Raw genomic sequence first — 55,879 nt, forward strand, 5'->3', positions numbered from 1 at the left:
AAGAGGGTTCGACTGGAGTTTATTGAAGGTAAGATTTTTGAGTTAAAAACATGTCTATTATGTGAAATTAACCTAGAAATTCAGGGAATTAAGCCAAAAATTGATGGACTAGGGCTTAAGTTTTTGATATTTCAATTTGGGATTTGACAGGTCATTTGAGCTCGGATTTGGGAGTTCTTGGTATGTATGAACTCGTGGAGACGAGGAATCTGGTAATGTGAGTTTTGTAATTTTTCGAGTAGTGGGCCCGGGGCTCGGATTTTGCTAGTTTCGAGATTGTTGCTATTTTTCGACTGTTTTTGATTGGGTATTGTCCCATTGGCATATTGTGATGTATTCGCCCTGATTTTGGTTAGATTCGACGCGCGAGGAGGCCGATTTGAGGGGCAAAGGCATCGCGGGCTTGAGATTTCGCCGGTTCGAGGTGAGTAATACTTGTAAATGATATCCTGAGGGTTTGAAACCCCGGATTTGTACATCATAGTGCTGTATTGAGGTGACTTGCACGCCGGATATGAGCGTGGGGTAGAGAACCGTTGGGGATTGTGACTTGGTCCGTCCCGATTGATGAAATTACTACGTATGTGACTGAAACTACTTGTTATCATCATGATTTGGGCTGATTGCCATGTTTTGGGTTCGTGCCGATTATTTGAATCCTTCAGGGATTAATATTACTGTTTTTGCATTACTTTGCATGTTATTTGATCTCGGTCCAGGGTTTTAATACTGTTTTGCAAATTCAGCCATTTTTCATGATTTGAAAACTTAAATGATATTTTACTGACGTTTTGAACTGAGAACTGCTATTTTATTATTGCCCAAGGGGCTTATGTGCATTTCTGGACTGAGCATGGATCGGGTTGCGCGCCGCAGCAGTGTTATAGTGATTTCTGGATATATGGATGGCTCGGGATGCACGTCGAAGCAGTGTTATATTGATATTGCGCTTGGGCTGTAGGAGCCCCTCCGGAGTTTGAACCCCCACAGTGAGCGCGGGTACCCAAATGGATCGGGCTGCACGCCGCAGCGGTCATATGCATTGCATTGCACTCATGCATTGGTTCCTGTTTGTATTACGTGTCATGACATTCAGCACTCTCATTTCATTGGCATCCATGCTACTTCTTGCACCGTGTACCAGATGCCCTGGTGTTAATTATTGTGGAGTGTTGGGCCCGAGGGGCTGACTTATGTGCTGGCTTGCACTATCTGATTTCGCATTCATTTGCTTAACTGTTGGAAAGGATATTTTCAAAAGAGGTTTTAACTGAGCCCAGATATTTTCTAAAGGATTTTTATGGTGTCACTGTTTTTCTCAAAGATTTGCACTGTCCTATACAGCTTGATGGAGTGCTTTTACGTGATTTCTTACCGCTCAGTTATTATTTACTTTTATTGCTCACTGAGTTGGAGTACTCACTTTACTCCCTGCACCTTGCGTGCAGTTGCATGTATTGTTCACCCGGTAGCGGGTTATTAGCTAAACGAAGGTATTACCATTGTAGCTGAGCAAGGTGACCGCCAGCGTCCGCGGCACCGGACTTCGTCTTTTGATTCCAGATTTTATTTTGTATATTATTGACCCCGTAGTCGTGTTCAGACTTCTTTAGATGCTCGTGACTTGTGACACCCCGGTCGGGTTGTGTTGGGTTGTAAATACTGGTTATTATTGTCGTTAAGCTGTATTTATCTATTCATTTATGTTTAATAATTGTTAAACAGACGATTTGGGTTAGTTGGCTGGCCTTGTCTCCACGAGAGGCGCCATCACGACCGGGTTGGAAATTGGGTCGTGACACATCAGAATACATATAAATACGTATAAATACAACTGAATACATGAATAATACAGTTGAATTTCATCAGAAAATTACCTTTTCTTCAACTTTATGTGAGGTTTTCAATTCTTCAACCTCCTTCCCCTTGACAGATGAAGCTTCAGAGATATGGTTTTTCCTCTTTTCCCGAATGGGAAGTGTTGTCTCCTTCATTGATTTCTCGACTTTATCATGTCGAGCTTTTGTTCTCTTCTCCAAATCAATATCTTTGGCTAAACCTGCGTCGAATTCACCTTGAGTTATTCGCAAGGAGAAAGAGGGCCCATCGAAATTGAGAAGTTTAGTGGGTATACCTCCAGTAATCAACTTGTGGGGTGTATTCTCAGACATTGTAACAATACGACTTGGGTACTGTTGATTAGATACAATTTGGTTAGTCGAGAGGTTGAGAACAAGAAAAAATGGCGAAAAATAAAAAAAAAAGAAATATGCGTTAGGGTTTACCCGAGATTGGGGAAGGAGGAAGTTGTGAATGAGAGCAATATAATTTTAACCGCGATTACAGGGGATTTGAAAGTATCAATTTAGAGAGATGGGGGAAAACTTGTATTGAGAAGTTGTATGTAAAAAGGTATCTATGAGAGAGAGAATCTGAGAATGGAGCTGGTGAAATTAAACATAGCGTGTATAATGGCTTAAGTGTAGGAGATACCCAAAATTAGAATTTTTGCTATAAATCATATAACATATCTATAGGATGTAATTTATTGAAATGGTATTTATTTTAAATAAATAAGGGGTTAACCTATTCTATAGGAAGTAAAAAATTCCTATTAAATAAGACGTTTTTGCTTTTGTTATGGTCATATATAATATATCAAACAAAAAAAGAATTATTTTACAGGTATTTTGGCAAAGTTACACATACAACAATTTAGATTAAAAATCAGTCAAACTTTAAATGAGTTGAGATGAATTGTGTCATAATGGGATGAGTCTAATAAATATGCAGGTCATTACGGGTTGGGCGGGCCATGTTTTTCTGGGCCAATTTTGATACCTTTGCTTTTGAACTGTGTCATAATGGGATGGTTCTTTAACATTCTTTGATATGATACTTGAATTTCGTGGAATTTTACCAGTTTAAGATATGAATTGAGAAATTGAAGATTTAGACCTAATTTTCTAATTGAGTGATTTGGGGATTAGACTAAGTAAATGGACTCCAAATGAGAATCTAAACATAGATTTAGACTCATGAGCGAACGGGTAATCGATGATAACTCATTTTGGGGTATTGTTGGGATATATACTATTAATCATAAGTTTGGTTTGCATATAGTATTTGTTATAGAATAATTGCTTATTCAATTTTAATAAAGTTTTAAATAGATCATATATTCGTCTGTGTCATTTACTTATATAGTAGATGATTTAGCGTATAGAGTTTAGCTTATATACGGAAGATTAAATTATCGATTCTTATAAGTATAAAGTTTGAGTTCACAATCTGACGATGGAATTGGACAAACCATCAGGAATAATTGTAGCACAAGATTAAATATAATTTATTTTGATTATAGGAATGGTTTAATTCCAACTTCTTGTGCTAGTACATTTTGTATGTATTGAACGGACCAAGTAGAGACAAGTATTTTATACGGACTTAGTAAAATAAATTCTCTAGCCATTAAATATACTTATACTCTTAATCTTGATATAATTATTATTAGCTATATACATTATTACTGTTTTGATTTATTAAAAGGCGAGATCCTTTCGTGGGTCAATATACCTGGTAAATTGGACAATGATGATATACATTGGCAAAGTAATAGTTAGTTGATGGAATCCATATCTCGGTCTAGAGATTGATGATACACCTTTATGAAAGCTTATAAGTTTTTATGTGTAAACCCTACAGGTGGATTTTGTATCTGTCACATAAAATAAGTTAAGCGAAAGTCTAAAGGAAATAATCAATGAATTAAATTATCAGTAATTTAATTTATTTGATTAGTATCTGAATCTTAATATGGGGAGTTAAATAAGGTTTAATGGAAGAATTTTGAAATTCAACTGAGGACTACAGTTACGAATTTTTAGTGGAATAATTCGTAATTTATTATGGTAATATTAATTCGGATATTTAGAATTAAGTCCATAATAGGAAGCATCGTTAATTAAATACTGCGGTCCCTGCTGTGCCTGAATAATTAAGAATTAAATGGAATTCTATTTCTTGGTGGAAAAGGAAGACCCAAGAGGTTTAGGAAAATGTTTTAAAACCTAAGACCCGTGGCTCTATAAAGGGGTCTTATTTCATAAGGAGGCCATAGTTTTTACTATACGGTTTTCCTAGGAGAAACTCGCTCACACGAGTTTTGCCAATTTCGGTTATTATTTGGGTCACACAATAGAAGACAGTGGATCTGGAGGATGATCTTGTGGAGGGTGTTTGCTCTCACTCGAAGGCTCTTTCTCGACCGCGGTCACGTTTCAAGAGATAAGTATCGATTTTATGTTTGATTAAAATCAGTGATTATGTGTTGTCTATATTATATGCAAGTGATCTTGGGTATTTGCTTTCGTTGTTCATACCTTTTTCCCATCAATTAATATCAGAACCTACTTGTATCTAATTAGATAACCTAGATGATATGTATACGTTTGATTATATACATATGTTTCATGATTTATCTTCTTGTTGAAAATTATGTGTAAAGTTAAGAGCCTACGATTAGTCGGCGGCAGCGCCGATCGAGAACTTAGAATTGTTTGACAAAAATGGTTTTAACCGTTTTTGTGATTCTTGTCAAGGAACGACTATAGTCAAGGGTACCAAAGTAGGGGTATGATTGCTTGACTGCCAATTTTGGCAATGATAAATTACTATAAAGAATGATGATGCACCGTAAGCTTTGGTGGTGGCAGTGAGTATATATTCTTTACTTGTCAAAAGGGTTGCTAGGTTAAGTGAAACCTTATTCTATACCAATTACATTGTGTTCGGCAATATCGGCGTGCTGCTAATTTTCTGGAATGCAATGGTGGATATTTTTTTTTTAATAAAGGCCAAACCTGATTTAAGTTTGTGACTTGAAACAAACGAAGGAAAAAGAAAGGGTGATGTCGCGTGTAGTTTGGCGGCGGCAGAAGATGATATATACTACATCTTCTCAAATTTAGTTCCTTCTCTTGTTAGACTATATGATTAAGTCCAAAAGGTGAGATCCCGTTGGTGGTGTCACGACTCAATTTTTCCTATAGGTTATGATGGTGTCCAACGTTGTTACTAGGCAATCTAACGATGAGCTAATCATGTGATTGCTTTTTTTAATAAAGTTTCAAGTAGTTGAACTCCATTTATTAAGAAACTAAGGAGTAGAAAATTTAATAAAATTAAAGGAAGGCTAATGAGTGAGCAAATGCAGTGAAATAAATACTCCAAAACCGTAAAGTCTACTAGTATATGTTCCAAGACCTGGTGTCACGAGTGTATGGGCAACTAGTAGAATATACAAAACTCTAACTACTGTCTGAAATAAAGAAGACAGAAAATAGATGCAAAAAAGAGACTCTAGGTGCTGTAGAACGGCTCAGGAAGCAGCTCACCACTAGGTAGGGGTGTTCAAAACCGAACCGAAACCGAAACCGAAACTTAATGGCTTATTGGCATCGGGTTAACGGTTTAACGGATTGAAATTTTTTCATTAACGCCTTATCGGCTTAGGGGCGGATTATTCAATTTTCTTAACGGATAATCCGTTAACCCGTTAAGAATATAATATATATATATATATATATATATATATTAAATGATCAAAAACCCTTCTTCCACTTCCAGTACTTTATCTCTATTACTATTAGACTTTTGGATTTTAGACAATTAGAAACCCTAACGCCCAGAGCCCAGAGCAGCCTCGTCGACTCGCCGTCTCCCTCTTGCGGTCTCGTCGACTCACTGTCTCCCTCTCGTGGTCTCGTCGACTCTCCGTCTCCATCTCGTTGGCTCGCCTCTCCATGAGTCACTGACAGCCATTACTTGAGGGTCCATTGGACCTGTTAGCTGGTTGATCTATTTTGATTTCATGTCAAACTAGGCAAACTTTCTGATCCATCAACTGGAATTCTTGGAGCTGGTGCACTGTGCACATACTGACTATAGTCTGATTACTCTTTTGGCCACAGATAATGTCTGTGGCCTTCAGGTAAATTATCAGAAAACTTGGAGCTTTCTAGATAGATATTAATCATGTTTAAGGCGAACTTTTAAATCTAATCTAGATATGCAAGGATAAGGATGCTAATCCTCAAATTTGGGAGTATGTGCCACCATTAAAAGGGTGAGACATGATAAGTTTCTTAGTTTTGTCCTCTGTTTTGTAAGTAAAGCACAAGTTATAACGTGTAAGGTTTGATACTGCTTAGAATCATGTCTTCTCATGCAGTATCAAACAGAGACATCATGCCTTTTGTTAACAATGTAAAAGTTAAGTTGAAATCACCTATGTAGCATAATAGAAGATTTCACTCTCTATAAAGTAATGGACCAATTAGTTTGCAGCAACACTTCGTAGCTTTAGGGAAAGGCCCAGCAAGTTTGTAGCAATTGTAACCAGTGAATTATTATAAGGTCTTGCATGCATGTTTTCCCTTGTGTCTTATTTACCAAGATACAGGAACCTTTTCATTGACCAAAATGAGCATGTATATTCATATTGATTTCTTTTGATGCTGAACCGATAAACTGCCCCATAACCGCCCGATAAGAGCTAAATCGATATCAATTTATCCGATATCTTATCGGGTGGCTAGCGGATTAATACATTTAAAAGCCGATAATCGATAAGCCAAACCGTTAAGAGTAAAAAACCGCCCAAGCCGCCCGATAAGCAGCCCTACCACTAGGCCTCGAGTTAATGGGGGTGCGCGCCGATATGACCGCCAGAAGCACATGCCTTAGATCCTGCACGATTAGTGCCGCAGTGTAGCGTGAGTATATAAACAACATGTACCCAGTAAGTATCTAGTCTAACCTCGAAGAAGTAGTGTTGAGGGGTCGACATCGACACTTACTATGGGCTAACAATAAAATACAGAAATTCTAAATAAGCATAGGTTATGTAAATAATAATAATAACTCAATAGCAGTGAATAAATAATTCTTTCACTAATAGTAAATTCCAAGTCAATTTCTGTCATTAAATAGTTATAACCTCTCAAGCCATAAAATAATATCAAGTATGATTAGGCTCCGAATATTATCACGCACGATTTATGCTGAGGTCGTACTGCCCGATCCAGAAAAATGTGTACACTGCCTAGGGTCGAGCGGCACGAACCATAGATGCGTCTATTCTACTTCGGAGGAGTTCGGCCCGCTCCACAAGAAGAGAGGATACTTTATGAACATCCGATTGAAAAGCTATTACAAGGCTAATACACAAGAAGCGCAATTTCTATTAACGGTCAAATAACCTGCCAATAACTCAAGTAAGTGAAATTCGATCTTTTACAATTTCTTTATCAAGTTTCAATATAATTTAGGCACTCTAATTAACAAGTAGGGTGCAAAAATTACAAGTATTTCTTGATTTAGGTCCAAAACTACCCAGACATAAGCATAATTAGTAGCTACGCACAGACTCTCGTCACCTCGTGCATACGTAGCCCCCACAATTATAAGCAAATAGTAGTTTAAATCACGTATGAGGTGAATTCCCTCTTACAAGGTTAGGCAAGAGACTTACCTCGTCTCAAAGATCATTTTTCGACCCACAAATCCGTTCTAAAGCCTCAACTCGGTGCCGAACAATCCGAAACTAGTCAAATGTTATATAAATTAATCAATACATGTTCAAAATTTTATAATTTAACTATTAGAGTAATTACCCAACCCAAATTGGAAGATTCCTGAAATTCACCCCCAAGCCCACGTGCCCAGATTTCGGAAATTTTCGAAGATAAATGTTACCCATAACCTCACGAACTCAAATATATAATTTTCAACCAATTCCATAATCATTTTCGTGGTTAATCAAAACCTAGGTTTTTCAACTAAACCCATAATTTTCACAAGTTTTCATGTTAAAATCTACCAATAATTTATGTATTTAACTTACATTGGATAGAAATTACTTACCTTCAATAGCTATGTGAAAATCCCTCTCTAAGAAGCTCCAAAAATCGCCCATGGAGTGAAATAAATGAACCAAAATGGCCTAAGCCCTGACATTAAAAGACCTCACTGCCTCCAGCGATTTCGCTTCTGCGGACCTTGGGTCGCACCTGCGACACCGCTTATGCGGACAAAGATCCGCTTCTGCACGCACCAAGCCTGGCACTGGGCGCACCTACGGAAAGGACACCGCACCTGCGAGCTCGCTTCTGCGGCTTGCCTCTCGCATCTGCGATCCAGGCCTGGCCGGCCCTCTTTGCACCTGCGGCCCTTCCCTCGAAGAAGTAAGGCCGCTTCTACGGAAATCCCTCCGTTTCTCCGGGCCATAGCCAACTCGCCCAAAACCTCTTCGTGGCCACACGCTCGCACCTGCGAGCTCGCACCTGCGGCTAGCTCCTCGCAGGTGCGATTGCACCAGAAGCTCTACTGTTTCAGCCATTTTCTCCAAGTCGAAACGAGTTCCGCGCATCGTCCGAATGGCATCTGGTTCCCCCAAGGCCTCGCCCGAACATACCAACAAGTTTGTAACTATAAGATGGACATGCTCGACCTCTCAAAACACGGAAAACAACACCAAAACTAAGAATCACACTCCAAACCAAATCGAATCAACTTATGAACTTCAAGTTCTTCCAGCTTACTCCGAACGCGCGATCATACTTAAACTACTCGAAATGACACCAAATTTTGCGTTCAAGTCTTAAATCACCATATGAAACTATTCTAGAACTCGGAATCCTAAACGGGACTTGATAACACCAAAACCTACTCCAAACCAAATTTAAAGAACTTTAAAACCTTTAATGCGCAAACTTTTAACTTTATGCGCTGGAACACTTCCGGGTCATTCAAAACCTGATCCCAACATACGCCCAAGTCCAAAATCATCATACTAGCCTATTGGGACTGTCAAATCCCGGTTCCGAGGTTGTTTACTATAAATGTTGACCCATTAAAGCCAATATTAAGGAACTAAGTGTTTCGATTTCAACCCGGACCCCTCCCAGCCCGAACTAACCATCCCCCAAGCAATGAAACAGTAAAAGCACATACAGAGAGTCTTATTTAGGGGAACGTGGTTCTAGAAAGTAAAACGACCGATCGGATCGTTACAGATGGATAAACTTTTCTAATCAAATATTGTTTTGTTATTTGCTTATCCCACGTATCAACTGTGCTGGTCTTCTATTTGAGTGCTTTTATTTGATGGATTGAAAAAATAATGAAGCACAAAATAAGGTTGTAATTATATGAGCACTTCATTTTTATCCTTTTTTTTCTCACATTGTATTATAGTGTATAATTAAAAATTTATGATTAATAAATAATTATTACTAATATGATTTATTTATTGAGAATCATTGGAATTCTTAAAGTTTTATACATGTGAGATGCTATAATACATAGATTGAGAATTTATGATTAATAAATGGTTATCACTAAGATGATTTATTTATTTAAAATCATTGAAAATTCTTAATAGTTTTATACTTGTGAGATGATATAATACATGGATTGAGAATTATGTTTAATAAATAGGATCTACTAAAGTAATCTATTTGTTTGAGTCATTGAAAAGGTGCTCAATGAACCATGTGGAAAATTGTTCTTGATAAGTTTGCGCTAGTGGTGGAGGTTTCATCTACCCAATAGAGGTTTACCTCTTGATACTAGTGACGTTGCATTTATTCATGAGAAGAGATATTTAGGAGTTCATCCAAAAGGATGAAAATTAATATTTTGAATTCTCGTGTGTATAAAACGGAAGAACAATTTGATGTAAGAATCAGTTTTATGTACTTTACACCAAAGGAATGACATAATTGTGATGACCCAAAAGGTCATCACTTGTTTTGGAAATAAATTTTGTGTCCTGAGGCCTTAAAACCTCCTTTTTGTCTCACATCGATTTGCGTGCGCAGTCCGGACGCGTACCCAGAAAGCCCTTATGTGAAAATCTGTGAAGTTTGGTAAGAATCGAAGTCCGTTTAGTATAAATTGGACCTTATTTGAGAAAATTGGAAAATTTGATGTTCTTAAGTGATTTCATGAATTTGAGGCTTAATTCATAGTTATTGATGTTATTTTGATGATTTGATCGCACGAGCAAGTCGGTATGATATTTTTGGACTTGCGTGTATGTTTGGTTTGGAGCCCCGAGGGCTCGGGTGAGTTTTGGATAGGCCACGGAGTGGATTTAGACTTAGAAAAATAGTTGTTGCAGGTTCAGAGAAGTTGCAGGTCTCTGAACCTGACTTCGTGGTTCGCAGAGCTTTCTCGCGACCGCGGTGGGGTCTCCGCGACCGCGCTGGGATTTATGCGGTCTGCGGAAGAGCAAAGCCAAGCCTCCGCGGCCGCGCTCGATATTTTGCAGTCCGCGGTGGAGCTCCGTTGCCGCAACCCCTTTTTATGCGATCTGCGGTGAGGTTCTGAGAGTAGTATATAAACGGGACTTTTCCGTTATTTTACCATTTTCAGAAACCTAAAACATAAAGCGCGATTTTAAACTCATTTCTTTCACTTCTTAACTTCTTTTTACAAGATTTCATCTTAGGATCTAGGGTTTTCATGGTGGAATTGGGAATTTTGGGTAAAACCTAAGAATATTGAAATTTGGGGATTTAGACCTCAAATTGAGGTCGGATTCCAAAACCAATTATATATCAGGGCTCGGGTTGAATGGGTAATCGGGTTTTGGTCCGAATTTCGGGTTTGGACCAAGCGGGCCCGGGGTCGATTTTTGACTTTTTGGTAAAACTCTAGAAAATCTATTTTCATGCATTAGAATTGATTCATTTAGCATTTATTGATATAGTTAAGTAACTTGTGGCTAGATACGAGTGAATGGGTGGTGGAAACAAGAGGTAATGCGGTAGTTGAGGCTTGAATTGTGTTCGAGGCATCGAGGTAAGTGTTTGGTCTAACCTTAGCTTGAGGGATTAGGAGTTGTGTCTTCTTTGCTATGTGTTAACTGTGGAGTACGACGTATAGGCATGGTGACGAGTATCTATACGTCGGTGTCAAGCATGCCCGCGAGTCTTGTATTGTAATTGTTGTGACTCCGCCGTGGTTTATTCATGCTTAATATGATGATTTGTATTATTGTTCCCTTGCCGGGATGTTGTTGTTATATTATTGTTCCCTTGCCGGGATGTTGTTGTTATATTATTGTGCCCTTGCCGGGATGTTGTTGTTGTATTATTATTCCCTTGCCGGGATTCTTCTATGATTGGTGTTAATATATGAAATGGGAGCGGGTGGCATGCCTGCAATGGTAATATATGAAATGGGAGCGGGTTGCACGCCTGCAACGGTAATATATGAAATGGGAGCGGTGGTAATATATGAAATTGGAATGGGTTGCACGCCTGCAACGAGATATATGAAATGGGAGCGGGTTGCACGCCTGCAACGAGATACATAAAATGGGAGCAGGTTGCACGCCTGCAACGAGAAAGAAATGAAAGTGAATACTGTGTTTGTTTCTCTTATCCTTGTTAGCAATTGAATTTTGGTTTCCTTACATTCCTCTTTGGTATTCTGTTGTTATCTGATACTCCCCGCAATATGCTTTTCCCCTCCCCTCTTTAACTGTGAAAGGCGTCCGCAGGCCTTGGTGTCTCCTTCTATCTTTTTCTACTGTTTCCTCTATGTATTTCTGAAATAGTTTGTATTTATTTTTCGGACCTTTATTTGTAGTACTCTTAGACAGTCTGTGAAACTGTGACACCAGATCTGGGTAGCTTTTAGTTATGGAATTGTGTCGAAAATATTTAAATCGTTACATTTCTTTTCTTCCGCTTATTTAATTCCGCTATTTATATGATGTTCACTATTCTCGAAGGATTAAAACATAAGAAAAAGGTTAAGTAATTGGAACAATTGGCTTGCCTAGCTTCCATTAGTAGGCGTCATCACGACCCCCGAGGGTGGGAAATCCGGGTCGTAACAAGTTGGTATCAGAGCTCTAGGTTACTTAGGTCTCACAATTCACGGACAAGCTTAGTAGAGTCTGAGGGATCGGTACAGAAACGTCTGTATTTATCCCCTAGAGGCTACAGAGTTAGGGAAAACTTCACATATATTCGTTCCTGTCGTGCGGTTTGGTTTCTCAATGCTAATCGAATTTCTACTCTGTTCTTTCGCAGATGGCGAGAACACGTGCTTCCTCATCCACTGATCAGCAGCCCGAGCCCCCAGCAGCAGCTCCCACGAGGGGCAGAGGGCGAGGCCGAGGCCGTGCCAGAGGCCGAGGTAGGGGTAGAGCTCAACCAGAGTAGCAGCTCCAGCGGCGGAGCCTCAGGTTGAGTTTGATGATGAGGTTCCAGCCCAGGCAGTTCCGGTGGCCCCAGCTCAGGTCCCAGAGGGGTTCATTGCTACCCCAGTACTCCAGGACGCTCTGGTCCGCCTAGTGGGCCTTATGGAGAGTGTCACCCGGGCAGGCTTGCTTCTTGTAGCACCAGCCGTCTCTCAGGCTGGAGGAGGAGCCCAGACTCCTGCTTCCCGCACTCCGGAGCAGATGGCTCCCTAGTTTCAGACTCCAACAGCTCAGCCAGTTGGAGCAGTTCAGCCGGGTGTGGTAGCTCAGATCGGTGATGGAGCAGCTATGTCTGCTGATGCCTTGTGGAGATTGAACAGGTTCACCAAGCTCTTCACTACCACTTTCAGTGGTGCATCTTCTGAGGATCCCCAGGATTACTTAGACAGCTATCATGAGGTTCTCAGGAACATAGGGATAGTGGAGACCAATGGGGTCGACTTTGCTACTTTTCGCTTATCTGGATCCGCCAAGACTTGGTGGAGAGATTATTGCTTGGCTAGGCCAGCTGGGTCACCAACTCTGACTTGGGATCAGTTTTCTCAGCTATTCTTGGAGAAGTTTCTCCCTATCACTCAGAGGGAGAACTATCAGAGGCAGTTTGAGCGTCTCTAGCAGGGTTCCATGACTGTTACTTAGTACGAGACCAGATTTATTGACTTGGCCCGTCATGCTCTTCTTATACTTCCCACTGAGAAAGAGAGAGTGGGGAGGTTCATTGAGGGACTCATTCAGCCTATCTGATTGCAGATGGCTAAGAAGACGTGGAGTGAGATTTCTTTTCAGGAGGTGGCCAATGTGGCCAGGAGAATTGAGATGGTTCTGTCACAGGGGAGTGGTCAAGGGTCTGACAAGAGGCCTCGTCATTCAGGCAGATTCAGTGGTGCCTCGTCCGGAGGCAGAGATTCTTTTGGTAGAGGCCATCCTCCAAGGCCTTTTCAGTCTGCACTTCAGGCTTCTCACGGTGCTCCAGGTGGCCGTGGTTCTTACATGCAATATTTTGATCAGAAGTCCTATAGTACATCGCCAGCTCCTATCAGTGCACCTCCGCTTCAGAGTTTTTAGGGTCGTCAGCCCCAGCAGTCGAGGGCTTGTTTTACTTGTGGCGACACGAGGCATATTGCTAGATTTTGCCCTCGAGCACCGAGCAGTTCTCAGCACCAGGGTTCCCGAGCCATGGTTCAGGCACCGAGTGCTCCACCGCCCGCTCAGCCAGCTAGGGGTGGAGGTCGGGGTGCTAGAGGTGGAGGTAGAGGTTTTTAGAGGTGGAGGACATGCCGCTAGAGGTAGAGGTCAGCCAACAGCAGGCCGTCCCAGAGATGTAGTTCCGAGTGGTGGGGCCCAGCCCCCATGTTATGCTCTTCCAGCCAGGCCTGAGGCTGAGGCTTCCGATGCAGTTATCACAGGTAAAGTTCTGGTTGAAGTAGGGATGCTTCAATGCTATTTGATCCAGGGTCTACATACTCTTATGTGTCATCTTATTTTGCACTGTATCTGGTCATGCCTAGTGATTATTTGAGTGCTCCTGTTTATGTGTCTACACCGGTAGGTGATTGTATTGTGGTAGATCATGTTCATCGTTCTTGTATAGTTGTGATTGGGGGTCTTGAGACTCGTGTAGATTTGTTACTTTTGGATATGGTTGATTTTGATGTCATATTGGGGATGGACTGGTTATCACCTTACCACGCTATCTTGGACGGTCATGCCAAGACTGTGACCCTAGCCTTATAGGGTTTACCTCATCTTGAGTGGAGAGGGACTCCTGGTCATTCTACCCGTAGTGTATCTCATATATGAAGGCTCGGCGAATGGTCAAGAAGGGGTGTTTGACCTATTTGGCATATGTTCGTGATTCTAGTGCGAAGGTTCCTTTCTGTGCTTGTTGTCTGTGAGTTTCCTGAGGTTTTCCCTTCAGACATGTCGGGTATGCCACCCAACAGGGATATTGACTTTTGCATTGATTTGGCTCCGGGCACTCAGCCCATTTCTATTCCGCCGTATCGTATGGCCCCGCCTGAGTTGAAAGAGTTGAAGGAGCATTTGCAAGACTTGCTTGATATGGCTTTATTAGGCCTAGGATCTCGCCTTGGGGTGCGCCGGTGTTGTTTGTTAAGAAGAAGGACGGATCGATGAGGATTTGTATAGATTACCGGCAATTGAACAAGGTCACAATCAAGAATAAGTAACCATTGCCGAGGATTGATGATTTGTTTGGCCAGCTTCAGGGAGCCCAAGTGTTTTCTAAGATCGACTTGAGATCTGGCTACCATCAGTTGAGGATTAGGGCATCCGATGTCCCTAAGACAGCTTTCCGCACTCGGTACGGGCATTATGAGTACTTGGTGATGTCATTCGGATTGACAAATGCCCCTGCAACTTTTATGGATTTGATGAACCGAGTGTTCAGACCTTATTTGGATTCCTTCGTGATCGTCTTCATTGATGATATTTTGATTTATTCCCGCAGCCGGGAGGAGCATGAGCAGCATTTGAGAGTGGTTCTTCAAACTCTGAGGGATAGTCAGTTGTATGCTAAGTTTTCGAAGTGTGAGTTCTGGTTGAGTTCAGTTGCATTCTTGGGTCACGTTGTTTCAGCAGAGGGTAGGATCAGAAGAAGATAGAGGCAATCAAGATCTGGCCTCGAGCCACATCAGCTACAGAGATCCGGAGTTTCTTGGGTTTGGCGGGCTATTACCGTCGGTTTATGGAGGGGTTTTCATCTATTGCAGCCCCGATGACCAGGTTGACTCGGAAGGGTGCCCAGTTCAGATGGTCGGACGGGTGTGAGGCGAGCTTTCAGAAGCTCAAGACAGCTTTGACTGTGGCGCCAGTGTTGGTTTTTCCCACAGGTTTAGCGCCATATACAGTTTATTGTGATGCATCTCATATTGGACTTGGTGCGGTATTGATGCAGGATGGCAAGGTCATTGCTTATGCTTCGCGTCAGTTGAAGATTCATGAGAAGAACTACCCAGTCCATGATTTGGAGTTAGCAGCCATTGTTCACGCGCTGAAGATTTGAAGGCACTATTTATATGGCGTGTCATGTGAGGTGTTCATGGATCACAAGAGCTTGCAGTATTTGTTCAAGCAGAAGGAGCTAAACTTGAGGCAGAGAAGGTGGTTGGAGCTATTGAAAGACTATGATGTCACCATCTTATATCACCCGGGGAAGGCCAATGTGGTGGCCGATGCTTTGAGTAGGAAGTCAGCCAGTATGGGCAGTCTTGCGTATATTCCGGTCAGCGAGAGACTGCTTGCTCTAGATGTTCAGGCTTTGGCCATTCAGTTCGTGAGGTTGGATGTCTCTGAGCCCAGCCGCGTGTTAGCTTGCACAGTCGCTCGTTCTTCACTATTGGAACGTATTCGAGACCGGCAGTATGATGATCCCCATTTGTGTATTCTTAGGGACACAGTGCGGCACGGAGGTGCCAAGCAGGTTACAGTTGGAGATGATGGAGTTTTGAGGATGTAGGGTCGTATTTGTGTGCCTAATGTGGATGGACTTCCAGAGTTGATTCTAGAGGAGGCCCATAGTTCCCGATACTCTATTCATCCGGGCGCCACTAAGATGTATCAGGATTTGCGGCAGCATTATTGGTGGAGGAGGATGAAGAAGGACATTGTTGCCTATGTAGCTAGGTGTTTAAATTGTCAGCAGGTAAAGTACGAGCATCAGAGACCTGGTGATTTGTTCCAGAAGATTGAGATTCCTGAGTGGAAGTGGCAGTGTATCACTATGGACTTTGTTGTTGGGCTCCCATGGACTCAGAGGAAGTTCGATGCAGTGTGGGTTATTGTTGATAGGCTGACCAAGTCAGCGCATTTCATTCCTGTGGCGGTATCTTACTCTTCTGAGAGGTTGGCGGAGATCTATATCCGGGAGATTGTTCGTCTTCATGGTGTGCCCATGTCTATCATTTCTGATCGAGGTACGTAGTTTACCTCGCATCTCTGGAGGGTAGTTCAGCGTGAGTTGGGCACACGGGTCGAGTTGAGCACAGCATTTCTTCGTCAGACGGACGGGCAGTCCGAGCGTACTATTCAGATTCTGGAAGATGTGCTTCGAGCTTGTGTTATTGACTTTGGAGGCTCGTGGGATCAATTTTTGCCTTTAGCGGAGTTTGCCTACAACAACATTTACCAGTCGAGCATTCAGATGGCTCCTTATGAGGCTTTATATGGTAGGCGGTGTCGGTCGCCGGTTGGGTGGTTTGAGCCGGGAGAGGCTCGGTTGTTGGGTACGGATCTAGTACAGGATGCCTTGGACAAGGTCAGGATCATTCAGGATAGGCTTCGTACAGCTCAGTGCATGCAAAAGAGTTATGCCGACCGTAAGGTTCGTGATATGGCATTCATGGCCGGCGAGCGGGTGTTGCTTCGGGTGTCGCCTATGAAGGGTGTGATGAGATTCGGTAAGAGGGGCAATCTTAGCCCTAGGTTCATTGGCCCGTTTGAGATTCTTGATTGAGTGGGGGAGGTGGCTTACAGACTTGCATTGCCGCCGAGTTTATCAGCCGTGCATCCAGTGTTTCACGTGTCCATGCTTCGGAAGTATCACGGCGATCCATCCCACGTGTTAGATTTCAGCACTGTCCAATTGGACAAGGACTTGTCCTATGAGGAGGAGCCGGTAGCTATTCTAGACCGCAGGTTTGTCAGTTGAGATCGAAGAGTTTCCCTTCTGTTCGTGTTCAGTGGAGAGGTCAGCCTGCTGAGGCATCGACCTGGGAGTCCGAGTCCGATATGTGGAGCCGATATCCCCATCTGTTTTTGACTCAGGTACTTCCTTCTTATGTCCGTTCGACGACGAACGGTTGTTTTAGAGGTAGAGGATGTGAAGACCCAAAAGGTCATCACTTGTTTTGGAAATAAATTCTGTGTCCCGAGGCCTTAAAACCTCCTTTTTGTCTCACCTCGATTTGCATGTGCAGTCCGGGCGCGTACCCAGAAAGCCCTTATGTGAAAATCTGTGAAGTTTGGTAAGAATCGGAGTCTGTTTAGTATAAATCGGACCTTATTTGAGAGAATTGGAAAATTTGATGTTCTTAAGTGATTTCATGAATTTGAGGCTTAATTCATAGTTATTGATGTTATTTTGATGATTTGATCACACGAGCAAGTCCGTATGATATTTTTGGACTTGCGTGCATGTTTGGTTTGGAGCCCTGAGAGCTCGGGTGAGTTTTGGATAGGCCGCGGAGTGGATTTAGACTTAGAAAAATAGCTGTTGCAGGTTCAGAGGAGTTGCAGGTCTCTGAAACTGACTTCGCGGTCCGCAGAGCTTTCTCGCGACCGCGGTGGGGTTTATATGGTCCGCGGAAGAGCAAGGCTAAGCCTCCGCGGCTGCGCTCGATATTTTACAGTCCGCAGTGGAGCTCCGCAGCGGTAACCCCTTTTTATGCAGTCCACGGTGAGGGTCTGAGAGTAGTATATAAACGGGACTTTTCAGTTATTTTACCATTTTCAGAAACCTAAAACATAAAGGGCGATTTTTCAAGCACTCTTTCTTTCCCCAAAACACTAGTAAGTGATTTTAAAGTCATTTTCTTTCACTTCTTAACTTCTTTTTACAAGATTTCATCCTAGGATCTAGAATTTTCATGGTGGAACTGGGAATTTTGGGTAAAACCTAAGAATATTGAAATTTCGGGATTTAGACCTCAAATTGAGGTCGGATTCCAAAACTAATTATATATCCGGGCTCGGTGTTGAATGGGTAATCGGGTTTTTGTCCGAATTTTGGTGTTGGATCAAGCAGGTCCGGGGTCGATTTTTGACTTTTTGGGAAAAACTCTAGAAAATCTATTTTCATGAATTAGAATTGATTCATTTAGCATTTATTGATATAGTTAAATCATTACATTTTTTTTCTTCCGCTTATTTAATTCCGCTGTTTATATGATGTTGTTCACTATTGTCGAAGGATTAAAACATAAGAAAAAGGTTAAGTAATTGGAACAATTGGCTTGCCTAGCTTCCATTAGTAGGCGCCATCACGATCCCCGATGGTGGAAAATTCGGGTCGTGACAATAATGTATGTCTTGTGCTCATCTAGAAAGTATGACCATATTTATTTTATTCCATGAAAATGCCTAAAACGATTATTCTCCAAATTTGATCATAGATTTGGAGGTCATGTTATTGACGAATTCCAATTGACCTGAAATTTGGTAGGTCCATTGAAAACGACACCGGTGAGAAATACTCACTGCTATGTGATGATAGGCTATAATTGCATATTTTAGTCGCTTATTACACTCAAATTTACTGCACTTTAATTGAGTTTGCGCTTTAATCGCTAGTGTTTTGCACTAATTGTGTGTTTTATGCCTTGTAGGTGTGATTCCGAGCTATATAGATGTTATGGAATGAATTTAAGTGATTTGAAGCTTTGAAGTCTGAGTAAAAGCTCAAGGAATTAAGCCGGGATCGTGTTCGGGGGTCAAATTTGATAATTAAGTACGAACGAAGACTTGAGGAGGCATATTGCGCACTGTCTAGTAAAATAGACATAACCTTTTGCTCAGAACTCCATTTGGGCTCCACAATATATGGTTGGAAAGCTAATTAAAAGGGCTACAACTTTCATGTTTACGTTTTTCCAAATTCCAAACGGAACAGGGTGAAAAACCGCAGTTCCACCGCGACCGCGGCAGAACCGCGGTAGAAGATGGTCCCGGACAACTGAAGAATCAGAGGGCATGTTTGGCCGCGGTTCCACCGCGACCGCGGCAAAACCGCGGCAGGAGGCGGAAATTTCAGGGACTTATGTGCAAAACACGGGATTTTAAGCCCTAAACCCTATATTAAACCAAGGAAGCCGGCCAAGAAAGGGAAGGGGACATATTTTGGACATAGATTCGACCTAAGGAGGCAAGAACACATCGGGAGCAAGGCCGAGAATTCTTCTACGAGTTTTTCCTTCCTCTTCCTATTTTTCATTGTTGGTTATGACTTTTAGTATTGTAGTTTTACATACTATTATGAATAGCTAATTTGTTATCTAGAGTTTTGATAGAACCTTTTATAGGATAAATTCTTGTTATGTTTTTATATAATTGAGCGATAGCTTTCCTCTATTTGTTCAACTACGTTTATATTGTGGTTGGTTGAAGAGCTCTCAATTAGCTGTGCCTATTTAGTATGCATAACTCGGGAGAGAGTGCATATTTAGGTAATTGTTGAACAACACCACTCCCAGAGTATATGAGGGATCAATAACCGAGGGTTTAAAGGCGGGATTAGGGATAACGAAGCCTTGGGTGCGATTTGAAGTGAGCTGTATTAAAAGCTAGCTAGCGTAGCTCGGGAGAGTGCGTCTAGTAAATTGTCGTAATTACTCGGGAGAGATTTACGGTAATAAGAGTGCTCATGATCGGTAGAGAATACTTAGGCGAAATTATAGAAGACATAGCGGGAAGGATTCCGACAATTGGGGAAATCATAACTATAGAACTCCTTAATCTTTTCTCTAACCCTCAGTATCGTTAGTTGTTAATTTACTATTTTAATTTGTTAGTTAATTAGTTAACCACAAGAATCTTAATATCTATAAGTTAGGAATTGAAGCTTGTCTTCTTGGTGATAGTGAACAGCTGTAGCTAAACCTTAGTTCTCTGTGGGATTCGACTCCGGACTTGTAAACCGGATTATATTTGCAGCGACCGCTTAGTCCTTTTTATAAGGCATAGTTGGGCGTGATCAATATGCTGTGAATCATGTCATTTTTTGGTGTTTCGAGGTCGTTTAGATAGGGTTTTAAGCAATTTATTGGATTAAATAAACTTTAAATATGAAAAATTATTCTTTATATATCAGTTTTATTTGTGTTAAATCTGGAACATGATTACAATGATGATTCAACTTAATATTATATATGGAAAGAATGCAAATCACATTAATTTAATCTCTAAATACGCCCGAAGCAATTAATTCGAATTTGGTCTAGTTTTGGTCACCATGAATTTCATGATCTCCAATTGATCTGAAATTTGGTGGGTCCATCGGAAACGACCTGATAAGAAATGCTCACTGCATTGCAATGAATAACGTCGTATTTCAGCAGGTTGCGGGATTAAAAATGTGATTTGGATATGAAAAGTCATTCCTTTTATGTCAGTCTTATTTTTGTTAAATCTGAAACATGATGATGCATGTCTATTTAACATGAATTTATATATGGTTGGAATGTATGTCATATTTTGAATTCCTAAAAATGCTTAAATGGTATTTTTTTCGAATTTTGAAACTTAATTTTCAAAGAAAATTTCGTGGTTGTGATCAAGTGTTGATAGGAATTAACCCCTATGGTCTCCACTATTTATTTTGTCATGACCCAAAATTCGTTAAAGGTTGTGATGACGTCGGACATCACTGTCAGGCAAGCCAATACTAAATAGTTAATTAAATTCCCATTTAAATATTTTTGAAATCGTAAATTTGCTTCAATTTATCTAGTAAAAGATGAAATTACAAAATAGATAACAATGTTTTCCAATTTCAATAATGAATGTCCCATAATCATCCCAGAACCTGGTGTCACAAGTGTATGCGCATTTTCTAGGAATTTAAAATAAAACACAATAACTGTCCGGAATATAAATTTGGACAGGAAAGAAAATACAATACTCTGAAGGAGACTCTGCTGGCTGCGGATCGTACATAAGATGCAGCTCACCTAAGTCCCCGTGCCAACCACGCTGTTGCGTCCACACCATCACTAAATGCATATATGCCTGTACAACAAAATATACAGCAAGTGTAGTATGAGTACGAAAACAACGCGTACCTCGTATGTATTCAGTCTAACCTCGAAGAAGTAGTGACGAGAGGCCGACTCCGACACTTACTAGTAGTCCAACAATATGATAATATGAAATTCTAATTAAGCATGATTTATAAAAATAACAACAAAGCTCTGAACAAGAAATAGCTGACCTAATTCTTTCATCATATTAAAGAACCCCAAAACACTTGCTTTATTTAAAACATTTGATCTTTCAAATAATGAATTTATACAAGTTATGGAAAGGGTTTCCAATTCTATTATCACACATAAATTCCACCGAGGATGTTTGGCCCGATCCAACATAAATGTAAACTGTGCACTGCCGAGGGTCCAACGACGCGAATCATAGATGCATCTATTATCCCGCTCGCGAATCATACATGCGACGCGGTCAAATATAAATTTAAGGAATTACCCCGCTCGCAAATCATACCTGCGATGCGGTCAAACATAAATTTAACATTTAAATCATATCTCTTTCTTGATTCTTTTCAAAATAAGGGAAATTCAACTTGAAGCTTTTTAATGAAATTACCCCGCTCCCGAACATGCGACGCGGTTACACATAGATTTCGTAAGCTATTATAATATTCCTCAATTCTTTTCGACATTTCAAAGTTCAAATGAAACCTGTTAAATCTTAAATTTCTTCAAATTTCCATCTTTCAAGACAATTATTACTCAACCTCAATCTTGCTTCTTCTCAAGGCAAACAATAACATAAATCGACAGCAATATCAACAAGGCATGATGTAAACCTAGACTACCCGGACATAGGCATAGCTAGTAGCTACGTACGGACTCTCGTCACCTCGTCGTCTCGTCCTTACGTAGCCCCCACGATTAGGAACACATATTAATTTATTTTACCTATGGGGTTAATTCCCTCTTACAAGGTTAGAAAGGAGACTTACCTCGTCTCAAGGCCTGCTTCCAAACTCAAGAATGCGCTCAAACTCTCAAATCAGAGCCGAACGATCCAAATCTATTCAAATAGTGTAAAAACTAATCAATATATGCTCAAGAGTTCATATTCTAGCTATTAAAGTAATTCCCCAACTCTAAATGCAAGATTCCTAAAACTCACCCCTGGGCCCACATGCCCGAAATTCGAAGAAAGTTGTTACCCATAACCTTAGGAGCATAATGTATGATATTCACCAAGTTTCATAACCATTTTCGTGGTAGAATCTCATTTTTATCAAAAACCTGGTTTTTATCTAAATCCATAATTTTCACTAATTTACATGTTATAATCTACCCACAAACTATGTATTTAACTCACATTAGGTAGAAATTACTTACCTCTAAAAGCTAGGTGAAAATCCCTCTCAAGAAGCTCCAAAAATCGCCCATGGAGTGAGTGAAATGTGTGAAAAATGGTTTAAGTCCCGTATTAAATGAACCTCACTGCCTCCATCTTTTCGCACTTGAGGTGCCTTGGACGAACCTGTGGAGAGCCACCGCAGGTGCGCATTTTCCCCTACTGGCCAAGCTCCGCATCTGCGAGCTCAAGGAACCGCACTTGCGCCCATGCCCGCACCTAGGGGTGTACATGGACCGGGTTGGTTCGGTTTTTATTAAAACCAAACCAAACCAACTATATCGGTTTGGATTGGTTCTGTTTTGTCGGGTTTCTCGGATTTTTCGGGTTTTTTTGTTGCATGAATATTATTTCAATCTTACTTTATTAAATTTTTTATAAGTAAATATATGCTTAGTAAAAATTGAAAAAATTGACAAACATATAATCTATTAAATGGGAGAATTTTGTTAATAACACATGATAGTTACTTTTTTATTCGTCTCACAATAATTTTTCGTGGATGTATACTTTAAAGGTTAAGCGAATTTACGAATTAAACATAAAAATCAATATGATACCTAATTAATGATATGTTCTATTTAATTTTAGATTGTCGAAATACCACTTCAAATTTGAAAAAGATTTAGGAATTTAATAAATCTTGATATTTGAACATGAAAGAATAAAGAGATTGACGCATTTCAGTAATACTTGATAAGAAAGTGATATAACACATTACTTAAGGTTAATAAAAATAGAGTACTTCATATTTTATTAAATATTACATTCCATAAGAGAATCCCAAATATCTCTAGAATTTTTGGAAAGAAAATTCTATATAAAACCTTAAAAGTATATATAAAAATTATATATTTATATGTCGGTTTGGTTCGGCTTTTTTTACTCAAGACCAAACCAAATCAAACCAAACCTAGTCGGGTTTTTTAATCGATTTGGTTTAACTTTTCGGTTTGGTGCGATTTTCCGATTCGGTTTGTGCACCTCTACTCGCACCTGCGACCACTTACCTCGCACCTGCGGTGCCCGAGGCTGTCTTCCTTTCTTCGCTTCTGCGGCTCGTGGCTCGCACCTGCGGCTGGCCAAGCGCAGGTGCGATTATGACAGAACTGGGGAGCTTCAGCTCTTGCTCTAAGTTTCCAACTTGGTTCGAGCCTCGGCCAATTGACACTCGGGGCCCCGGGGTCCCTCCCGAACATGCCAACAAGTTTGGAATCATAAAACGGACTCGCTCGAACTCTTAGAACGCCCAAAACAACATTAAAACTAAGAATCACACCCTAAAACCAATTGAATCAAACTTATAAACTTCAAGTTCTTCAATTTACTTCCAATGTGCCGAAACGTACTTATACTTCTCGAAATGACACCAAATTTTACGTGCAAGTCTTAAATGACATTACGGAACTATTTGCGGTCTAGGAATTCCGTTTGGACCTCGATATCTCCAAGGCCGCTCCAAACCAAATTTACATAACTTTTAAAACCTTCAAGTACTAACTTCCACTATTATGCGCCAAAATGCTCCCAGGTCATCCAAAACCCGATCCGAACATACGCCCAAGTCCGAAATCATCATACGAACCTATTGGAACCATCAAATCCTGATTTGAAGGTTCCAATAGGTTTGTATGATGATTTCGGACTTGGGCGTATGTTCGGATCGGGTTTTGGATGACCCGGGAGTGTTTTGGCGCCTAATAGTGAAAGTTGGTTCTTGAAGGTTTTTAGAAGTTCTTTAAATTTGGTTTAGAGTGGGTTTTGATGATATCGAGGTTCGAACGGGATTTCGATACCAGGAATAGTTCCATAATATCATTTAAGGCTTGCACGCAAAATTTGGTGTCAATCCGAGTAGTATAAGTATGTTTCGGCACATTGGAAGTAAATTGAAGAACTTGAAGTTCATAAGTTTGAATCAATTGGTTTTAGGGTGTGATTCCTAGTTGTAATGTTGTTTCGGGCGTTCCGAGGGTTCGAGCGAGTCCGTTTTATCATTCCAAACTTGTGAGTATGTTCGGGCGGACCCCCGGGGCCCCCGAGCGTCAATCGGACGAGGCTCGGACTAAGTAGGAAAATTGAGCAAGAACTGAATGCCCAACTTCTGTCATAACCGCACCTGCAGTTGGTCAGCCGCAGATGCGAGCTCGCAGGTGCGTGCCTTGACTCACAGATGCAGCCAAGGGTGGGAAGCCCAGAACTGCAGATCCGGCCCTTCCTCTGCAGAAGTAAAACCGCAGAAGCGGTGGCCCTTCCGCAGAAGCGGCCCCAGCCGGCCCAGTGAAGTTCCGCAGAAGAGGACCATTGTCCGCAGGTGCGGTCCATGACCGCAGGTGCGGAAATCACTGAAGGCAGTAGCCTTCATTTAATATGGGCCTTAGACGTTTTTGGCTCATTTCACTCCATTATTGGGCGATGTTTGAGCATCTTGAGAGGGGTTCTTCACCAAGCTTTTGGAGGTAAGTAATTCCTACTATAGGTGAGTTAAATACTTGGATTTTGGGTAGATTAACATGTAAAGATTGGTGAAAATCTAGGATTAGAGTAAAACCTAGGTTTTTGATAAAAAAAAAAGATTTAACCACGAAATTTGTTATGGAATTAAGTGAAAATCATATATTCTTGATCCTAAGGTTATGGGTAAAAAAAATCTTCGAAAATTTCCGGAATCCGGGAAAGTGGGCCCGAGGGTGAATTTTAGAAACTTGCAATATGGGTTGGGTAATCACTCTAATAGTGGGAATATGAACTTTTGAGCATATATTGATTAGTTTTTACACTATTTGAATAGTTTCGGACTGTTCGGCTCCGGTTTGAGGGTTTGAGTGCATTCTTGAGTTGGAAGTAGGCTCGAAATGAGGTAAGTCACTTTTCTAACCTTGTAAGAGGAAAATTTCCCCATATGTGAACTTAATTAATATATGATTAACTGTGGGGGCTACGTACACACGAAGCGACGAGAGTCCCTACGTAGCTACTATTCTTGTTTTGTCCGGGTAGTTCTAGGATTACACCATGCTTTGTGGGTACCGCTATATGATTATATTTGTTGATTTGCATTGAAAGGAATTAAGTTGAGGATTTCATGATTTCAAAGATTCAAGTAAATTATTATTTTGAAAAGAATTGAGGAAACAGTACGTTATATTTATATTTAACTGCTTCGCAAGTATATTCCGCGAGCGGGGTGATTATTTCCACTACTCCCATGGGAGCGGGCCGTTCGCCTCGGCAGGTTAATAAATGTATCTATGGTTCGGGTTGTTCGACCCTCGGCAGTGCACAATTTACTTTTATGTTGGATCGAGCCGAACGTCCTTGGTGGTATTTGATGAAAGGATTTTTAGTATCATTCTTGGTTGAGCTTGTTGTTATCTACTTACACTGTGATTTAAAATATTGAACTTCATATTATTATATTGATGGCCCTAGTAAGTGTCGGAGTCAACCCCTCGTCACTACTTCTTCGAGGTTAGGCGAGATACTTACTAGGTACATATTTTTATGTAATCACGCTACACTTCTGTACTTGATTGTACAGGCTTTGAGGCAGGTACATCTGGCCATCAGTCCGGCGCGTAGATTTGACTCCTCAGCTTGAGACTTTCCGGTGAGCTGCCCTTTTGATCCGTTCTGCAACAGCTGGAGTCTCACTTATGTCTTTATTTTCCTGTCTATTTCTTTTCCAGACAGTAGGATAGTATGGTGTTGTATATTCTACTAGATTGCCCACACACTTGTGGCACCACGTCTTGGCACACACATTAGTGGACTTATCATTTTTGGTTTACTTCTGTGATTTCAATTCGTATTTTACTTCCGTTAAATTATGCTTAAATTTTAAACTCCTAATTTCTTTATCAATAAGGAGAAGTTATCACGTACTAATTGTTTAAATTAGGATTCACTAGTAGATTAGCGTTGGCTTGCCTAACACGGTGTTGGGCGCCATCGCGGCCCAATATGGAATTTGGATCGTGACAACATGGTATCAAAGCACTAGGTTCACTTAGGTCTCACAAGTTATGGGCAAACCTGGTAGAGTCTTGTGGATCGGTACAGAGACGTCTGTACTTATCATCGAGAGGCTATAGGGTGTTAGGAAAATACTCTTTATTCATCTTCTATCGTGCAGTTGATGGTATACTAAATTTCCTTCTTCTATTCTCTCACAGATGGTGAGGACACGTACGACGGACATTCCAAACCCGGGATAAGCTGCTCCCCCCGTTGCTAGAGGCCGAGGCAGAGGCTGGGGGAGGGCACCGGCCCGAGGTAGGGGACGAGGTCGTCCAGAGCTGCCCTAATAGCACCACCGACAGATCCAGCAGAGGATCCCGTTACTGAGGAGCAGGGCGAGGTGCCCGCAGCAGAGCCTGCCCCAGTAGATTTCATGACAGCACCGGGCTTTTAGGAGGTCATGGGTCGTATGTTGCAGTTTATAGACTCTATGACTCAGGCTGGTTTATTTCCAGCAGACCCAGCCACATCTCAGGCAGGAGGGGAGCACAGACCCATACTGCTCAGGCTCCTGGGCACGTAGCTGCCGTATATCAGACTCCAGGTACACTACCCGCAGGGGGTGCCTAGCTAGTTACCGCAGCAGTACCTGAGCCTAGACCAGCTGCGGATGGCGATCCGCAAAAGCTACTAGACAGATGGACTAGGCTACGCCTTCCTATCTTCGGGGGTGAGCAGCATGAGGACCCCAAGGACTTTATTGATCGGTGCAGGGACAGACTGCACAACATGAGGATATTGGAGTGCCGTGGAGTAGATTTCACCGCCTTCCAGTTAAAGGGCAGGGCCCGTAGATGGTGGCAGTCTTACCTCCTTGGCAGACCAGCAGGTTCTCCTCCCATGACTTGGGATCAGTTTACACGGCTTCTACTGGATAGGTATATTTCATCCTCTCAGAGGGAAGAGTTATGGTGTTAATTTTAGCAGCTCGAGCAGGGTCAAATGTCTGTGACCGACTACGAGGCGAGATTCTCTGAGTTGTCTCGCCATGCACTTATGATACTTCCTAGGACGCAGAGAGAGTGCGAAGATTTGTTGCGGGGTTACACCCCAATATTCGGGCTAGCATGGCCAGACAGGTTGAGATGGGTACTGATTATCAGCTAGTGGTAGAGATTTCTCGGAGGATTGTGGGCTACTGCAGAAGGGTAGAGAGTAGATGCAGCAGGACAAGAGGGCCCGATTCTCGGGAGAGTTTAGAGGTGCCCAGGCTAGGGGCAGAGGTCAGTTTGGGAAAGGCTAGCCTCGCACGCCAGCTATTCAGGGTTCCAGCGGCGGGTATTCTGGTCATCAGGGTTCTTCTAGTGCCTACTTTAGTGCTATGCCAGAGAGTTCATACCCCCCACCAGCCATTCAGGGTCAGACTTCGGGGCAGCAGTCTATGGCTCCGCGGGGTTGCTACGAGTGTGGGGATCCGGGTCACATGAAGAGATTTTGTCCTAGACTTGGGGGCAAGGCAGTACAACTGGGTTATCAGCCTATGAATACAGCATCAGCCGTCCGGCTGCCCAGAGGCGGAGGGCAGGCAGGTAGGGGCCGTCCTAGAGGTGGAGGCCAGGCAGGGGGAGGTCAGCCAGCTATTGTTCAACTAGGCGGAGGCCAGCCAGCTGGCGCTCCAGCTAGATTCTATGCTTTTCCAGCCAGACCAAATATAGTGGCCTCAGATGCCATGATCACAAGTATTATTTCTGTCTGCGATAGGGATGCTTCGGTATTACTTGATCCAAGGTCTACCTATTCATATATGTCGTCTCTGTTTGTTCATTTCCTGGATATCCCTCGTGAGTCTTTGGGTACTCTTGTTTATGTGACCACTCCTGTGGGCGATTCTGTGGTTGTGGATCGGATCTACCGAACCTATGTGGTTACATTCTGTGGTTACGAGACTAGAGCGGACCTTCTGTTACTTGATATGATCGACTTTGAGGTCATCCTGGGCATGGATTGGTTATCTCCATATCACGCCATCCTTGATTGTCATGCCAAGACCATTACTTTAGCGATGCCATAGTTGTCAAGATTGGAGTGGAAGGATTCCTCCGTTAGTACATCTAGTCGGGTTATCTCTTTTCTAAAGGCCCGACATCTGGTCGAGAAGGGTTGTTTGGCATACCTAGCATATGCTTGGAACACCACCGCAGAGTCTCCGACGATTGATTCGGTGCCAGTAGTCCGGGAGTTCGCCGATGTGTTTGCTTCTGACCGTCCAGGAATGCCGCCAGATCGTGACATTGATTTTTGTATTGATTGGCTCCAGGTACCCAGCCTGTATCCATCCCACCGTACCATATGGCTCGAAGGAGTTGAAGGAGCAGCTTGAGGAGTTACTAGTAAAGCGGTTTGTCAGACGAAGTGTGTCACCTTGGGGTGCACAAGTGTTATTTGTGAAGAAGAAAGATGGGACTACGCGGATGTGCATTGATTACCGCCAATTGAACAAAGTTACCATCACGAACAAGTACCCGTTTGCGCGTATCAATGATTTGTTTGACCAGTTGCAGGGTGTTAGGGTGTTTTCTAAGATCGACTTGGAATCGGGGTACCATCAGTTGAAGATTCGGACTCAGATGTTCCGAAGACTGCCTTCCGTACTAGATATGGCCATTATGAGTTTCTAGTGATGTCTTTCGGCTTGACTAATGCCCCAGCGACGTTTATGGATTTGATGAACCGAGTGTTCAGGCCTTATAATGATTCTTTTGTTATCGTCTTCATTGATGACATCTTGATTTACTCACGCAGCCTGGGGGAGCATGAGCAACATTCGAAAGTGGTGCTTTAAACATTGAGAGAACAGAAGCTATATGCTAAGTTCTCCAAGTGTGAGTTTTGGCTAGAGTTTGTGGCATTCTTGGGGCATGTTGTATCAGGAGAGGGTATGAAGGTGGATCCCAAGAAGATTGAGGCAGTTCAGAGTTGGCCACGTCCCACTTCGGTGACTGAGATCAGGAGTTTCCTAGGGCTAGCAGGTTATTATTGTCGATTTGTGCAGGGCTTTTTATCCATTGCAGCACCTTTGACTAGATTGACCCAGAAGGGTGTTCCTTTCCGTTGGTCTGATAATTGTGAGGCGAGCTTTCAGAAGCTCAAGACACCTTTGACTACAGCACCAGTTCTAGTGTTGCCTTTTCGGTTCGGGAATGTATACTGTGTATTGCAACGTTTCACGCATTGGTTTGGGTTGTGTATTGATGCAGGAGGGGCGAGTTATTGTATATGCTTCACGTCAGTTAAAGATTCATGAGAAGAATTACCCCGTGCACGATCTAGAGTTAGCAGCGATTGTTCATGCTCTTAAGATATGGAGGCATTATCTGTATGGGGTGTCATGTGAGGTTACACTGATCATCGCAGCTAACAACATTTGTTCAAGCAGAGGGATCACAATTTGAGGCAGCGTAGATGGCTTGAGTTACCGAAGGACTATGACATCACCATTCTTTATCATCCGGGCAAGGAAAATGTGGTCGCGGATGACTTAAGTAGGTGGGCAGAGAGTATGAGAGCTCGGCATTCATTTCAGCAGAGGAGAGGCTACTAGCTTTGGACATTCAGTCCTTGGCTAAAAAACTTGTGAGGTTGGATATTTCTGAGCCCGGCCGAGTTTTTGCATGTGTTGTTGCCCAGTCCTCACTATTGGGGCAAATCAAGGCTCGACAATTTGATGATCTGCATTTGGCAGTTCACAGAGAGACAGTACTACAGGGTAGTGCCAAGGAGGTTTCTATTGGCGAGGATGGTGTTCTGAGACTCCATGGTCCCCTATGTGTTCCTAACGTCGATGGATTGAGGGAGAGGATTCTATAGGATGCACACAGTTCACGGTATTCTATTCACCCAGGTGCTACGAAGATGTATCGTGACCTGAGGCAGCATTATTGGTGGCGGCGAATAAAGAAAAACATAGTGGAGTACGTAGCTAGATGCCTAAATTGCCAGCAGGTCAAGTATGAGCACCGGAGGCGAGGTGATCTACTTCAAGCAGATAACTATACTTGAGTGGAAATGGGAGCGCATCACTATGGACTTTGTAGTTGGATTGTCGTGGACCTTGCGGAAGTTTGATGTAGTTTGGGTCACTGTCGACAGGTTGACCAAGTCGGCACACTTCATTCCGGTTGCGACTACCTATACTTCAGAGAGGTTGGCCCAGATTTATATTCGAGAGATAGTTCGATTGCATGGTGTGCCTGTTTCCATCATATCAGATAGAGGCCCTCAGTTCACTTCTCATTTCTAGAGAGCCGTATAGAGTGAGTTGGGGACCTGTGTAGAGCTCATCACAGCATTTCATCCTCAGACCGACGGGCAGTCGGAGCAGACAATTCAAATATTAGAGGACATGCTGAGAGCATGTGTGATTGACTTTGGAGGATAGTGGGATTAGTTCTTGCCTTTGGCCGAGTTTGCTTACAACAACAGCTATCAATCCAGCATCGAGATGGCTCCATTTGAGGCTTTATATGGTCGGCGATGTCGTTCCCCTGTCGGGTGGTTTGAGCCGGCGAGGCTAAGCTATATGGTACTGATTTGGTGAAGGATTCCTTGGAAAAGGTAAAGTTGATCCAGGAGAGACTTCGCACAGGACAGTCCAGACAGAAGAGTTACACGGATCAGAAGGCGCGTGATGTATCATTCATGGTCGGTGAGAAGGTTCTCTCGAAAGTCTCACCGATGAAAGGTATTATGAGGTTCGGGAAGAAGGGCAAGTTGAGCCCCAGGTTTATAGGCCCATTCGAGGTGTTGAGGCGAGTTGGGGAGGTTGCTTATGAGCTTGCTTTACCTCCTACTTTATCAGGAGTTCATCCGGTTTTTCACGTGTCTATGCTTCGGAGGTATCACGGCGACTTGTCTCATGTGTTAGACTTCAGTACTATTCAGCTAGATGAGAGCTTGGGCTATGAGGAGGAGCCAGTTGCCATTGTTGATAGACAGGATCGCTAGTTGAGATCCAAGAGGATTTCTGCGGTAAAGGTTCAGTGGAGGGGCCAACCAGTCGAGGAGGCGACCTGGGAACCCGAGGAGGATATGCGGAGCAGATATCCACACTATTTAGCACTTCAGGTATGAATCTAAACCCGTTCGAGGACGAACGTTTGTTTAAGAGGTGGAGAATGTAATGACCCGACTGGTTATTTTGCTTTCTAGAACCCCATTCCCCTAAATAAGACTTCCGATACTTGCTTTAACCGATTTATGACTTGCGGGGATGGTTGGTTCGGGATTTGGAAGAGTTTGGGTTGAAATCGGAGCACTTGGTTCCTTAAGGTTGGCTTAAAAGGCCAAGTTTGACTTTGGTCAACATTTTGAGTAAACGACCTCGGAATCGGGATTTGACAGTTCCAATAGGTTCGTATGATGATTTCGGACTTGGGCGTATGTTCGGATTGGGTTTTGGATGACTCGGGAGCGTTTTGGCGCATAATAGTGAAAGTTGGTTCTTGAAGGTTTTTAGAAGTTCTTTAAAATTGGTTTAGAGCGAGTTTTGATGATATCGAGGTACCAACAGGATTTCGAGACCGGGAATAGTTCCTTAATGTCTTTTAAGACTTGCACGCAAAATTTGGTGTCAATCCGAGTAGTATAAGTATGTTTCGGCACATTGGAAGTAAATTGAAGAACTTGAAGTTCATAAGTTTGAATCAATTGGTTTTAGGGTGTGATTCCTAGTTTTAATGTTGTTTCGGGCATTCCGAGGTTTTGTGCGATTCCGTTTTATCATTCCAAACTTGTGAGTATGTTCGGGTGGCCCCCGGGGGCCCCGAGCGTCAATCGGACGAGGCTCGGCCTAAGTTGGAAAATTGAGCAAGAACTGAATGCCCAGCTTCTGTCATAACCGCACCTGCGGTTGGTCAGCCGCAGATGTGAGCTCGCAGGTGCAGGCCTTGACTCGCAGATGCGGCCAAGTGTGGGAAGACCAGAATCGCAGATGCGGCCCTTCCTTCGCAGAAGCGGTGGGCCTTCCACAGAAACGGCCCCAGCCGGCCCAGTGAAGTTCTGCAAAAGTGGACCATTGTCCGCAGATGCGAGGGTGTAGGTGCAGAAATCATTGAAGGCAGTAGCCTTCATTTAATACAGGCCTCAGACGTTTTTGGCTCATTTCACTCCATTGTTGGGCGATTTTTGAGCTTCTTGAGAGGGGTTCTTCACCAAGCTTTTGGAGGTAAGTAATTCCTACTATAGGTGAGTTAAATACTTGGATTTTGGGTATATTAACATGTAAATATTAGTGAAAATCATGGGATTAGAGTAAAACCTAGGTTTTTGATAAAAAAAGATTTAACCACGAAATTTGTTATGGAATGAAGTAAAAATCATATATTCTTGATCCTAAGGTTATGGGTAACAACTTTTTTCGAAAATTTCCGGAATCCGGGCACGTGGGCCCGGGGGTGAATTTTAGGAAACTTGCAATATGGGTTGGATAATCACTCTAATAGTAGTAATATGAACTTTTGAGCCTATATTGATTAGTTTTTACACTATTTGAATAGTTTCGGATTGTTCGGCTCCGATTTGAGGGTTTGAGCGCATTCTTGAGTTGGAAGTAGGCTCGAAACGAGGTAAGTCTCTTTTCTAACCTTGTAAGAGGGAAATTTTCCCATAGGTGAACTTAATTAATATATGATTAATTGTGGGGGCTACGTACGCATGAAGTTATAAGAGTCCGTACGTAGCTACTATTCTTATTTTATCCAGGTAGTTCTAGGCTTACACCATGCTTTGTGGGTACCGCTATATGATTATATTTGTTGATTTGCATTGAATGAAATTAAGTTGAGGATTTCATGATTTCAAAGATTTCAAGTAAATTATTATTTTGAAAAGAATTGAGGAAACATTACGTTATATTTATATTTAACCGCGTCGCGAGTATATTCCGCGAGTGGGGTGATTATTTCCACTACTCTCTTGGGAGCGGGTCGTTCGCCTCGGCAGGTTAATAAATGCATCTATGGTTTGGGCCGTTCGACCCTCGGCAGCGCACAATTTACTTTTATGTTGGATCGGGCCAAACGTTCTCGGTGGTATTTGTGTGTGGTAATAGAACCGTAATTCCTTATAATTCGTATGGAGCCATTCTAAAAAGGGAGAAATTAGCAGTACTTGGTGAAATAGGTTCTTTTAGAATCAATTTCAAACCATCTGCTAGAGGTTGTAACAATCCAAACGATCCCAGGGGATGGTATCATATTCTCTTATAAGAGAGGCACGCCTGCTTTTAGCTCGTAGTTTCACTCTTGCTTTTGCCTTACCCTTCAATTATATTAGTAAAGGGCGAATGGGGGGCGTGTGCAATAGTTTTCTTACTTTCTCTCGATCGCTACAATTGTTGGGGTCCCGACCCCTACGAGTGAGCAGAAAAGGGAGGAGGAAAGAGGCACTGGTGAACCGTCATAATTAGCGAACAAGTGTAAGCTTCGGTGCTACGCCCATATTATCCCGTCCTCGAGACTGAACTAAGGCACATCCCTTCTTTGCTTAGGGTTTGGTTCGGGTTCAGCTTCTGCCGGTCATTTGTTGCTTGAAAGGTCACTTGTTTTAAATGAAGAAAGTGACTTGATTTCTTAATTTGATGAAAGGATTTTTAGTATCATTCTTGGTTGAGCTTGTTGTTATTTACATACACTGTGATTTAAAATATTGAACTTCATATTATTATATTGCTGGCCCTAGTAAGTGTCGGAGTCGACCCCTCGTCACAACTTCTTCGAGTTTAGGCGAGATACTTACTGGGTACATATTTTTATGTACTCACGCTACACTTATGTACTTGATTGTACAGCCTTTGAGGCAGGTGCATCTGGCCATCAGTCCGGCGCGTAGATTTGACTTCTCAGCTTGAGACTTCCCGGTGAGCTGCCCTTTTGAGCCATTCTGCAGCAGCTGGAGTCTCTCGTATGTCTTTATTTTCCTGTCTATTTCTTTTCCAGACAGTAGGATAGTATGGTTTTGTATATTCTACTAGATTGCCCACACACTTGTGACACCAGGTCTTGGCACACACATTAGTAGACTTATGATTTTTGGTTTACTTTCGTGATTTCAATTCGTATTTATTACTTCCATTTAATTATGCTTAAATTTTAAAATCCTAATTTCTTTATCAATAAGGAGAAGTTATCACGTACTAATTGTTTAAATGAGGATTCACTAGTTGATTAGTATTGGCTTGCCTAACAAGGTGTTGGGCGCCATCACGGCCTAATATGGAATTTGGGTCGTGACATTGGTTCTGTTTCCTTTTGAATTGTATATTTCTTGCATTATATAATATACTTTGCATGAATGACTCTTTTCCTATTGAGATTTGCTATTCCAGATGCATGTATGTATGTATATTGAATGCAGTTTGAATTTTATTATTCAGTGTTTTGACTGATGATGATCTATTTAATGTTTTATATGTCTCAACTCCATAATAAATTCATGCAATTCGTTGTATTACTTGTTAAAATTTCCTTTGATAGCGATAAGATATTAATTTAAAGAATGCAATATGTACCTTTTGTTAGAAGGAATTTAATTCCGATTTCTAGGTAAAATAAGAGATGGATATTTGGTTTATTTTCGAATAAATCTTGTGTTATTGAGCTTGATAAATATTTTGACTCTTGTGGTACATAAATTCATGACCTTGTTATTGTTAATTACTGTCTCTCCTGAACAGAACAATATTAGTCTACCTTATAAGAGAATTATCTACAAAATTGAGTAAAAATTATATGTGCACTTCTGTCTAAGTCATATTAATCTAGATAGGATTTCAAGTTAGCCAAGGATGGACCTTAAGGTTCATTAAAAATAGAGGCACTACCAACTTGTGGATCCTGTCTAGAGGAAAAATTGACAAAAAGATGTTTCCCTTCAAAAGAAAATAAAGTTGTTGATAAGTTAGAATGTATCTCTTCTGATTTGTATGGTTCAATGAACATACTAGTAAGAGATAGTTTTGAGTATTTTTGTGACATTCATAAATGATTACGCAAAATATTAATATATTTATTAGATGCACCGTAAGTCTGAATGAATTGAGTAATTTAAGGTTATTAAGACTTGAAATGGAGAAGCGCCAAGGAAATATATTAAGTCACTACGATTTAGTCATGATGGCGATCCCTCTCTAGAGAGTTCTTTTGTTACTTATCAGAATAAGGGATTACATCTCAATTGTCTATATCGGGAACTCCATAATAGAATGGTGTAGTAGAAAAAAGAAATAAGAATCTTATGGACATGGATAGATTAATGAAGTGTTATTCAGATTTGCCTAGTTCGTTTTAGGAATATTTCCTAGAAACTGCAAATTACATTTTGAATTTAATTACTTCTAAGTTAGTACCTATGACATCTATAGAACTATGGACTGAATGTAAGCTCAATCTCGGCATGTTTAGATATAGGATTGTCCATCACATATGCTGAAAGGGAAAGCGGATATATAAATTGGAACTAAGAACGGATAGGTGCATGTTTATTGAATATCCAAAAAAACGAATGGAGGTTTATTTTATTGTACTAAAGAAAATAAGGCAACTGTTAAAACAAATACAGTTTTCTAGATAAGGATTGTTTAATAAACCATGTTCCTAGAAGTAAACTAGTTTTACATGAACTAGGCAAAGCAATAACTAGATGTTCAAGAACATCAAAATCCAAACGTCAGAATTGACGTTTCATTGCATTTAAGTAGTGGGAGAACGTTAATAGGTAGAATATGCCTTTGTCGAATGAGAGTAATGTTAAACACTAAAGTAAGCAGTCGCTAATATTTTAATACCATAAGGTAATGGAGGTAATATTAGTAGTACTTCGTCATAGTGGGAGAATACTAAGGAAAATCAAGTTCGGTATACACTATTGGGATAGTTTCGGTAATAGGATCCCTGAAGAGATTAATACCAAACTAGATGGTTACGATAATGCACTACTGGATAAAGATTGCATCAGAAAATAACTTGGCAAGATTCTTTAACAAAACCTTATTTGGTGAAGACTTTTAATAGTCATGTAAAAAGATGCCTGAGAAAGTTATAGATGTATGGTTATGAGTCTAAGTGGGAGATTGTTTGGGCATATACTATCAACCATGCGTTTAGATATAGCATATTCTAACAAATGCCATGGTTAAAAGTTTAAGTGGAAGATTGTTGGGATATATACTATTAACCATGAGTTTGATTTGGATATAGTATTTACTACATAACAATTGCTTATTCAATTTTAAAAAAGTTTTAATTAGATCATATATTCGTCTGTGTCATTTACTTATATAGTAGATGATTTAGTGTATAGAGTTCAGCTTATACATGGAAGATTAAATTATCGGTTCTTATAAGTATAAAGTTTGAGTTCACAATCGAATGATGGAATTGGACAAACCATCAGGAATGATTGTAGCACAAGATTAAATATAATTTATCTTGATTATGAGAATGATTTAATTCCAACTTCTTGTGCTAGTACATTTTGTATGTATTGAATGGACGAAGTAGAGATAAGTATTTTATACGGACTTAGTAAAATGAATTCTCTAGCCATTAAACGTACTTATACTCTTAATCTTGATATAATAATTATTAGCTTTGTATATTATTATTGTTTTGATTAATTAAAAGACAAGATCCTTTTGTGGGTCAATATACTTGGTAAATTCGACAATGAGGATATACATTGGCAAAGTAATAGTTAGTTGATGGAATTCATGTGTCGGTCTAGAGAATTTTGTATCTATCACATGAAATAAGTTACGCGAAAGTCTAAAGGAAATAATCAATGAATTAAATTATCACTAATTTAATTTATTCGATTAGTATCTGAATCTTAGCATGGGGAGTTAAATAAGGTTTAATGGAAGAATTTTGAAATTGTACTGAGAAGTACAGTTACGAATTTTTAGTGGAATAATTCGTAATTTGTTATGGTAGTATTAATTCGGATATTTAGAGTTAAGTCCATAATAGAAAGCCTCGTTAATTAAATATTGCGGTCCCTGCTGTACCTGAATAATTAGGAATTAAATGGAATTTTATTTTTTGGTGGAAAAGGAAGACCCAAGAGGATTAGGAAAAGATTTTAAACCCCAAAAGTTGTGGCTATATAAAGGGATCTTATTCCATAAGAAGGCCATAGTTTTTACTATACGGTTTTCCTAGGAGAAACTCGCCCAAATGAGTTTTGCCAATTCCAATTATTATTTGGGTCACACAACAGGAGATTGTGGAACTGGAGGATGATCTCGTGGATGGTGTGTGCTCTCACTCGAAGGCTTTTTTCTCGACCGCGGTCACGCTCCAAGAGATAAGTATCGATTTATGTTTGATTAAAATCTGTGATTATGTGTTCTCTATATTACATGCAAGTGATCTTGGCTATTTACTTCCGCCATTCATACGTGTTGGTTGTTTCCCATCATGTATGACCAAGTTGACATTGAACATTAACTTTGACTTTCTCAAATAATATGAAAATAAACTGTTTAGCCTAATTAAATATGTTATTTAATATTTTGAATAAATTAAGAATAGTGGAGGTTGTTTAATTGAAGTCTTGGAATTTCAAGATTAGGAAGCTTGCAAGCCCACTTCGAGGTAAGTAAAATCTTTAGCCTCTCGAGTACTTGTTTTTCCAAAAGTGTGATGTAGAACTTATATAAACGCTTTCACAATGCCTAGTATGTTGTGGGGCGACCACTTTCTAGGACCTATATAATATTTTGATTTTCAACTAGCATCAAATGATACATAAAAAGTCACATAATGTATCTGATTTCGATAAACTAAGTATAGAATATTAGATTTCAGGTATATAGCAAGTTATTATATGTGTTGTTATGCGTGGTTGACATTCCTTATGTGACTTTTTATGTATCATTTGATGCTAGTTGATTTGTATGGTATATCATATTTGCTTTGATAAGATGAGTTACTATATTGGTATCATGATGGTTTGGTCTGGCTGTCCTATTCAGCGAGGGCACATGAATCTAGTAAAACCTTTATCATGAGGGCCTAGTCCCTTGAACCTTTGTACTATACAAGTCTATTTTAAATGCTTCTTGACTTTGTTATTGTAGGTTGTGGTTGATTTTGGACTATGTCATACTTTGAGATTTCCGTTGTGTAGCTGTAAAGCTTTCGGCTGTATTTGTGATTATAATTATATCTTATGATTTATGATATCGCGTCATAATGAGACTTGGAATTAGTATGCCTATATTGGAGAGTAACTCTTTCACTGCCAATCCCAGCTTATGAATTTTGACAACTTTATTGATCAAAAAGTTAATGTTGGAACAAGAAAATCATTGCTGAAATCTTAAAAAGATTTTAAACATCTCTCAATTATCAAACAAACTCATCCATCATGGGTGAGAACAATTTTTTTTTATTTAAAAAAAACAATTAAAAAAACAGTGACGGTAAAAGATTATCCTTCTCTAGTGAAACCTGTCTCTAGATTCTAGACAACAATAGGAAAAAAAAAACCTAATCTTCGGAAAAATCCCCGTGCATTCTCCAACTTTAAATACTTTTTACTCTTCATGGTTAACCTATTCATTGAAAAAGGATAGGATTACTCTGCATTCAATATTTAAACCAACTGTAATTATTTTAACTCTAAAGAATTGTTTGCAGAAAAAAAATCCTTACAACTTTGTAAAATAGTTTTTACAATTTGACGTGTTTGTTTAGTTTATACAAAAAAAAAAAGTAAAAAATTCCGTTGCCGGGAATTGAACCCGGGTCTTTCGGGTGAGAGCCGAATATCCTAACCGACTAGACTACAACGGATTGTTGCTTAACAAAGTTCACAATGACACACAAAGTGCTTGCGTACAGGGAAAATTCAGGCAAAGCAATCTAAGTAAGTTTTGAGTTCAGCAGTATGAAAAGAATTACCTCTTACCTAACATAAGCAAGACGAACGATGTAGAAGGATAATGAATCAGTAACAACAAAAAACTATGATACAGAATCAAACAGTTCCAATTGCTGAATAATTTTTGTGGATTGCTGTAGTCTATTTAGTGCATTGAGGCTTCAAACTCCTGCATCCAACATCTCTCATATGGTACCATTTAAGTACCATTATAATTTAGAGTTTCTTGCCTTAAAATTGTCAAGCATATCAACAAAACTCTGAATGCGATGAACCTGCCAGGAGATGTAGAATCTGTAGTCAGGGACATCACTCAAGAACAATCCAACAATGGGTTCATTGGATTCTTAGATCCCAATGATACCCGTCCAATCACATTTAAAAATGTCTTGTGTGCAAACAATAAGTATAGATAGAATTAGATAACATTTCATAACTCGCTTTCTCGACTCACGACTCAAAACCCACGGCGTTTAAATATTGAATCCATCACTACTCAAGAAGGGCATTACATTTTACTTCTCCATGATACAAAAGATTGATGCATCCCTTAAACCATCATTTAAAGAAAAGTCTCTTTTGAAGATAAAAATTCGCAAAACTTAATACAAGAAATCAAGTTCAGAAACTAAAACTGATATACAGCCAACTGTGCTGCTATTCCACACACAATTGGATAATTAGGCTGATTGACAAACTGGAATGCAAAAAGTTTGACCTTTGAATCATATTTATTTTCGAGCAAGTCACACATAGTTCAGTTATTTTAATGTGACAAAATAATTGGTGCAACCCTGAAGATAGACCTGGAAAACATCTGGCTGAACCTATGCTACCACTAAATTTAGATCAGAAGATGTTGCAGCAAAGGGGTAAGGACTAGTAACTCTTTTAATAATGATCTACTGAGATATTTATTTGATGCTCTGTGGATGATTAGTAACTAATTTTGCCTTAATACTAGCTTTCTAAAGTATGCACCAACTCACCTCCTTCCTCCTCTCAGCTCTTGCTTCTCCATCTGCCTCAATACTATCCAGTTTAAGAAGCTGAATCATGAACAACTCGGTAAGCACCACAAATTCTCTGTCCTCAACTTTAGTACCTCTTTGCATAGCTTCCTCTATGGCCGAAACCTACAGGCACAAGAAGTACAATTTACATAATCAAGAATTCCTGCATCTGAAGGAAACCAAACAAAACCCTAAGGTTAGTTTCACGGATGGTCATCTGACTTACTGTTAAAAAGTCATAAAGTTAATTTTCCTAATAAAAAAATTCAATTATGCTTATACGTCACAGAAAATATAGAACGCCGAAAAATGCTAAAACCGTCCGAATCACAAGTTGACTGTAACTTCAACAACTCACCTTACATACTATTCACATAGAACCACTTTCTTTTGGGTGAAAAAAAAGACCATTCTTTGACCCTCTTAAAAAAAGTCAAAAGAAAAACCCATGATGTGCCACATAGTGCAAAACACCAAGTATTAATAGTTTTTAGTGGATATTATATTAGGCAACTTGCTGACGTGGCTATACTTGTATGACAATTTTAGATATGTGGCAATTATGTTTTCTGAGACCGAATTTGGCATTTTTCGGTGGTTTTCATTTTCTGTGATACATATGTATATTTGAGTTATCTTTCCAAATTAGATTTATAACTTTGGTACAATAAAATAAAAGTTGAACGATCATCCGCAACATTATCCCTAACTCTAGTGCCAACATTGATTTGCAAGAATACTTACATACCCTGTGTGAGAGCTTATCGACCTCTACTCTTACTCCTGCAACGGCTTCACAAGAGACAGAGGTATTTTGAATATTCTTCCTCTCTTTGCTCGTTGGATCCTCCAATACATTTGGCATGTCCTGTACACCAGCAATGTGTAAGAATTCATTGTTATCCTATTCTTTTCCTTGGGACAATAGCCTCTGAACTGTAGGATGCAGCCCAGTTCTATCAAAGAATTTTCTTCAGGCCCCACTCATTTGATTAACACAAATTAAAGCAATTAGTTCACAATCTTTTTTAAAAAAATAGCTAGTAAATATTGGCAGGGCAATATGTCAATATCTAGATTCAGTATCCAGAGTGTCACAATAGCTAATCAATGGCAGAGCAAGGATTTTTGCCAAGGGGAGTTTTAAAAAAACTGCAAGAATGTCACATCTGGGATCCAAACATGTAGCTCCGTCCTTGCTGCTAATTGCCACCCACAGGAATTAGTTATTCTTCCATACTAAAGTAAATTTAGGTTTTTACTTTAAATGACAATGTTGGTGGCTGCAGGTGCTTGTGGGAAGTCTACTGTCTAGCTAAAAATCAAGAGCAATCATAAACAATCAATTTAATAGCACATTCTTTGCAGATTTGGCGTTGTATATAAATCAGACAGATGAAGGTTCACATACTTTCCACAACCAAAACAAATAAAATTCTAGGCTTCATGTTTTACTTTCTTGAAGTTGAGAACTTAACTAACATGAGCAAATAATCAATAAGATCATGACATCAAGATATACCAGGTTAACTTTGCAAAAAAGTAAATATAAGATATATCAGGCTAACAGAACTATGAAAATCCCATCTAATTAAATAGGCTTCTAAATATCAACAACAAGGTCTCAATCTCAAGCAAGTTAGAGTCGGCTATTTGAATCATCACCGCAAAGAGTGTATGAAAATTGAGGCAACAACAACAACTACACCTCAGTCCCAAACAAGTAGGGGTCCGCTATATAAATTATCGAATCCCATTGACCATGTTTCTCTATTCAAATTCCTCTCGGGCCGATATTACACAAATTAAAAACAAAAATACTAGAAATTCTCTACTATTTTCTACTGGCATAAAAATTTATAATAGAGGCAAAGAACGAAAAGTAAACATCATAGAAAACTTCACGAAGTACCTCTTGGTGTAAACCCTGGGAAGCCATAAGCATGATCTTAGCACCATTTACAACCCCTGACGACTTCAATGTCATTCCATCCACCAAAACTTTCCCTGCCCATGAAAAACACACAAATTGATATACTTTCCTTTTTAGTCTGTCCACAAAATTCCAAAAGAAATGATACCTTTATATAATTAGAAACAATTTAACTCTAAACTTCATACTTTTTTAGCTTTAATGACATGATTTATAACCACAGAAATGTCAAATTACTTGTTTTAGACTACAAATTTAAAATTTGTTGCTGGCTTTCTTAAACTTCATGCCTTGTCAAATACCTTAATTACTGATATTCAGCACTTTGTATTCCAATTCAGTAAAAAATAAAGCTTGATAGGGTAGAATTGAAAGAAAGTAACCTTTGAAGATGAGTTTTTGACCGCGAGGGAGGACATTAGTGTGAGGTTGAAGGAGAGACTTGAGGTGTTTGACAGTGGACTCATCGGTGATTTCCACCGGTATCGATCGGCCGCTGAACTTAACGTTCACCGTTATCGTGCTCCGATTATCAGTATCGCTTGTGCCCTCTTTCTCCATTCCTCTGTCTTTCTCTTGTACTTCCTTTTGAGTTACCTTTTTCACGAATTTAAACAAAAATATCACATTGACTAAATTGTCCTTTAACGAGAAATTGGTTAAAATATCATGGTTATGAGAACTCGTGTTTGACTTCCGCTCACCGAGAAATTATTCATAGGAAGTGACTTCAATGGTCACATTGGGGCGACATCTGGGAGGGAGGGGTATGACGGTGTGCATGGCGGCTTTGACTTTGGAGTTAGGCATGGCAGAGGTACTTCGTTGTTGGAATGTGCTAAAGCTTTTGATTCGGTGATTGTCTACTCGTGTTTTCCGAAGAGGGGAAGAGCACTTGGTTACTTTCCGGAGTTCGTTGGGCAAGACTCAAATTTATTATATACTCCTCCGGAAGTGCGATAGGAGTTTGTGCATGGATTACAAGGTTATACCAAGTGAGAATCACATGACTCAGTACAGATTATTGGTGATGGATTTAGAGATCACGAGGAAGAGGAGGAAGAGGGTCGTGTATGATCAACCCAGGATCAGGTGGGATGCTTTGACTAGTGACAAAGCACAGGAGTTGGAGGGGAGGGAAGTTGTTGGCTATGGGAGCCTGGGGAGCAATGGGGATGCAAGCTGTATGTGGACCATGACAGCGGAGTTATTAGAGTAGCTGCGAGAGAAGTGTTAGGGGTCTCGAAGGGTTTCTCTAGCAGCCACAAAGGTGACTAGTGGTGGAGTGGGGAGGTACAAGAGAAAGTAGAAGCCAAGCAAGCGATGTACTTAACGCCTATAGAGAGCATGGACAAGGAGGCGAGAAGGAAGAACAAGGAGGGGTATAGGAGGGCTAAGAAGGAGGCGAAGTTAGCGGTTACTGCGGCTAAGATTGCGGCGCTTGGGCGTTTGTATGAAGACCTTGGGACCAAAGGCGGGGATAAGAAGCTATACAGGCTAGCCAAGGTGAGAGAGAGGAAGGCTCGTGATCTGGATCAAGTTAAGTGTATCAAAGATGAGGAAGGTAGAGTTTTGATGGAAGAGGCTCAGATTAGACGAATATGGCAGACATATTTCTATAAACTCCTGAACGAAGGGGGTGATATGGACATTGTGCTGGGCAACTTGGAGCACTCCGAGATGCACCGGGATTTCGGGCATTGTAGGCGTATAAGAGTAGAAGAGGTCGAGGGGGCTATGCGGAAGATGCACAGGGGTAGAGCTATCGGGCCAGATGAAATACCTGTAGAATTTTGGAAGAATGCGGGTAGGGCAGGTTTGGAGTGGCTCACTAGGCTGTTCAACGTTATTTTTTGGACGAAAAATATGCCCGATGATTGAAGGTGGATTACGATGATTCTTCAATATAAAGACAAGGGCGATATCAAAAGTTGCAATAATTATAGGGGGATTAAGCTGCTAAGCCATACTAGAAAAGTTTGGGAGAGGGTGGTTGAAGTGAGGGTGAGGACCAGTGTGTCCATTTCTGAGAACCAGTTCGGTTTCATGCCGGGGCGTTCAACTATGGAAACCATTCACATTGCGAGGAGATTGGTGGAGCAGTATATGGAGATGAATAAGGACTTGCACATGGTGTTCATTGACCTAGAGAAAGCATATGACAAAGTTCCAAGAGAGGTGCTCTGGCGATACTTGGAGGCTAAAGGGGTCCCAGTAGCCTACATTAGGGTGATTAAGGACATGTATGATAAAGCTAAGACTCGGGTTAGGAAAACGGGAGGAGACTCGGGACACTTTTCGGTTATGAAGGGGTTGCACCAGGGATCAACTCTTAGTTCATTCTATTTTCCTTGGCGATGGACACATTGACGAGACACATTCAAGGTAAGGTACCATGGTGTATGTTATTTGCTGATGACGTAGTTTTAATTGACGAGACGCGGAGTGGTGTTAACGTGAGGCTGGAGGTTTAGAGGCAGACCCTAGAGTCTAAGGGTTTCAAGTTGAGCAAAACCAAGACGGAATACATGGAGTGCAGGTTCAGCAAGGGTACCCAGGAAGGGGATATGGAGGTGAGGCTTGATATGCAAGTCATCCCCAAGCGAGGTAGTTTCAAGTATTTTGGATCTATAATACAAGGTAACGGGGAGATTGATGAGGATGTCACGCATCGTATTAGAGCAGGATGGATGAAGTGGAGGCTCGTTTCCGATGTTTTGTGTGATAAGAATGTATCGATGAGACTTAAAGGTAAGTTCTACCATGTTGTATTAGACAAATTATGTTGTATGGAGCAGAGTGTTGGCCGGTCAAAAACTCTCATACCCAACAACTAAAAGTAGCTGAGTTGAGGATTTTAAGGTGGATGTGTAGGCATGCCCGATTGGATAAGATTAGGAATGAAGTTATTCAGGAAAAGGTGGGAGTGGCCTCTGTGGAGGATAAAATACGGGAGGCGAGGTTGAGATGGTTTGGGCATGTTAAGAGGAGAAGTATAGAAGCCCCAGTTAGAAGGTGTGAGCGGTTAGCCTCGGTGGGCAGCAGGAGGGGTAGAGGTAGGCCTAAGAATTCTTGGGGAGAGGTTATTAGGCGGGAAATGGCGCAGCTGGAGCTGACTGAGGACATGGCCCTGGACAGGAGGGTGTGAAGGTCTATGTTATATTTTATTCATAGTTGACTATTACTACCTAGAGTTTGACTGCATTCTTGGATTCGATCTTATTTCATCTTGCTGTTATTCCTACTTGTTGTAATTACCTTTTCTTTTTCAGTAGTTCTCTAGCCGAGGGTCTATCGGAAGCAGCCTCTCTGCCCTTCCAGGGGTAGGGATAGGCTCCATACATCTTACCCTCCCCAGACCCCACTCGTGAGAAACTACTAAGTTTGTTGTTGTTGTTGGTGGTGGTGGTTATGAGAAGATATCACATTTACGAATTAACCTTGAAATTGGTTAAAATATCATGGTTATGAAAAATATTTTTGAATGAAAATTTATATTCTTTAATTACGACAAAATGATGAATTTCTTTTTTTTTTAGATTCATGCCATATATGTTAGTTTAGTACTGTAAATGTTGGGTATGAATAAATACATTCTTTTTTTCTTTTAAATACTCCCTAATGATAGCTAATAAATACAATTGAGAAATGATCTTAATATTCTAAAGCAGAAATTCTATCGTTTTAAAAGTCACAACTATTAGAACAAGACAATAATTACTGAAATTTTCGAAAGATTTTAAACACCTCTCAATTATCAAATGATGATAAAATTTTGTCCTTGTGAAACTCATTTCTAGAGCTACAACAATAGAAAAAGATCCCGTGCATTCTCTATATTTTAACACCTTTTACTTCTCATGATTTTAACCTAATCACAACAACAACAACAACAACAACAACATACCCGGTATTATTCCACTACTGAGATTTGGAGAGAGTAGAGTATACGCAGACCTTACCCCTACCCCGAAAAGGGTAAAGAGACTATTTCTGGGAGATTTTATCCTAATCACTGGGGAAATATTCGCATTCAATACTTTTAGTCTGGACAGTTAGTTTGCAAAAGGTATATAAATTAAGAAGAAAAAAGTTTTTCAAAAAACATATTTATTTTAAGTTTTTTTTTTAAAAAAAACGATTTCTTTTAAAGTTCTTTAAAAAAAGCATTTCCGATGGAGAATAACAAAGGAGGCGGTTGAAAAATCTTGTTTCACTTACAAAATACTACGACTGTTTAAACAAGTTATCTTTTTTCACAAACTATTTTTTTCTTAAATTTTTCCAGAAAACTTTTCCCAATATTGTGCAGAACAAAGAGCAAAAATTTAAAGAAGGATTCCCTTGCCGGGACATGAACCCGGGTCTTTCGGGTGAGAGCCGAATATCCTGACCAACTAGACTACAACGGATTTGTACTTCAGCTTGTGCTCAAGTTTTAAATATCAAATCAAAAATCCAAGCAAAGCACTACCCATTTTTTGGGTTCAGCAGTAGGAAAAGAAATAAGAAAGAGACCTATCACCAAATTCAATAACATGTTTTAGGATATTTTTCTCTAAAATATGAATTTGATCAAGTTTTTGGTCGTTTCATGATTAAATTGTCGAACCACAAGAAGGGAGGAGAGTGGACGAGAAATTTCACCTCAATTACCTTATAAAATGACAAATTCGGCAGTTACTATTCTTGATATTCTTCCTTTTTGGATGACTATTAATATTTGAAGAGTCAAACAATTAATTTTAACCAAATTTTTTAAATATTTTTCAATAATAATAGGTTTTGAACTTTGAAGTATAGTAATACTCCTACTTTTTATCTAATTTCTAATTACGTAAATTTTACTTTGCAATATTAACAATTTTATATTTGAATTGAGACCGAAAACAAAAAGATTTTGACTCTTTGCTCCGAATTTATTTCATTCTCTCTTTAAGCCAAAGGATTATATGCAAAATCGATACATCACGTTGCCTATTAAGTAAAAATGATTTCTTTTGCAAATGTGATAAAAATAGCGAATGAAGAATACAAAGGAAAGACCAAGAGCCTGTTTGGATTGACTTAAAAAAACTAGCTTTTCAGCAGAAATAGCTTTTAAGCCAAAAAACAGTAAGTTGGGATTGTCCAGCTTACTGCTTTTGGCTTGTTTTAAGCAGTTTTTAACTTATTTTAAGAACTTTTTGACTTTGCCAAATACTGAAAAAAGCTAAAAAGAGCTTAAAAGCTAATTTGATCAGCTTAAAAGCCAATCCAAACACCCTCCAATTCAGTTTCCTTTTAAGTGTTCTTTATTGAGATAAAGTTGTAAAATGAGAGGCTCTCATCTAGGGGCAGAGCTAGAAGCTAGTGTACGGGTCGGTCGACCCCAATAATTTTAATCTTTGCTAAATGTGTACAAAAATTAAATTTAGGATTCAATTACTAAAATCTGATATCGCTATTTTAGTATTTAGAACACATAAAGTTCAAATTGTGGTTTTGCCTTTGCTCCCATCTCATGTAAGGTTATCTTGTTATATACATACATTTTCAAACTTTTTATATATAAAAAAATGTTTGGTGTGCGAACAAAGTCCCACATTGGTAGCTAAAAAGATTGGGAGTCTACATATAAGGTGTAGGGATCTCTTAATGGTGTGAGGCCTTTTGGGGAAAACCGTACGGGGTTGGCCCAAAGCGAACAATATCACACCATATGCAAGAAGAATGTGTTAAAAAGACAAGCATTTCACATGAAACTCATAACTAAGAATTAATCAGTCAAACAGTTCCCACTCCTGAGTGATTTTTGTGGATTGTTGTAATCGATTTGGTGGAGACGTTTCCCATTTGGTAGTCACCAATGAAGTACCAGCACAATTGCTAATAAGGTTAGAGTTTCTTGCCTTAAAATTGTCGAGCATATCAATGAGACTCTGAATGCGATGAACCTGTCAAGATATGGAGAAATAGATAGTCAGACATTCACAGCAAATCCAAAATTTAGAGTCAGTATATTCTGCTTTTTATATGTGAATTTTATTTTTAAATACACATATGTATGAGGTAAAATTGATGAATGACACGTGGATGCTCGCCAAGATGACACGTGGCAGTAAAGATAAGTAAAATATGAGTCAGCAAATAACTGGCACCAGTTACGAACATGTGACCAGTGTTGTGTGGGTTTTGAAGACGCTAAAATCGGGGACAAAAGTTTGAAAAGAAAATATCGGTTGGAGGAGGCAACATTCAAGGAGCGACCGCATTTATACTCAACCGTTATGCAACCATAAAGAGGGGTCTTTACTCATATTAAAGAAGAGCTTGATTTGGGGATCTCGTCTCTCTGAATTTAGCTAAAAATATAGGAATTTGTACTCATTGTAAGCACGAAACATCTGTACGTAAAAAAAGATTAAACTTACTCTTATTCTATTAACAACATTCTTTCTTTCTGCTCTATACACTATTTTAATTCTTGCTTCCGGAAAAGCTCATTTCACAGTCAGGCTTGTATTTTCTTTAAGTCTCTTTAATTAATTTATTTCTGTTCTTAGTTATTTTGTACTCTTGGATCAAATTAATTCACGTATCTATAAACCACGTTACAAATTCAATTGTACTGTTGTTTAGTTATAGTCAAATGCATAAGTGTTTAGTCTAGATCCGCCATCGCAGAATCAAATTAGTCTATTTGAGGTCAAGAATTCTTCCCCTATGTGCGTTAAAGTTTTTGACATGGACTTCATTTTGTTTAGCCTAAATCAGATAGACGGTAAATTCCATGTCCTCAACTTTCATACCTTTCTGCACAGATTCCTCTATGGCAACAACCTACAAGAGAAAACAAACAAACAGAACTCTAGGGGTTAATTTCATGGATGATCATCCAACTTTCCGTTTACTATACCGAGGTTATAAAACTAATTTTCTAAGCGGAAAATAACTCAACTATACTTATATATCATAGAAAATAAAAAGCGCCAGAAATGCTAAAGCTAAATTTTGACATGTCTTTTACACCAGCAATGTGTAAGCATTCATTGTCATCCTTTTCTTTTCCTTGAAATAATAGTCTCTGAACTGTAGGATGTAGTCCAGTTCTGTCAGTAAGAATTTTCTTCAGGTCCCCTTCATTTGATTAAAACAAATCGACTAAGTCACAAATTAATTGTAGAAAAAGAAATTAGCTAGTAAATATCGGCAGCGGGCAGTGGCAGAGCCATAAATTTCATCAAGGGTGTTAAAATATAAACAAGTAAGTACGCGAAGAAACTAATGGAATTCAACCTTTGGAGTAGTATATAATTATAAAAATAAAATTTTAACCAAGCTAGTAGCTAAATAGTATAATTTTCCTACGAGGGAATATTAATGGACACCCCTTAAGCTAAAATTAACTAATATAAGTACATAAACATATGGGCACCCCTTAAGCTAATATTAACTAATATAAGTACATAAACAAAGAAGATGTCATCAAGATATACTGGGAATACGATATTATGAAAATCCCATCTAATTAAGTAGGTTGTTAAGTATGATGAACAACAAGAATAATAAAAATTACGTGTCTCAATCCCAAGCAAGTTGGCGTCGAGCTGTCGACTACATGAATTCTCATTGTTCCTGTCACTCCACTTAAGTTCATCTCAATTCAATATTAGTTACATAAAAAAATCAATATTACATTATACAAAATAAAAGTAATATTAGAAGTTCTTTTTATTTTACGAATTGTGGTGGTTAACCTACTACAACCTTTCTCCTTTAATCCGGCTTGAGACCGGCAATTTGAACAAACTTAGACAGATAGAGTACTCTCTTAAGTATGATCAACAATATTAATATGCAAAAACTATGGATTATCAAGTGATTTACCAAATGTTGATTCAGCTGGAACAGTGAGATTATGGTAACAAGAATCATAAGATGTTGGGTTTGTTATTTAATAAATAATAACAAAAGAGGTATGAATGGAAAATGGTGGGAAAAGAAATGGAGAGATGACCCGCGACCCAGTCCGGTCTAGCTCGTTTTTCTTTCCCGAATTAATTTAAATTCGTTTTAAATTTCCCGCAAAAATTTCCAACAGCCATGGCTGTTCTGAAACAGTGTCACACCTGTTCCAACAGCCATGACTATTCTGAAAAGTTGCAAACCTCTTCAGAGGGTCACACCTGTTCCAACAGCCATGACTGTTCTGAAAGGTTGCAAACCTCTTCAGAGGGTCACACCTGTTCCAACAGTCATGACTATTTTGAAAGGTTGCAAACCTCTTCAGAAACATCACCAAGTTGGCTATAAATAGACCTTCAAATCCTAGAATATTTACTTACTAAATTTTCTGAATCTTCTTCTTCTTCTGCACAAAATATTCCAGTGTGTTTTACGACCATCGAGTGGTTCGCTGATCATCGGCGTTTTTGGTACCAACACTCCGGTGAGTTAAATCGTTCTATCCTGGGAGGATATATTCCATAACCTCGGGTACTTGAGGGGAATAATTTCCTTAAGGACACAATGTGTATTCAGTGGGCTCGATTTGTTCCTACAACGTTTTTCCAGAATTTATTTTGAAGAAGTTTACTGTTTTCGAAATTTAATTTCTACTAACTTTCTGTTTCTGTTTTCAGAAAGATTATTATTTAATTTACAGCAATATAGATTTATAACAATCTTAAGGAAATTATTAAATTATATTCTGTATTCTGTCTGAATTTTATTATTCTGATTTGAAGATATAAAAACTTCATCAGGGTATTGAAATTCAGAAAACGATTTGAAGAACATAAAAACTTCATCGTTTTTTCTGTAAAAACAGTATATAAAAACTTCAGTTGTTTTTATTACGTACTGTTTATTAATTACAGTATTATTTACTGTTTTGGTTTTGCCATTAATTGATCTCTTCTGTTGTTCACTGTAAGAAATGGCAAATGAGAATGGAATTCCTTCTGCGACTGTTGGTGCAAACGACGATAGCCTCGTCAAGCCGCACTGCTGTTCCTCCGGCCGAGAAACCGGGAAAGTCGTAACGTTTGGATAAATTGTTTAGTAAACAATGACATGCGAAATTTGACCAAATAATATTGTCAAATGGTTTCAAAAATTAATGAGTGTAAACAAATGTGTTTACGTTAAGAATACTTCAAATCATATAGTCATTATTTGATTATATATGATATGTTGATGAAATATTTAAAATGTGGGGGTTTTTAGCTTATGCATGACAAAAGCCAATGTTAGACGTAATGTCTAAATTATATAATTTTTGAACTCCATTGATATAGTAGTTGGTAAAATCATCAGTTGTTTAGTCTTAATAAAGACTAGTTGATGAAACTACTAATTCGGAAGTTGGTCACATGCCTTTCTCGAAAGGTCATTTTTTTTATTGAAAATTTATATTGTTTAGTTCTTTTATGAAATAATGTCACTTTGAAGGTTGTGACTTTTCATAGAAAGATACGTCTGTACGTTTTAGTATAGACATGACTGTTCATGAACGAATATATTAATACGTTGGTCTATAATGAGGTGAACTAACCGATGAACATGACCAAAATCCATTGCAAGTTGGATTTGTTTCATGAATGGAGGTGCTATAATTTGCATATCATAAAGACATATGAATGAATAGCATACAAATGCTTGAAAATGGCGGAATGATTACGAAATGTGTTATATATTAAAAGGTTGTGGCCACAACTGATGCCAATCATTCCAGCTGTTGTTATAATTACTACATTAAGTGTAGTCAATAATCTGATATGCAATCGAAAATCGAGACGTATTAGTCTACAACATAAGGAAGTTTGCATTGAACGTTCATTTGAAATATACTCCAAATTATGCTTTGCACTACAATAAGTATCCCACGATAATAGAGGGGTATAGTGATGCAAATTAGATCACCGGTTCAACCGATTCTAAACAGTCGGTGGATGAGCGATGTCTTGGAAATCGTCCAAACAAATGTGTATTGACCACTCTACAGTGGAGAGTGAGTTTATAGCCTTAGATAAGGCCGGTGAGGAAGCTGAATGACTCCGGAATTTCTCGGAAGATATTCCATTTTGGCCCAAACCTTTGGCACCTATGTGTATACATTGTGATAGTCAAGCGGTAATAGGTAGGGCAGGAAGCGTATGTATAACGGAAAATCTCGTCATATCCGACGGAGACACAATACCGTTAGACAACTACTCTCTAGTGGTGTTATCACAATTGACTACGTAAAGTCAAGAGATAACGTGTCGGATCCACTTACAAAAGGCCTATCTAGAGAGGCAGTTGAAAGATCATCAAAGGGAATGGGGTTAAAGGCCTAGGACAAGTCATCATGGCGGTAACTCTACCTAGCAGATTGGAGATCCCAAGAGCTAGGTTCAAAGAGATCAAACAAAGTTATGAATGACGGTTCAACATTTTCAACTAACTCAACCCATTCTCATGATGAAGACAATGTTCAAAAACGAGGTAAAGCATTAAGGCTTTTTTGATGAGTCAATAAAGCTTAAAGCTTTTTAATGATTTGCTAAGTCTGGCAGGATATGACCAGATAGTGTCTTTAGGATTACACGTTTAGGAATCACCTATGTGAGTGTGAAGTGTAAGCCGCTTCAAGGAGAATGAAAGTAAAGGCCCATTCTCTAAGCACTCATGAAACCAGGTGGTGTTCATGGCTGAAACGAACACAACCGTGAGAACCATAGATGGTTAAGGATTGATTGTGTGACTTATGTTGTCTAGGTATACAACAAAGCTCGACGGTTCAAAGATATCAAATCTACCGGTTGACCGAGTATATCCAATATAAGTTCACTACGGAAAGTTCAAAGGAAAACCTACTTATATAGACGCAATCAATTCTTGTTTGTAAAACACACACACGTCCGTGCATTCCTTTAAGTTTATAGCCATTCCCCATTCATGTGGGGGATTGTTGGGTTTGTTATTTAATAAATAATAACAAAAGAGGTGTGAATGGAAAATGGTGGGAAAAGAAATGGAGGGATGACCCGCGACCCGGTCCGGTCTAGCCCGTTTTTCTTTCTCGGATTAATTTAAATTCGTTTTAAATTTTCCGCAAAAATTTCCAACAGCCATGGCTGTTCTGAAACAGTGTCACACCTGTTCCAATAGCCATGACTATTATGAAAAGTTGCAAACCTCTTCAGAGGGTCACACCTGTTCCAACAGCCATGACTGTTCTGAAAGGTTGCAAACCTCTTCAGAGGGTCACACCTGTTCCAACAGTCATGACTATTCTGAAAGGTTGCAAACCTCTTCAGAAACATCACCAAGTTGGCTATAAATAGACCTTCAAATCCCAGAATATTTACTTATTAAATTTTCTGAATCTTCTTCTTCTTCTGCACAAAATATTCCAGTGTGTTTTACGACCATCGAGTGGTTCGCTGATCATCGACGTTTTTGGTACCAACACTCCGGTGAGTTAAATCATTCTATCCTGGGAGGATATATTCCATAACCTCGGGTACTTGAGGAGAATAATTTCCTTAAGGACACACTGTGTATTCAGTGGACTTGATTTGTTCCTACAACGTTTTTCCAGAATTTATTTTGAAGAAGTTTACTGTTTTCGGAATTTAATTTCTACTAACTTTCTGTTTCTGTTTTCAGAAAGATTATTATTTAATTTACAGCAATACATATTTATAACATAAGAGACTTTGATCTTGATCATAGGGCCAGCAACAGAATTGGCTTCAACAGAAACTACACTTCTTTTCTGAACCAATAAACCACTAGGCCTAACTTCCCAATCAATAATACAAACTGTTTGGCTCAAAAGTTAACGATGTACTTTGTAAGCGATAAAACAATCAAAAAATAGAGAAGGGGTAAATCGTAATCAAATATAATAAGCCTAGAGATGCAAAGATGATAATATTGTTGTAGATCTAATATTGCAAAGTGACAATGTATGTTAATAAGGTATTTTCGTCAGAAGTAGTGATATAGAGAGAGAAAGACAGAAAATGAGAGAGTTGTATTAGATCAGATGCCCCTTTTACAATGTGGAGGTCTCCTTTATATAATAGGAGACCTTCCTCAAAAGAATCAAAAAGTTACAGAGATAGGTAACGTCTCCCTAGTATAGACACTGAGTTCTAAACGACGTCGCTTTGGTCCTCACGGCTGAGTCGTACCCGCTACGTTGGTCGGCGTACACTCATTGGGCGTACCCACTAATGTAGAGATACTGAGGGTCAAATTTGACCCTATACAGTTAGTCCCTCCGCTCGTTGGAGACGCGTTTGGTGGGCGTCTTCGGCGGGCGGAAATGCGAACCTCGTCTTAGGAGAATTTGACCTCGACCGGGGGCGGAAATATGAACGAAGTGAAACATATGACGCTGTTGAGCCGCTGACGCGTGGCTTCCTTTTTGGAATGATGTCATCGCCTGTATGCATTATCATTATATTTTCCCCGAGGCGGTTCAGAGGATGAAGTGACGTTTTGGTTTCCGGCGCACGTTTTGAATCATGACTCTTCGATTCCTGTGCAGTTTATCCTTATAAGTATGAGAAAGGTTTGATCTGATTCCACTTTCAAGCCTCTGAAAAGTATTTTCTGATACACCCTTTTGCCTTTCTTTCCTGTAACCGTTATTTCGTGAGGGACTTTCCCACTTCTGTTGAAACCACACTTCCTATTGTCAGTGCTTCGTTTCTCAAGTAGTATAATCATGGCAAAACGCGGACAAAATAATAAAAAGGCCAAGGATAATGCCCCGTCTAGGGTTCCGCCATCTTCTGGTGGTGAAGGGGAAAAAGGCGGAGAAGGCCCTTGTTCCTCTCAGGTAGACAATGTCCTTCCGAAGGAGATGCACGTTCGCAGGGATTTTCCGACTAAAAGCCCTGATCTTCCCTGGGAGCACAGCGTTTTGCTACAATCCCATTTAGACGAGCTGCGAGAGACGCACCGTATTCCGGACCACGTGGACATGGTTCCGGCCGGGACGGATTATGCCAATGTGCACCGGCCTGGATATTGCGCCTTCTACGAGTACCCATTCTTGATCGGTTACGACCTTCCAGTCTATACTCTGGCGGAGGAGCTTTGCCGTTTTTACAATATGTGTCCGGCCCAGCTTACTCCTTATACTTTGAAGGTGTGCTGTATCATGACCACCTATGCGGCCAGGGCTGGGTGCAGCATCTCAGTCCACCACCTCTTACAATTGTTCAGCGCTGGTTACCTGAGGGGTACCATGCTGCAGTTGAAAGGTCGTGGCGCAAAGGGCTTGGTCGTTCAAGCCGATGATAAGCCTAACCGCCGTTTTTGGCGTAAATATTTCTACATCAGGACGGAGCACCTGGTGTCGAATCCCGAGGGTTTCCCGGAAAATGGAATCCAGAATGTAAGTATTTCTATTTGTAATTTTCAGTGCCGCTTGCGCTTTCGACCATACGGCCATTGTGACCTTTGTTTTTCTTTCTTCTCTTTTTTATTCGCAGCGAGGGCTTCTCCACCCCAGCTCGTTGATGACATCAAATTGTGGGAGGGAAGAATAATACCTATGCGGAGGAGTGCCGTACCTGGGCTGCCTTTCTTCGACAGTACGACCCGTCAGGTAATTCTTTGGCTACGGTTTGGGGATTCCTTACGTGT

General features: G+C 40.0%; 2 protein-coding genes and 2 non-coding genes across 4 annotated transcripts; 1 reads left to right on the forward strand and 3 right to left on the reverse strand.

The window, feature by feature from the left end:
• Positions 1-39,140: 39,140 nt before the first annotated feature.
• On the reverse strand, positions 39,141-39,213 carry TRNAE-CUC. The gene has a single exon. It is a non-coding gene; the product is annotated as a tRNA-Glu (tRNA).
• LOC109220341 (BAG family molecular chaperone regulator 1-like) lies at positions 39,214-42,848 on the reverse strand. The gene is made up of 5 exons (XM_019384805.1): positions 42,631-42,848; positions 42,227-42,321; positions 41,063-41,182; positions 40,291-40,437; positions 39,214-39,576 (listed from the first exon to the last, which is right to left on the reverse strand). Exons 1-5 carry the CDS (start codon positions 42,806-42,808, stop codon positions 39,511-39,513), a joined length of 606 nt encoding a protein of 201 aa, XP_019240350.1. The 5' UTR covers positions 42,809-42,848; the 3' UTR covers positions 39,214-39,510.
• A 1,927-nt stretch (positions 42,849-44,775) lies between these two features.
• LOC109220340 lies at positions 44,776-45,395 on the forward strand. Its single transcript, XM_019384804.1, has 2 exons — positions 44,776-44,998; positions 45,046-45,395. The coding sequence occupies exons 1-2, from the start codon at positions 44,776-44,778 to the stop codon at positions 45,393-45,395; spliced, it is 573 nt and encodes a 190-aa protein (XP_019240349.1).
• Positions 45,396-46,586: 1,191 nt separating this feature from the next.
• Positions 46,587-46,659, reverse strand: TRNAE-CUC. The gene has a single exon. It is a non-coding gene; the product is annotated as a tRNA-Glu (tRNA).
• Between the last annotated feature and the right edge of the window lie 9,220 nt (positions 46,660-55,879).

The sequence above is a fragment of the Nicotiana attenuata genome, unplaced genomic scaffold, assembly GCF_001879085.1.
Source record: "Nicotiana attenuata strain UT unplaced genomic scaffold, NIATTr2, whole genome shotgun sequence".
Classification (NCBI taxonomy): Eukaryota; Viridiplantae; Streptophyta; class Magnoliopsida; order Solanales; family Solanaceae; genus Nicotiana; species Nicotiana attenuata.

Excerpts from the sequence above, each read along its gene's own strand:
- LOC109220341 (XM_019384805.1), bottom strand. The coding sequence starts at position 42,808 with ATGGAGAAAGAGGGCACAAGCGATACTGATAATCGGAGCACGATAACG. Across the intron at positions 41,183-42,226 it reads CCCAGGGTTTACACCAAGAG|GACATGCCAAATGTATTGGA; the intron begins GTACTTCGTGAA and ends GCTGGTGTACAG. Across the intron at positions 40,438-41,062 it reads TCGATAAGCTCTCACACAGG|GTTTCGGCCATAGAGGAAGC; the intron begins GTATGTAAGTAT and ends TTGTGCCTGTAG.
- LOC109220340 (XM_019384804.1), top strand. The coding sequence starts at position 44,776 with ATGGAGTGCAGGTTCAGCAAGGGTACCCAGGAAGGGGATATGGAGGTG. Across the intron at positions 44,999-45,045 it reads TGTATCGATGAGACTTAAAG|AGTGTTGGCCGGTCAAAAAC; the intron begins GTAAGTTCTACC and ends TGTATGGAGCAG.